The sequence below is a fragment of the Aotus nancymaae genome, unplaced genomic scaffold, assembly GCF_030222135.1.
Source record: "Aotus nancymaae isolate 86718 unplaced genomic scaffold, 86718_ANA_hifiasm-v0.15.2.pri h1tg000006l, whole genome shotgun sequence".
NCBI classification, from domain to species: Eukaryota; Metazoa; Chordata; class Mammalia; order Primates; family Aotidae; genus Aotus; species Aotus nancymaae.
Genome location: NW_026988417.1, coordinates 52,548,233 through 52,620,321, shown reverse-complemented (window position 1 = coordinate 52,620,321; position 72,089 = coordinate 52,548,233). Strand labels below are relative to the sequence as shown.

Here is a 72,089-nt window from a genome sequence, read left to right as displayed (position 1 = left end):
CAAAAAAAAAAAAAAAAAAAAGAATACGACTCAGGAGCAGCAAATGGAAGAGATGAGTAGAGTAAGGTACGGGGCAGGGGTATAGAGTTTCCATGCCCTCTCTGGATGCAAAACCCTCCCAGCACCTCCACATGTTCACCATTCCAGAAGCTCTCCAAACCCCATTTAGGACTTTTATGGAGATGTCATTATGTAGGCATGATTAACTAAATCTTTGGTTATAGATCATTAAGCCAAGTTCACCTATAACCATAGCAGACAGTTCTTCCTACATTCATCTCTCCTTACCTGCTTGGGGGTGGGGCTGTATGTTCTAACCCTCTAACCATATGGTTGGTTGCCCTGGTCTGTGACTCCTCCCAAAGTCACTGCATTAGCATAAACTTGAGTGTGGTTAAAAGGAGCTTATTATGAATGGATGTTCCTCTCACCCCCAATCTCTCAGGGAATTCCAAAGGTTTCAGAATCTCAGTGCCAGAAACCAGGGGTGAAGAACAAATACATATTTCTTATTCTATCACAATATCACAAATACCAACCTGCCAAAAGCCTAAGAATGATACACCCACTTCTGACAAATGACAGTGATGTTCCCTTCTGCTTTACAGATCAAGGCCAGGGCCCACATTTGTGGTGGGAACATTGGTCCTTAACCCCTAATTGCCAGATGACTTTTCCAGCTACCCAGCTCCTGCTGCTGTGCAAATCATCTTGAAGACTGCTTATTCAGGGCACCCTCTTCATGACCTCCACTAACATTGTGAAAAGAAAATAAATCTCAGGGCCCCCAAATCATGGAGTCAAGGGAAAAGTCAGGCTGGGAACTGTATCAAACAAAGCTCCCTCCCATTTTATTGCTAAATAAGAGCTACAAAGAAAAAAAAAAAACTACATACCTCCCTCACAATCTGCCCACAAGGAAATTCCTTGCAGACAAAGGACAGAGAGAACTCGAAGTCATCCCTCTGAGACTCATCTGAGACAAATGTATATCTGATTGCTTCCTCTGCCCTATTGTTTATGTAAAAATGCAGATTCACTGAACCAGACTAAGTTGTGTATTTAGTAGAAGGCTGATCCAGAACTCAAAAGAATGCAGCCTTTTGTCTCTTATCTACTTCTAATGGAAGCCCCCACTTCAAGTTGTCCCACCTTACCAGACAGAACCAATGTACATCTTACACATATTCATTGACATCTCATGTCCCCTAAACTGTATAAAAGCAAGCTGTACCCTGACCACCTTGGGCTCGTGTCGTCAGGACCTCCTGAAGCTGTGTCACAGGCGAGTCCTTAACCTTGGCAAAATAAACATTCTAAATTGACTGAGACCTATCTCAGACATTTTGGGTTCACAGCATCCCTCTTAATCCCCAGATGGAGGTGAATAGCCACACACCTTCTATTTGTCTCTTGCATTGCCGTTGCCCTGTCACACACATCTTGCTCCTCACAGCACTCCTGTCATGTTGATAAGAAAGGTAAGGCTCAGAGGAGTCCATAGGTTGCCAATCAGTACTTGTAGAGCAGCTGCTCTGTGCCAGGTCCTGTCTGAGGCCATCCACAAGCCACCGCATGTACGCCTCTGACCCCCATGGCAGGTAGTTATGATTTACTCCCAGTTTTCAGGTGTGGACACTGAGATTCAATGGGTTTAGTGGCTCAAGCATGGTTGTGTGGTAACTAGACAGCCAAGGCTGGGACTGCGACTTTGACTCTACATTCAGGCATAGCAGACAGATCTTCCTACATTCATCCCTAAAGGATTTCAAATGTAGATTTGTTTGTGAAGGGAAAAAAGCTCATAGTGGGTAAATCAGGTTTGTGCTGGCCAGTAAGAGCTTTAAAAACAAAAATCTGGTGCTCTCTATTTGTCTATGATTAATAATATTTTTTTATTTGCCACATGCCCTCTCTGTGTCTTCAATAAGATGGGAGTACTGGCTGCTTACAGAAGAGAGTTCTAAGAAATCCAAAGCCCACTTGTACCAGTATCCTTACTATAGGTGTCCTGAACAATGAAAATTGCTTTCCTAAGTGAAACTAGACTCGAGTGGTTTGTTCTACCCTGTTTTAGTCATCCAGTCTGAGAAGTGTTAGTGTGACTTTTTTCAAAGTTCCAAAAACAACCCAAGGAGATAATAAAACACCATCCTCTGTACTGAAGTCTGAGATTCACTAAAGCTGAAGACTGCAGATTGTGGTGTTTGATTGCCCTAAATGAAAATGTTGGAAGATAAAGAATCCCCTTGGCTCTAACCTTTAAGAAGCAAATCATGCCCAGAGGCAAGGAACTGCGGCCAGTCTAATATATTCTCCCTCTGCCAAATTCCACATTCTACAAAAATTCTCTTCTTCTTAACTGTGTTAGTGAAGAAAACAATCAGGCAGAAAATGCCGAGTCCATCCTGGGGGACTGAGAGTGCAAAACAAAAACTCCAAGTAGTTCAGTTCCCAAACTTAAATGATTGACCCTTTATTCTCTGTGTGATATTCATGCATCTTGATGTTCAAAGTAAAAGTTGGTTCTAATGAACCATGAATTGTGTTGTTTGTCTCATATAAGGCAATGCCTTTCTGACCACTTCCGACTGCAGGGTCTTTGTTTTAAGAACCATCTGGAAGACATTTTTTGGACAGTAGCACCACCTGATAGGATCATCACCGCCCTCTAACACCTAAATACAACAATGATCCTTCATATCCTTCTTTCTCTTCTTAACTGAATTGAATGACTACTCCATTTGACATCCATCATTTCCCATGTGACTTTAACAGAACGATTATAAAGATTGTTACTTGTTGACCTGAAGAAAAATATGTACGGATTCGGCTTCTGAGATTTAAGAAAAAAAAAAAAAGATTGTTACTTGTGCAAAAAATATGCAAAGATTTCTTCAATTTTCTCGTGGGTCTCTATGAATCCTTTGATATTCCTATCATGCTCACTTGAGGCATTTTTCCAGTTATTATGGCTATGTAACAACTTTCCCCAAAACTTAGTGACTTAGAATATCACCTATTTTGCTTACAAATGGGCAATTTGAGCAGGGCACAGTGGGAATAGATCACCTGTTCTCTACTCATCCCTAGCTGATGGAGTCAGTCTGGGAGCTCTGTTTCCTGTTGGCTTGTTAACCCATACATCTGGCATTTCATCTGGGAAGACTCCAACAGCTGGGGAACAAAACAACAAGCACTCCTTAAGCATCTTTCTCCATTTCTCTCTGATCTCACCACATGGTCTTCCCAGCATGGCAGCTTCAGGTGGGCCCCTGAAAGAGAAGACAGAAGTCATTTCACTTCTATAACCTAGCTTGTGAAGTCATACAGCATCACTTTTGCCATACTCTCTTCCTTGGAAGCAAACTTCTAAAGCCAGCCCATTTTCAAGAAGGGAAAGATTAGGCTCTACCTTTTGTGGGAGGAATGTCAAATAATTTGCGGACATGTTTTAAAACCACTGAAAGCATCTATCACGTCATATTGTTGATTATCTCTTCTGATTGTTAGCTGGTTCAACCTCACCAGATCTATTTGCCAGTGGTTTTATGGAAGTTTGGTATGTCAGTTCCATGAAGGCTGGAAGAGTCAAGGTTAATCTCTAATACTTAGCACCTAGTAAATGGTACCCAATTCGGATACCCAATTAGGTACCCAATAAATATTTCTTAAATTAATGACTGATTCAGCAGTTCCCCAATATCACTTTAATTACCTTCGTGAAATCTTGCATCCTTTAAAAACTTTGCAGTTTTCCAAAAACAAACCAAACCCAATGCTAGCAGAAAAAAAGAAATATTAAAAATCAGAACAGAAAAAAATGAAATGGAATCCCAAAAAAAACAAAAATACAAAAATCAATTAAACAAAAAGTTGGGCCAGGCATGGTGGCTCAAGCCTACAATCCCAGCAATTTAAGAGGCTGAGGTGGGTGAATCACTTGCAGTTAGGAGTTCAAAACCAGCCTGCCCAACATGATGAAACCCCATCTCTATGAAAAATTCAATTATTAGCTGGGCATGGTGTCACACTCCTGTAATCCCACCTACTCAGGAGGCTGAGGAACGAGAATTACTTGAACCTGGGAGTCAGAGGTTGCAATGAGTTGAGATCTGAGATCTCACCACTGCACTCCAGCTTGGGCAACAGAGCCAGACTCTGACAAAAAAAAAAAAAAAAAAAAAAAAGTGGTTCTTTGAAAAAGTAAACAGAATTGATAGATCACTAGCTAGATTAACCAAGAAGTAAATAAGCTCAATTAGAAACGAAAATAGAGGCATTACAATTGACATCATGGAAATACAAAAGATCATTCAAGACTACTATGAACAATTCTACACAAATAAAGAAGAAAAACTAGAGGAATGGATGAATTTCTGGAAACATACAACCCCCCTAGCTTGATGAATTATGGAAAACATATAAACCCCCTAGCTTCAATCAGGGAGAAATAAAAATCCTGAAAAGTCCAATGACAAACACTGAGATTGAATGAACAATTTTAAAAATCTGCCAACAAAAAAAAAGTCCTAGGACCAAATGGATTCACAGCCAAATTGTACTGGACATTCAATTTTAGTATATGTGCTGCCGAAGCGAGCACATCTACCAGACATTCAAAGAATTGATATTAATCCTACTACTTCTCGATAGTTTAAACTATTACAAACTACTCAGAAGGAAGGAATCCTCCTTAACTCATTCTATGAAGCCATGTCAAAGCCAGAAAAGAACATAACAACAAAAGGAAACTACAGACCAATATTCCTTATGGACATGCATGCAAAATCCTCAACAAAATGCTAGCAAAGCAAATCTAACAACATATAAAAAAAATTCACCAAATGATCAAGTGAGTTTCATCCCAGGGATGCTGTGATGCAGGGATGGTTCAACATACGTAATTCAGTACATGTGATTCATCACATAAACAGAATTAAAAACAAAAACTATATGATTATCTCAATAGATGCAGAAAAAAATTAATAAAATCCAGCATCCCTTTATGATAAAAAGCCTCAATAAGCTAGGCACAGAAAAAACATACCTCAAATTAAGAAAAGCCATATATGACAAACCCATAACCAATATCATACTGAATGGGGAAAAGTTGAAAGCACTCCCCCTAAGAACTGGAACAAGACAAAGATACCAGTTTTCACCACTTCTATTCAACATAGTACTGGAAGGTCTAGCTGGAGCAATCAGGCAAAAAACAGAAATAAATGGCATCCAAATTGGAAAAGAGGAAGTGTAACCATCGCTGCTTCATTGTACACAAATCAGTAGCACTGCTGTACACCAACAACGAGCAAGCTAAGAATCAAATCAAGGACTCAATTCCTTTTACAATTGCTACCAAAAAAATTATAAAATAAAATACCTAAGAATATACTTATGCAAGGAGGTCAAAGCTATTTATAAGGAGAACTACAAAACACTACTGAAAGCAATCATAGATGATACAAACAAATGGAAATGCATTATTGCTCATAGATTGAAAGAATCAATATTGTGAAAATTACCATACTGCCCAAAGCAATCTATCCATTCAGTGCAATTTCTATCAAAATACCAATATCATTTTTCACAGACTTAGAAAAAACAATCCTAAAATTGATATGAAACCAAAAAAGAGCCCAAATAACCAAAGCAATCCTAAGCTTAAAAAATAAATCTGGAGGCATCACATAGTCTGACTTCAAATTATACTACAAGGCAATAGTAACCAAAACAGCAAGGTACTGGTGTAAAAGTGGATACATAGACCAATGGTGTGGAACAGAGAACCCTGAGATAAAGCCAAATACTTATAACCACCTGGCCTTTGGCAAAGCATACACAAATATAAACTGGAGGAAAGACATCCTACTTAATAAAAGGCAAGTTAAAATTTGGCAAGCCACATATAGAAGGATGAAACTGGATTCCTACCTCTTACCATATACAAAAATGAACTCAAGATGGATTAAAGACTTAAATCTAAGACTTGAAGCCATCAACATTCTAGATGAAAACCTAGGAAAAACTCTTCTGGACATTGGCTTAGTCAAAAAAATTATGACTAGGACCCCAAAAGCAAATGCAGCAAAATGTTAAATAAATAAATATATGGGACTTAATTGCACTAAAAAGCTTCTGAACAGCAAAAGAAATAATCATCAAAGTAAACAGACAATCTACGGAATGGGTGGAAATATTTACATCAAACAAAGGACTGATATCCAAAATCTACAAGGAACGCAAATAAATCGGCAGGAAAAAAAAATAAACAATTAAATTAAAAAGTGGGCAAATGATATGCATAGACATTTCTCAAAAGAAGATATACAAATAGCCAAAAAGATATGAAAAAATGTTCAACATCACTAATCATTAGGGAAATACAAATTAAAACCACAATGAGATACCACCCTTACCCCAGCCAGAATGGCCATTATTAAGAAGTCAAAAAACGATAGGTGTTGGCATAGATGGATGTGGTGAAAAGGGGATGCTTATGCACTGTTGGTGGGAATGTAAATTAGTACAACCTCCACGGAAAGCAGTATAGAGATTTTTTAAAGAACTAAAGGAACTACCATTTGATTCAGTAATCCCGCAACTCAGTATCTACCCAAGGAAAAAAAAAGCCATTATATCAAAAAGATACCTGCACATGTGTGTTTATCATAGCACAATTCACAATTGCAACGATATGGAATCAAACTAAGAACCCAACAAGTAGATAAAGAAAATGTGGTACACATATACATCATGCGATACTACTCAGCCATCAAAAAAGGGTGTTCTTTTTTGTGCTATGTCTTTTGCAGCAACTTGTATGAAACTGGAGGCCATTATACTAAGTGACATACTCAAATGGAAAACCAAATACTGCATGTTCTCACTTACAAGTGGGAGCTAAGCTATGAGCATGCAAAGGCATACACAGTGATATAATGGACTTTGAAAACTCATAAGGGAGGAAGTTGGAAGGGAGGTGAGGAATGAAAAACTACCTTTTGTGTGCCATGTATAATACTCAGGTGACAGGTACATTAAAATCCCAGACTTCACCACTATACAATTCAACCATGTAATTAAAAAACACCTGTACCCCTAAAGCTCTTAAAATTAAAAAATAAAAAACATTTAAAAACATTTTTGTAGTTTTCCTTTGCAACCAGTTTTCTTTGTGTTTTTATTGTATCATCTGAAGTTAACAACTTGGGACAATCAATAAGAGACTAGTCAAAAAAGACGTCGATGAAATGAGTCAAGATAGTGTCTAATATTACCCAAGGAGGGAGATTGCAGTAGGAACTAATATGGTAAGTGGTCACTTCGTTTTGAAGCTCTGTTCCCCACATGGAAGCTCATAGCTATAAGGTCCAGCTCATGAAGACAGATAGCAAGGACTCGCAGAATACCTTTGAGCAAATCAAAATCCCTTCAGCTTTAAGTTTCCTGGCTATGGAAAGGCATTTCCTCTCAAGTTCTTTTTGAACTTGATGTTAGAACTTAGAATTTTAGATCAGGGTAATAGATCTAGATGGGCAGACATTTAGCATCCATGATAGCAAACATAATTAATAATGATAATAAGTACCAATGATGTTTCAAATAACTGCTGACAGGGCCAGGCACAGTGGCTCACACCTACAATTCCAGCACATTGGGAGGCCTAGGTGAGAGGATTTCTTGCAGTCAAGAATTCAAGACCAACCTAGGAAATAAAGTGAGACCCTGTCTCTACATAAATATATATTTTTTGAGGGGAGGTAAGCTGGGGTAAGGTATCTCATTGTGGTTTTAATTTGCATTTCCCTGATGATTAGTGATGTAGAACATTTTTTCATATATGATTTTGGCCATTTGTGTATCTTCTTTTGAGAAATGTCTATTCATATTATATATATATGTATGTATGTATGTATGTATGTGTGTGTGTGTGTGTGTATATATATATATAATTTTTTTTTTTAAGATAAGCCAGGTATAGTGGTGCAAGCCCATAGTTCCAGCTACTTGGGAGGTGGTGGTGGGAGGATCCCTAGCCCAAGAGTTGGATGCTGCAGTGAGTTATGATCACGCCACTGCACTCCAGCCTGGATTGCAGTCAAAGAGGGTCAGGCACATCTAGCCACCTATTAAGATGTGTTTGAGGAAGTTAGTTTAAAAACTAGTCTAGACCACAGCCAATCACCTCACCTTCAACCTCCCCTCCATCAGCAACCATAACAGGGTGAACAGAGCAAATCTGTGCATGTGCATATCAAAGGCAGATCATAATTTTCTTATTTGAGTTTCTTTATGAGCAAATAATGCCAGCAAGACCCTGTCTGTAAAACAATAATAATAGCTGCCAGAGAACATTTACTATGTATCAGACACCATACTAAGTGCTGTGCACGTATGATCTCATGTAGTCTTTGCAACAAACCTTTGAAATAGGTATTTCCATTTTCCAACTAAATTACAGAATGTGATAGAAACAAGACCAAATTCAAATCAAACAGCATAGCTCATGCTATTAACAACCATGCCTTCTTACCTCCTGTGATTGCTCTGCAGGACAGAATGACTACAGGAAGACTGACTGTGAAACTAGTCATACAGGAACAGGAAACCCATTGGAAGAGCCTGTCTCAGGCCTCAGCAAAGCACATTTAGTTACAGGAAAGACCAGAAGCATCAGGTTATAACCCAGCTTCACAGACAGCTTTCTGTAGATGTTGACACACATCCTTTCCTCTCTTCCTGGTCTCCTGACAGGCTTTCTGAATAACTAATTTTAAAACCTTTCTTCCCAATTAATTGGAGCACATTTCTTCCGTGATGATTAAGTCATTGGTTCCACCTTATCCTAAGATTACACAAAATGAGTGTTTGACCCATTTTTAAGTAGTGTGTTTAGAATATCTTATTTTTAAAGTAAGCTAAAAATTAAAGATAGCAAAGGCCTTTGTCCCTAAAGCTGATCTCTAAAGACTCAAAATAATTTATAGACATTATCTAATTCACTGTTACAGCAAAGCTGGTATTATCTTCCCCAATTTGCTCACGGAGAAGCTGAAATAAGAAAATTATGTTCTGACTTTGACAAGCACAGATTTGCTCTGTTAACCCTGCTATGGGAGCTGATGGAGGAGAGGTTGAAGGTGAGGTGATTGGCTGTGGTCTAGACCAGTTTTCAAACTAACTTCCTCAAACAGATCTTAATACTCAAGAGATAAAAAGGTGGCTAGATGTGCCTGACCCTCTTTGACTAGAGAAGTTCAGCTTAATATAGATTTCATTGGCTTCCTAGATTTGGATTTTGTGAAAGATTTCCTTTAACAAAGAAGCAGTGTCTAAAAACTAAAAATCTGATTTTAAAAAAAAAACACACACTGGACTAAATATATTTAGGACATGCCACCATTAGAAAGTAAACATTTAGAAATAGTCAAGATCTTTTCTAAAATCCTAATGCAATCATTAGTAGCAACCCCTGGCTGCTTCTGTGTGCCCAGCACAGTGCTAAGCACAATATAGACATTAGCTTATTTCATCATGATAAGCTATCATTTTACTGAAGAAGAAAATGAGGCTTAGAGAGGTTAAGTAACTTGTCCAGGACCACCGAGCTAGTAAGCTGTGAAACCAAGATTAACCCAAGCAGCCTAATCTCCAAACCCTCACTATTAACCAGTTAATGATTTCAATTCAGTCTTGAAGTCTCTGTCAGAGAGAGAGAGATTTAAGAAATTGCTAGTTGTATTCCTTAAAAAGGCAACAGAACAGACAAAAGCCAAAAGCAATATGTTATATAATAAAGAATTTTGTTGATTCTTTTTCCTGATTCCTAGAAGGAAGCCTCTAAATCCTTAGAATTTCCAGAGTGATAAGAGTGTCTTTGTTATTCATGGTGGGCCCTGAAGGTTTAGGCTAAAGAGGTGACTTCTGGCCCCTATAATAGCTTAAGCTAATGAGATTATTCAGGATGGGGGTTGGTCATGCCAGAAAGACCAACCATGTGATTAGAGAATTGAGGCTTTTGAGCCGTGTGATATCAGCCTGACCTCTAAGGAAGATGGCTGGATATGGTGTTCAGTATTTTGACCAATAATTCAATCAATCATGCTGACGTGATGAAGCCCCAACAAAAATTCTGGACATAATGTTTAGGTGAGCTCTCTGATTGGCAGTATTCTATGTGTATTGTTACACATTCATGTGCTAAGAGAGTGATATATCCTGACTCCATGGATTTAGATTTGGGACATTCTTTGTTTTGGGGGCACTCCCTGACCTCACACTATGCATCTACTCTTTTGGCTAATTCTGACTTACAGATTTTTGCTCTAATAAAACTGTAATCTGAGTTCTATGGTTTATTCTAGTGAATTATTGAAACTCAAGGGGTAATAGGAAGCCCCACACTTATTGCCAGTTGGTCAGAAATGATAAGCTTGACCTGGTAACTCCCAAGCCTATGGCTGGTGACTGCAGTGAGGGCAGTCTCCTGGAGGACTACCTCCTTCACCTGTGAGGTCTAACCTGAGTCTGGGGAGTGAGCATCAGAAGTCACTGCACAAGGCTATGTGGAAAATCCTATATTCATCTCTGCTTGGTTAAAAGACATTTTCAGGATTCAGAGCTGATCATCACATGGCTTTATGAACAATAATTCTCTGAAGGCCATTCTCAGTTTGGGCTACAATAACAGAGTACCATCAATTGGTTGGCATATTAACAGTATAAATTTATTGCTTACAGTTCTGGTGACTGGGAGAGTCAAGATCAAGGCACCAAGAGATTTGATGTCTGAGATTTGATGTCTGGTGAGGGCCTGCTACCTGATTAATAGACTGATAGTCATCTTCTCACTGTGTCCTCACATGGCAGAAAGAACAAGGGAGCTCTCTGGGGTCTCTTATGTAAAGCACTAATCTCATTCCTGAGCGCTCCATCCTCATGACCTAATCACTCCCAAAGGCCCTACCTCCAAATACCACCACATTGGAGATTGGATTTTAACATATGAACTATGGGGGATATAAACATTCAGTCTTTAGCACAGATATTGCTTCCCCATCTATGTTTCATTGTCCCAGTTAACCAGAGGATCTTGCTTTTACCCACCAGACCCAGAGCTCATTTAGTAAAATGATAAACCACCACACCTGCTTTAAGACCCTTCACCACAGGGGAATTTTTGTTCATTGGTTTTGTGAGTTTTCCTCCCTTGCATTTTTATTCTTTATATCTATATCTATATCTATATCTATATAGTCAAGATCTTTTCAAAAAAGATCTTAATCTTGACTATATAAGATCTTTTTAGAAATATATATACATATATGTATTATTGTACTTTAGCTTCTAGGGTACATGTGCAGATCATGTAGGATTGTTGCATAGGTACATATATGGCAAGGTGGTTTGCTGCCTCCATCCCCTGTTATGTATATCTGACATTTCTCCCCATGTTATCCCTCCCCAACCTCCCTATCCCCCACTGTTCCTCCCCTAGTCCCCACCAACAGACCCCAGTGTGTCATGCTCCCCTCCCTGTGTCCATGTGTTCTCATTGTTCAACACCTGCCTATGAGTGAGAACATGTGGTGTTTGATTTTCTGTTCTTGTGTCAGTTTGCTGAGAATGATGGTTTCCAGATTTATCCATGTTCCTAAAAGGACACAAACTCATTGTTTGTTATGGCTGCATAGTATTCCATGGTGTATTTGTGCCACATTTTCCTTGTCCAGTCTATCATCAATGGGCATTTGGGTTGGTTCCAGGTCTTTGCTATTGTAAACAGTGCCACAGTGAACATTCCTGTGCATGTGTCTTTATAATAGAATGATTTATAATCCTTTGGATATGTACCCAGTAATGAGATTTCTGGGTCAAATGGAATTTCTATTTCTAGGTCCTTGAGGAATCACCACACTGTCTTCCACAATGGTTGAACTAATTTGCACTCCCACCAACAGTGTAAAAGTGTTCCTATTTCTCCACATCCTCTCCAGCATCTGTTGTCTCCAGATATTTTAATGATTGCCATTCTAACTGGCGTGAGATGGTATCTCAATGTGGTTTTGATTTGCATTTCTCTTAATGACCAGTGATGATGAGCATTTTTTTATATGTTTGTTGGTCTCATGTATGTCTTCTTTTGAAAAGTATCTGTTCATGTCCTTTGCCCACTTTTGAATGGGTTTGTTTGGTTTTTTTTCTTATAAATCTGTTTTAGTTCTTTATAGATTCTGAATATTAGCCCTTTGTCAGATGGGTAAATTGCAAACATTTTTTCCTATTCTGTTCATTGCCAGTTCACTCTAATGATTGTTTCTTTTGCTGTGCAGAAGCTCTGGAATTTAATTAGATCCCATTTGTCTATTTTGGCTTTTGTTGCCAATGCTTTTGGTGTTTCAGTTATGAAGTCCTTGCCTATGCCTATATCCTGAATGGTTTTGCCTAGGTTTTCTTCTAGGGTTTTTATGGTGTTAGGTCTTATGTTTAAGTCTTTAATCCATCTGGAGTTAATTTCAGTGTAAGATGTCAGGAAGGGGTCCAGTTTTTGTTTTCTGCACATGGCTAGCCAGTTATCCCAACACCATTTATTAAACAAGGAATCCCTTCCCCATTGCTTGTTTTTGTCAGGTTTGTCAAAGATCAGATGGTTGTAGATGTGTGGCGTCGCCTCCAAGGCCTCTGTACCGTTCCATTGGTCTATATCTCTGTTTTGGTACCATTACCTGCTGTTTTGATTACTGTAGCCTTGTAGTATAGTTTGAAGTCAGGTAGCGTGATGCTTACAACTAAGTTCTTTTTGCTTAGGATTGTCTTGGCTATGTGGGCTCTCTTTTGGTTCCATATGAAGTTTAAGGTGGATATTTCCAGTTCTGTGAAGAGGGTCATAGGTAGCTTGATGGGGATAGCATTGAATCTATAAATTACTTTAGGCAGTATGGCCATTTTCACAATATTGATTCTTCCCAACCATGAGCATGGAATGTTTTTCCATCTGTTTGTGCCCTCTCTTATTTCCTTGAGAAATGGTTCATAGTCCTTTAAGAGGTCTTTTACATCATTTGTTAGTTATATTCCTAGGTATTTTATTCTCTTTGTAGCAATTGTGAATGGGAGTTCACTCTTGATTTGGCTCTCTTTTAGTCTGTTATTGGTGTATAGGAATGCTTGTGATTTCTGCACATTGATTTTGTTGAAGCTGCTTATCAGTTTAAGGAGATTTTGGGCTGAGACGATGGGATCTTCTAAATATGTAATCATGTTGTCTGCAAAGAGAGACAATTTGACTTCCTCCTTTCCTAACTGAATACTTTTTATTGCTTTTTCTTGCCTGATTGCTCTGGCTAGAACTTCCAATATTATTTTGAATAGGAGTGGTGAGAGAGGACATCCTTGTCTAGTGCCAGATTTCAAAGGGAATGTTTCCAGGTTTTGCCCATTCAGTATGATATTGGTTTGTCATAAACAGCTTTTATTATTTTGAGATATGTTCATCAATACCTAGTTTACTCCTGAGAGTTTTTAGCATAAAGGGCTGTTGAATTTTGTCGAAGGCCTTCTCTGAATCTATTGAGATAATCATGTGGTTTGTGTCTTTGGTTCTGTTTATGTGGTGGATTATGTTTATAGACTTGTGTATGTCAAACCAGCCTTGCATCCCCGGGATAAAGCCTACTTGATCATGATGGATAAGCTTTTTGATGTGCTGTTGCAATCGGCTTGCCAGTATTTTATTGAAGATTTTTGCATCTATGTTCATCATGGATATTGGCCTGGTTTTCTTTTTTTGTTGAGTCTCTGCCAGGTTTTGGTATCAGGATGATGTTGGTCACATAAAATGATTTGGAAAGGATTCCCTCTTTTTGGATTGTTTGGAATAGTTTCAGGAGGAGTGGTACCAGCTCCTCTTTGTATATCTGGTAGAATTAAGCTGTGAACCCATCTGGACCTGGGCTTTTTTTGGTTGGTGGGCTATTAATTGCTGCCTCAACTTCATCCCTTGTTATTGGTCTATTCAGGGTTTCAACTTCTTCCTGGTTTAAGCTTGGGAGGGTACAAGTGTCCATGAATTTATCCATTTCTTCCAGGTTTACTGGTTTATGTGCACAGAGTTATTTGTAGTAATCTCTGATGGTAGTTTGTATTTCTGTGGAATCAGTGGTGACATCCCCTTTATTATTTTTTATTGCATCCATTTATTATTCTCTCTTTTCTTTTTTATTAATCTGGATAGTGGTCTGTCTATTTTGTTGATGTTTTCAAAAAACCAGCTCCTGGATTTATTGATTTTTTGAAGGGTTGTTTTTTTTTTTTTTTTTTTTGTCTCTCTTTCAGCTCTGCTCTGATCTTAGTTATTTCTTGTCTTCTGCTAGCTTTTGAGTTTTTTTGATCTTGCTCCTCTAGCTCTTTCAATTTTGATGATTGGGTGTCAATTTTAGATCTTTCCTTGCTTCTTATGTGAGCATTCATTGCTATAAATTTCCCTCTAGACACTGTTTTAAATGTGTCCCAGAGATTCTGGTACATTGTGTATTCATTCTCATTGGTTTCAAAGAACATCTTTATTTCTACCTTCATTTCATTGTTTACCCAGTCAACACACAAGAGCTAGTTGTTCAGTTTCCATGAAGTTGTGGGGTTCTGAGTTAGTTTCTTAATCCTGAGTTCTAATTTGATTGCACTGTGGTCTGAGAGACAGTTTGTTATGATTTTCATTCTTTTACATTTGCTGAAGGGTGATTTACTTCCAATTATGTGGCCAATTTTAGAGTAGGTCGATGTGGTGCTGAAAATAATATATATTCTGTGGATTTGGGGTGGAGAGTTCTGTAGATGTCTATTAGGTTTGCTTGGTCCAGATCTGAGTTCAAGTACTGGATATAATTGTTACTTTTCTGTCTCGTTCATCTGTCTAATATTGACAGTGGAGTGTTAATGTCTCCCACTATTATTGGGTAGGAGTCTAAGTCTCTTAAGAACTTACTTTATGTATCTGGGTGCTCCTGTATTGGGTGCATATATATTTAGGATTATTAGCTCTTCTTGTTGCATTGATCCTTTTACCATCATGTAATGCCCTTCTTTGTCTCTTTTGTGACAAACCAACATTACATGTTGGTTTAAATTCCATTTTATCACAGAGAGAATTGCCAACTCCTGCTTTTTTTTTTTTTTTTTTGGCTCTCCATTTGCTTGGTAAATCTTTCTCCATCCCTTTATTTTGAACCTATGTGTGTCCTTGCATGTGAAATGGGTTTCCTGAATACAGCACACTCATGAGTTTTGGCTTTTTATCCAATTTGCCAGTCTGTGTCTTTTGATTGGGGCATTTAGCCCATTTACATTTAAGGTTAATATTTTTACATGTGAATTTGATCCTGCCATTTTGATGCTAGTTGGTTGTTTTGCCCATTAGTTGATGCAGTTTCATCATTGTGTTGATGGTCTTTACCATTTGGTATGTTTTTGGAGTGGTTGGTACTGGTTGTTTCTTTCTATGTTTAGTGCTTCTTTCAGGAGCTCTTGTAAGGCAGGCCTGGTAGTAACGAAATCTCTCAGCAATTGCTTGTTCATAAAGGATTTTACTTCTCCTTTGCTTATGAAACTTAGTTTGGCTGGATATGAAATTCTAGGTTGAAAGTTCTTTACTTTAAGGATGTTGAATATTGGCCCCACTCTCTTCTGGCTTGTAGAGTTTCTGCCAAAAGATCTGCTGTGAGTCTGATGGGCTTCCCTTTGTGGGTAACCCGACCTTTCTCTCTGGCTGCCCTTAGCATTTCTTTCTTCATTTCAACCCTGGTGAATCAGCTGATTATGTGCCTTGGGGCTGCTCTTCTTGAGGAATATCTTTGTGGTCTTCTCTTATTTCCTGGACTTGAATGTTGGCCTGCCTTGCCAGGATGGGGAAGTTCTCCTGGATAATATCCTGAAGAGTGTTTTCCAGCTTGGATTCATTCTCTCCATCACATTCAGGTACACCTATCAAACACAGATTAGGTCTTTTCACATAATCCCATATTTCTTGGAGGCTTTGTTCATTTCTTTTCACTCTCTTTTCTTTAATCTTGCCTTCTCATTTTATTTCATTGAGTTAATCTTCAATCTCTGATATCCTTTCTTCTGCTTGGTCAATTCGACTATTGAAACTTGTGTACCCAAGTTCTTATGGTGTGTTTTTCAGCTCCATCAAGTCATTTATATTCTTCTCTAAGCTGTTTATTCTTGTTAGCATTTCGTCTAACCTTTTTTCAAGATTCTTAGTTTCTTTGCATTGGGTTAGAACATGTTCTTTTAGCTCAGAGAAGTTTCTTATTACCCACCTTCTGAAGCCTGTTTCTGTCAGTTCATCAGACTCATTCTCCATCCAGCCTTGTTCCCTTGCTGGTGAGGAGTTGTGATCCTTTAGAGAAGGATAGGCATTCTGGTTTTTGGTGTTTACATCCTTTTTGTGCTGGTTTCTTCCCATCTTTGTGGATTTATCTACTTGTGGTCTTTGTAGTTGGTGACTTTTGGATGGGGCCTCTGAGTGGACATCCTTTTTGTTGATGTTGACATTATTTCTTTCTGTTTTTTAGTTTTCCTTCTAACAGTAAGGCCCCTCTGCTGTAGGACTGCTGGAGGTCCACTCCAGACCCTGCTTGCCTGGGGATCACCTGCAGCACTGCAGAACAGTAAGAATTGCTGCTGATTTCTTCTTCTGTTATCCTCATCCCAGAAGGGTACCTGCCAGATGTCAGCCTGAGCTCTCCTTTATGAGGTGTCTCTTTGGATGTATGTGGGTCGGGGAGCTGCTTGAGGAGACAGTCTGTCCCTTATAGGAGTTCAGGTGCTGAGCTGTGAGCTCCATTTTTCTGTTCAGAGATGCTGGGCAGGTATGTTTAAGTCATAACCACCTTTTTTCCCAGGTGCTCTGTCCTGGGAAGGTAGGGATTTACTTATAAGTTCCTGATGTGCTGCTGCCTTTTTTCAGAGATGCCCTGCCCAGCAAGGAGGTAGTTTAGTCACAGTATGCCAGCAGAGGCATTGCTGAACTGCCGTGGGCTCTGTCCAGCTGTTGTGTGAACTTCCTTGCAGTTTTGTTTACAGAGGTACAGTTAGAACTGCCTCAGTAATGGCGGACTGCCTTGGTAATGGTGGACTGCCTCGGTAGTGATGGACTGCCTTGGTAATGGCTGACACCCTTCCCCCCACCGAGCTGGAACACCCCAGGTCCAGCTGCACTTGCTGCAATACTCTCAATCCAGAACATTTCAGATTGCTCATCCCTGTGAGGGTGGGACCCACTGAGCCAGTTCACCTGGCTCCCTGTTTCAGCCCTCTTTTTTTTTTCAGCTAAGTGGGTGGCTCTGTATCCCAGGTAGTCCAGGTGCCAGTTGAAATGGCTGCACAGATTTGTGTGAGTTTTGTGCAGAGACCCATGGTGCCAACTCAAACAGCCATGCTGGAAACTCATGGTGCTTTTCAGTCTGGGAATCTCCTGGTCTGTGGGAAGTAAAAACTCATTTGGAAATGTGGTGATCACTCACCCTCTGCATTGTTCTTGCTGAGAACTGCACTCCAGAGCTGTTCCTATTTGGCCATCTTGGATCCCTTCCACATGTTTATTCTTTATTGCACGTCTGCTGTGTAACAATCTAAGATTTTGTTTCTTGTTAATTTTTTTTAAAAAAAGAAGGGGAACAGTATCCAGGCATACCTAACATTATTTTGCACTGTTCTTCAGGCTTCAAGTCTGGGCATAACCTTTACAAACACCAAGTGCATTTATAAAATGAAAAGATAAAGCATAGACGAAATCAGTCTGTGATTTAATGTAGGATTTGAATTAAGCAAAGGAAAGGGGATAGACTCTCAGAATTGCAGGATTTATGTTACTCTTATTTAAAGAAAAAGGAAAGAAAGAAAAAGAAGAAAGAAAGAAGAGATAAATAAAGAAAGAAAGAAAGAGAAAGAAAGAAAAAGAAAGAAAGAAAGGGAAAAAAGAAAGAAAGAAAAAGTTTGGGAGCTATAAAAGGTCTCAGATATGACCTAGTTCAAAACCTTCATTTCATAAGTGAAGAAACTAAGGCCCAGAAAGGTTGAAGTGAAATATCTTCCCCTAAATTACAAACTACGGAATCTAATGACAGACTTTTCTTTGCATATATTTTATTTTTAGAAGTAGAATACACTAAAATTCATTTTTCCAAAGCAGAAAATTTGACCCATCAACATAAAAGCTTATCCACACGTAGTTGGAAATGTCATCATTAATAGTTGAATGACCTTATGACTATGATATGACTTCATGGAGGAATCTTCCAGGTTCTAGGAAGGAAGGGTCTCAGTTTATTTCCATGGAAGCTACTCTCTTTCTAGGAGAGTATAGGAGTGATCGTTAGCCCTGAATTATCTTCCCGGATCCGCACAACGTTTCTGTGACTTTTTTCTGAATTATTCTCAGTTCTTCAGTTATAAAATTGGATGACGTAAAACATGGCTTGTTTAAATAGATGTGTTTCTGAAACAGAAATTTAGTCATATTTTAATCCACTAAGGGACTTTGCTATTTAAAGAAAGCCTAACGTGAACACTTTTGTGAAGCAAAAGAAAAAATCTTTTTTAATATAAATAATCTCTCCACAATTTTTCTGTTTTGTAAATTTGGATTTCTGTATGTAGAAGTTTTTTTTTTTTTAATGAGGTTTCCCTGTATTACATATCTTCAGTTATTCTGGAATAGTGTGAGAAAAAGACAGATGAATATGGCAAAAGGCTTAAATATTCTCAGCAAAAGAGTCTCCTGACTTAGGTAGAGCAGCCAACACCACAAAAGCTTTATTTCTTTTATCTTGAAATAGCAAGGGTGTTTTCCAAGATCCAGTCAGAATATACAGTAGCAAATAGTTTGAAAAATGTTTAATACATGATCAAGTGGAATTCACAGTTTCACCCAAACACCTAATGTATAATTTCAGTGGGCTATGAGAGACAAGCATCAATCAGCATTCAAGCTACCTCATCCTTTCTCAAGGTGAAAGAACTAAAACAACTGTATTATCTGTATGACAATCACTCCTGTTTTATTTGGAGCTGGATTCCACTCTGACCATCAGAGAAGCAATGACATAGTTTTACTGCTGCTCTTATTAAATATTATTACTGTGGTGCAAGCTTGACGGTCGAGAGAGGAGAAAAAGGAGGCAGCTTCATTGCCCAGAGGAGATCCAGTAATCAGATGGTCTGCAGCCTGAAGAGAACATCAATCTTCTGAATTCAATTCTGACTATACACTTTAGCAGCAACTCCACAGTCTCAGTATAAAATGTTAACAGTATTAAGGCAATTGCTAACCTAAAAGGTGTATATTTTGAAAAGAACAAAAGGGTGGGCTAGATTGAGAATAGTGTTAAGAATACTAATTGAGATTTTTTTTTAATACTGAGGAAAATTCATTGAACTGGCCATTGGATATTTTTATGGCAGTCTAGCAGTCAACCTGCCCCCTTTCTTGTTTGTCTGTTTATTTGTTTTGAGATAGGCTCTAGCTCTGTCACCCAGGCTGAAGTGCAGTGGCACAAGCACAACTCACTGTGGCTTCCCAGGCTCGAGCAATCTTTCCGCTTTCCTGAGTATCCGGGACCACAGGCAAGCACTAATACACCTGGCTAATTTTTTTTTTTTAAGACAGGGTCTCACTATGTTGCTCAGGCTGGTCTCGAGCTCCTGGGATCGTGAGCCAGGAGTTCCGCCTCAGCTTCCCAAAGTCCTGGGATTATAGATGTGAGCCACCACATCCGGCCTGGTTTTGAGGAACACATACCCCATTGGGCATACAGGCTTCCCACAGGCTCCCACAGAGGCCAAAGAGTCTTGATCCTTCCTGTCCTCATGTCCTGATAGGCAAGACTGACACATATTGAGGCCTGCCTGTCAGATGAACTCACTCCTCTGAATTTGCAGGTGAAGCAAAGACAAAGGGCTTGTTAAATACTTTCATGGCATCAGCATGACAACGCAGTGATGTGGCCAGATTCTTGTGTTTCTTGACTCTCTGGTTCATGTTCATTTTCTAGACATGATCTCCCAGCCTCCACTGTACCTGCTTTAGAGTCAGAGTTGATCTCTGTTACTTGCAACCTGAAGTATCGTACCTGATACCCATATGTATGAGACGTTCGTGACTGTGACAGGCCCAGATCAGGGAATCAAGTATGTTTCCCCAAAAGCCCATTGTCATTCAAGATTCTTTTATCTTGTAAAATAGAAGAAAGGCATACAGAAAATGAACATTCTTTCTCTTATATGTTTACTACTGCCACTGTATGTGTGAGATATTTTTCTACTGGAGTAAGTTCCATAGAGTAACTAGGGATGTGGAATGATTGGTACCAGGACAGAATTCTTTTAAAACTCCAGTCCTACAAATAAGCACAAGAAATACCTTTTATGACTGATGGAGGAACGTAGTAAGAAATCTAACAGGTGATGCAAAGGCTTGAAACTAGAAGACAAGCAGGCTTTTGCCAACCATGGCAGGAAGCTGCACTGGGATAAAAGGTCTCCCAGGATGATCCTTCAACTGTTGGGACTCCAGAACCTCAAGAGAAAGCAAGCTCAGCCACTCCTTATGCCAGTGAGTGAAGAAGCTAAGTGTCACTCAGACTGCAAATAGATCAGATAGCCCATATTCCAGAGAGGAGTCATGGAACCACAATGAGAAATGCCTTGTGCATTATGGGAGACTTGCCCAGGAATCAGAGTGACTGTAGAGATGAGAGAAGGCCTAACCAGGGTCAAAGGGGATGATCATGAGGTTCATATCTAGAATTAGAAGCTCAGAAATAAGTCCCAACAAGGCTAACAGAAACTAATAGACCACCTTGTTTCAAATAATCAGTCTGTGCTCTGATAATGCATCTCCAGCTATGTTGCACATATTCTTCATGTATATGGGTGTTTGGGGATTGATGTTGATTATTTTTCCCTTTGTTTTCTTCTAAAACATTTCCTTTGTCTTTGTTGAATTATGAAGAAATCTCTGGGAGAAGTACTGTATACAATTTGACCCCTAAATAAATGAAAACTAAGAAGTCTTCCTAAGAGAGATAAAGGAAATCCTGATCATCAGTAATTGCTGACTCTCCAAGCCAGAGAACACAGGTGTGCACACACACACATGTGCACACTCACACACACACACGAACACAGACAAACCACAAGGTCGAGGGCCAGATCAATACTTACTGAAGCCAAGCTGGGTTCGTGAGAATTGAACTCACAGAAAACCTGAGTTGTTACCACCAATTTCTAGTAAGCAAAAACTGTCAGTGCCCGTGGCTCTTCAAGGATCTGCCTTCAAGTGGTCCATCTTTAAGAACCAGAGAATACGTTTGATTCTGCAAGACTATAGACTAATAAAGTCCTTAGCTGGGGCCATGGAGTATCGTGACACATAGGTCATGGAATCAGCCAGACTAGAGTATAACACCCTGCTGAGTGACCTTCTTGAGTCACTTAAACCTGGTATTGACATATATGGATGGTAACACCCACTTTGTAAGATTATTTTGAGATTAAATGAGATATTGTCTGTAAAGCCTTTTGCACAGTACTTGGCATATAGTAAATGTTCATAAACATAAGAAAAGCATATAAATAAGAATGTAGGTAAGAGGAAATAAATGAATGAAGCCATTGACTAGGCAAGACCAAATTTCAAAGAAGTTCAGAAAAGATTTCACTTACACTGCTAATCTAATTCCACCAGGAAAACAGCTGGGAAGATGAACTAGGATGGATACACTTTCTAAATATACTTATTTGCAGTTTTTATTTTGAAGAAACAGAAGTAGCAGCTGCCATCACCCCCACAACAAGCCAGGCAGTTGACAAGTATTGGTGGAGCCTGCAGAAGGCTCCTGTCAAGGGAACAGTGACTCTCCAAGCCAGTTTCATGTGGGAAATCAGGAGAACAGATTTTCTTATGCGATTTTCTCATTCATTCTGGTTTCTGCTTGGCTAGAAAGAGTACATAAGCTGTTTGTCTCAGATGAATGCTCCACTAGATAAAACACCAAAAGGGGTTTGGGGAAACATAATAAATTAAGAATTGCCATAGTCACTTAGACCAACTGTCTGACAATAGTACCAAGAGGCATTTTGTAGGAAATAGTTGCAACTGCCTTCATAATCAAGGCCTCACAAGCTCAGAAGCAACTCCTAAATGTCCTTAAGTTCCTATTAAGGTGCCATCAACCACAATTTTACTTAAACTCTCCTTAAGTTCTTTTACACTAGCAATTTCAGCTAATACTGTTCGGGGCAATGAGTTTATTTATTTAACAAACTATTATTTTTATGTTTTGTTCCTCTTGACTGCAACCTAGGCTGACTGTATAACCTGAAGCAAGTCCCCCAAGTTGGCTCTGCCTTAATATTTCCATCTATAAAATGGAAAAATAGCAGCTCCTTAATAAGGTCACAAATAATAGGAAGAGATTCCTGGAGCTAAATTTTTCTCTGCCTTGGGCTCTACAAAGAAAGAGGCTTAAATCTTAAAATTTGAGTTCCATTTTCTGTGCTAATTCATATAAATCCCACAAGAATAAAACAATGGCATAATGAAAGAGATAAATGCAGGATGAAAGATGAATAGCTTAAGTCTTAGTATCAGGCTGAATTGTAAGCCATTGAAGTAGCAAAAATGAGCTTCCTCATCCACAAGCAAAAGGTGTTAGAACCAGATTGCTCACTTGGATTAAAATACTGCACAATCTATGTGATTTCTACCAAATGGCCACTTATAAATAAAAGTGTTTAGTGAGAGTAAGAATAAAAACAGCATTTTTTTTTCCTTTTGAGTTAGAGAAACCCTAAAAATAAGTAGTGCTGTATTATCAAAGTAGGAAAAATCAATAACAGGTTGTGTATATATCTGAACCACCCAGATGACACTGGAATTTAACAGGAAGTTTTTATTGTTATATATCAAATCAGTTCTAGAGATGGGTTACTTTAATCACTGTTTTATGTCAGATAAGAGTGATAATTACAGTGAAGATTTGAAGAGGAGATTTGATCTTTTCTATTCAGGAGGATCTATGGAAAGTACAATTATAAACAAGTTATATGCTAGGCAGGACAGAATGAGAAACTAAATGACATAATGGTCTCTTTCTTTCTCCCTTATTAAAGGTAAAGGAAATTTTTAATAAAGTAACTCCCAGAAAGCCATAATGAGTCCAGTGTGACACATTTGTATGTAATTAAGTCATCTTAGTTCCTTTTGTATTGAATTTTAGAATTTATTGAGAAAATAATAATTAAAAGTAAATATCCTCTAAATAATTTATTACAGTCTTATAAGGCTCACATTTGTTGACTGTGTAAAGAGGCAAAATTTTGCTGCAAGCAGAAATATATTACAGCTAAGGTAGTTGTTCTATTTGTTACAATGCTGAAAAATGTTTTTAATTAAGTGATATTAATATGAGTACAAACAGAATTCTTTGGAGATGCTTCCTCCTGTAAAGAGGTTTTAAATATTAAATGAAGGGAAATGCAAGTTACCTTAGTCTGTCCATCTTAAAGATGAAAGTTGTATGACCTTGTAGCAAAGGAATACAGTGCAGATTAATTAGCTAATTGGATCATTGTCGTATCCAGAGTTATGGAAGACAAAGTGTGCATGTGGACCTGGCCCAAGCCAACCCTTTTTCCTTTTTTTTTTTTTTAATTTTAGATTTCTCTCTTTCTCTCTCTCCTTTTTTTCTTTCCCTACTTCATTAAAGTATAATTGACAAATAAAAATTGTATGTATTCAAGGCATACAACACTATGTTTTGATATATGTTTACGTTGCACCACAATCAAGCTAATTAACATATCCATCACCTCACATATGTATTGTTTTTTGTAGTGAGAATGTCTAAGATCTACTCCCTTAGCAGTTTTCAATACACACAATGCATTATTATTAACTGCAGTCACCATGTTGTACGCGAGTCTCCAGAAATTTTTCATCTTTACTGCTGAATCTTTGCACCCTTTGACTAACATCTTCCTATTTCTGCACAGCCCCTCAGCCCCTCAGCCCCTGGCAACGACCAGTCTATTCTCTGCTTCGGTGAGGTCGATTTTTTTTTAGATATCACATATGAGTGAGATAATGCAGTGTTTGTCTTTCTGTGACTGGCTTGCTACATGTAACATCATGTTCTCCAGCTTCATTCACGTTGTTGCAAACGACAGAATTTTCTTCTGTTTAAGGCTTAATTGTATTCCAATTTGTACAGATATCACATTTTCCTTATTCATTCATCCACTGATGGACATTTAGAGTGATTGCATATCTTGGCTATTGTGAATCATGCTGCAACAAACACTGGAGTGCGGATACCTCTTCAACATACTGATGTCATTTCCTTCCAGTATAGACCCAGCAGAGGAATTGCTAGATATTACGGCAGTTCTATTTTTAATTTTTTGAGCAAACTCCATACTGTTTCCTAAGGCAGCTGCACCTTTTACATCCCCACCAACAGGGTACAGGGGCTCCCTTTCGTCCACAACCTCATCAACATTCATCTCTTGTCTTTTTTCACAATATGCCTGTTATAATGGCTGTGATCAAAAACTTAAGCCAGGCTTTTTATCTGAAATACCAAGACATACAAGTCAACACAAGTGACTGTCAGCAGATCGAGGTGAACAAATGAATGAATCATAATGAAAGGTGTGTGTTGGGGGCTGGCAAATCACTATTGTTGTGGCCTTGTCAAATCCCTTAACCCCTTTGGGACTCTGTCTTCTAATCAATGAAATGAGGGGCCTTGACTTTTAAAGGTATTTCTAGCACGAAAATCCTATGATGCACAATTTCTAATAACTAAAAGAAGCAAACAAATTAGTCTGCATCCGAGAAAGGTGCTGACTAGTTGTAGAGACTGGAACCATATCATGAGGTACACCAGAAAGGTCTCAGGCAGCAGTCCCCAACTTTCCGGCACCAGGAATCAATTTCGTGGAAGACAATTTTTCCACAGGAATGGGGTAAGGGGGATAGTGGATTTGAGATGATTCAAGCACATTACATTTATTGTGCATTTGTTTTCAACTCACTTGCCACTGTAAAGCCTGCCACCAGATGCAGCTTAACTGTCATTTACCACTCACTTATAAGGTTTTGATATGAGTCTGCAAGCAATTGATTTATTATGGTCTCTGTGTAGTCAACCCTCTCTGCTAATGTTTATCTGTATTTGCAGCCACTCCCCAGTACTAGCATCACCACCTCAGCTCCACCTCAGATCATCAGGCATCAGATTCTCATAAGAAGCACACAACCTAGATCCCTCGCATGCGCAGTTCACAAGAAGGTTCACACTCCTATTAGAATCTAATGCCACTGCTGATCTGACAGGAGGCAGAGCTCAGGCAGTAATGTACGTGATGGGGAGTGGCTGTAAATACAGATGAAGCTTCGCTCGCTTACCTGCCACTCACCCCCTGCTGTGTTGCCCAGTTCCTAACAAGCCACTGACCAATACCAGTCCATGGCCCAGGGGTTGGGGACCCCTGGTCTAAAGAAAGCCCAAGTGTTCTAGAAGTTCTCCCACCTCCCTCCACTGAACTGCCTTCCCCAGGCCTTGGAAAATCCTAAGAGACAATTTCCTAGATCCTCCAGCAAACCAAGTCTCTACACGTAATTTCTTATCAATTCCTTCTTGACTTCCTTTTCATTCTGTTCCTGACAATAACTGAGTTGATTGCTTGGTTTAGAATGCTCATACTGCCTTCTCCTTTCTTCACTCACACAAACAGCATGTTACTCTCATTCTTCCATTCATTGTTTATTCATTCATTCACTGGTCTAGCATTTATTGAGCACCTATTATGGGCAGCTGTCTTTACTAGGTCTTGATCTTCTTTGACTAAAATGCTGTGTAACTGTGTACTGTGAAGCCAGTGTTTTGGTTTCTATTGGCCAGCAGCTGCATCTCTGGGCTTAGACTGAAGGAGTTCAAATGCTAGCTTTCCCATTTGCTGTATAATCTTGCGGAAATGACTTAACTTCTCTGTGTCTCAGTTTTCTCATTTGTAAAACGTGATTGATAGCAATAACTACTTTGAAGACTTTTTGGAGAGTCAAATAATTAAATCTGTGTTAAGTACCTGGGACAGCACTTAATAAGGCACAATAAGCACTTGTTAAATGTTAGTTCTTATGATTATCTCCAAGCCATCTGAATCGGTCTGAGATCAGCAGCTCCAAGGCTGAGTTGCGGTGGCATTTGACATAGTGCCTTCTATTTAAAGCATGATATTTCATGGCTGTGGAGTTGTTTGTCCACTTCAAATGGCCATTGGAGAATAGATTTGAGGAGGATTTGTCATTGACAAGGATTAGTGAAGCAGGCACAGTTGCTACCTCAGAGTGCTCGGGGCAATGACAGTCACTTTGTCCAAACCTGAGCAGTAGCAAAAGGATGCCAACAGTCCAGAGAAAAGAATCAGACCGGGAACTATTGCCAGGCAATCCCAGGATGACCTGAGGATGTGCTCTAGCCACCCTTGTTGAAGGTACAGAAGTCTGTTGGCATATTTATTGTAATGGAAGCAATTTCTATGCTTGTAGATTGACAGTAATGGTAGTAGTGGTAATCATTGTCAAAGTAACAGTACGGTCGTAGCAACAGCAGCAGCAATGGTAGCAGAGGTAGTCAACGGCAATAGTGAGAGTAATTGTGATAGTGGTAGTAATCATGGCAGTGGCGATAATAACGGCGGTGCTGGTAGCAGCAGGAGTAGTTGTAGGGTGGCTGCAGTGGAGTAACAGCTACACTTCTATAGCACCATTCAAAGCACTCTGCATTGATTAACTCCATTCACACAATCACTCTATGAAGTAGAGAGCATTACATTTTACAATGGCACTAGTCATATTTTGAATGATTTCAGTTCTGATACCATATTTGGTTATGCTGGTTCCAGCAGCATCTCATTAAGATTTTGTTCTTCTCATCTTACATGCTCCTGATCCCACTCACCCAAACTCCTTCTCACTTATGGCAACTAAGGTAGCCCCACAGCCTCTGCATCCTTGTTGTTTCTGGCAGGAAAGACGCTCATCATGCAGTGTGAAATTGTGTGCTTTCTTTCAAGGGAAGTGTCACACTTGGCCAGAAAGAGTGGGGGAAAGTGCTGTGCACTGATGGTGGGTACTTTATAAAGCGGCTGGCTGGCATGGGTAGAAGAGAAAAGATGGAAAGGAGACAGCATCCCTCATCTCTGTCGTGGTGGAGACGGAGTCAATACACAACCCTAGTGCCACAGGAGGCCTGTCTCAACTTTCATCACTGGCTCATGTCCCAAAACATGACTTGTTCTTTCCCATCAGTGAATTAAGTACGTAGAAAAACCATTTCAAGTCGTAGTCAAGAGTCATATATATTTGTGTGCAAATGCCAGCTCCACCACTAATCACATGGCTCTCTCAGGCTCAGTTTCCTCCTCTGTAAAATGAAGATAATTGTCTCATAGAACTGTTATAGAAAATGAGAGGGAAGGTACATCTGCACCCCTACCTAGCACTTGGCACACATAAGCCTTAATAACTATTACCCATTACTATTACTGTTGCTACTGCCACTGTATTTTTCCTTCAAGCCACTAAACCCATAATTGTTATTAATGCATACCCAAATAGTCCTTGAAAAATATCCTCTAAAATTGTGTTACCCAAATAACTCAAAAAAATGAAATTTTAGGTTTGCAGTGCAGCCCCTTACTCCTCAAAGATGCTGTATTAGTTTCCTGTGGCTGCTATAACAAACTACCACAAACTTAGTGGATTAAAACAGCACAAAGTTGTGATCCTGCAGTCACAGTCAAAAGTCTAAGATGGGCTGTCAGGTGACTCTAGAGAAGAAGATGCAATCTTACCCTTTCCAGCTTTAGATGAAGAAGATGTTCCATTGCCCTTCCCACGTTCCTTGGCTCACGGTCCCAAGTCATTGCAATCCTTGCCCATCATCACATCTCATTCTCTAACTCTCATATTTCTCTCTCTCCCTTACAAAGATCTTTGTGACCACATTGGGCCCACCCAAAGGGCCCAGGAGAATTTTTCCCTTTCAAAATTCTTATATATCTGCAAAATCCTTTCCACCATATTAGATTACATATCCACAGTTTCCACAATTTAGGACATGGACGTCTTTGGAGGACGATTATTCTACCTACCACAGAATCCATGAAGAAATAGCCATAGAAAAGGCTGAGTTGTCTCCATAGAGTCCCGCATTCCTTATTCAGTGTTCATACGGTCATTGCTGATCTTCCAGTCTCCCCTGATTCTCTCTGTCTCCCGACACCTCTGAGGGTCAGTGTCCACACGTGTCACACAGTACTGGCCATACTGCATCTAACGAGTTGGGTGGGGAATAACCAGTGTACTTAAGTCGTAAAATGCTTAGCAAATTTTAGCATAAAATGCCACATAAAAATGAACAAATAATAATTTAACTGTCTCACAAGTCAATTAATAGACTCAAACTGCTCTAAGATCTTTGGATAAAAGGCATTCTTCAGATGCCAAGTGTACGTCGGTGTTTTGCCTTTGTGCTCACTTCCAGCCATCTATCAAAAGCACACTTTAGTTCATTTTTCCTTTTTCAGATAAACTATCTAATTTTCTGCCCCTGTGGCTTTCCTGAATGTCTCCTCCCCCAAGCCTTCCAGTGGGAGAAATGTAAACTCATTTTCTTCTCTGGGTTTCCTGTGGGTGGGTAGATATGGCCTCTTTGACTAGTCTTTTGCTTTCCCTTTGTTCTCAAGCTACAGCTTTTGCTACCTCTGACTTGGTTTTTAGCTGTGTAGCTGTGAGTTTGCCACCTCTCTTTTGAGCTTCATCAAGGGCTGCTGTGGCCTGATATGTAGGTTTCTTTCTAATCTCAGTCTCCAGGGGGAATGAAGTCGATATGGTTGTTCACCTGCTGAGTTAGGAGTTTGCCCTTATACACACACTATAATATTTTATTCTAGTTGCAGGGAGCATGCAGCATTTATACTTCCTTGGACTCCCACATGAAAACAGAAGCAGCTACTGTGTGTCCTTCAGAATCCCTCATGCATTGCCTTTGCTGCCTGTGAGTGGGCAGGAATAGACAGCCAAGCACACTAAAGAAAGAAGGTGCAGATGACTCTATCTTTTGAAGTTGACCTTCTCCCAAAACCAAGACCTACAGAGAGGCAAACACTTATTCGCCTGAAAACAGGTGCATTCTGTTTTCTCAAACATCTCAAAAGACAGAACTGCATTTAGAATACAGCAATGCTTCCTTTATCTCCCTATCAGGAAAAATAGTTGTGGGCATATATTAGTCATGTTTCTGATATTACGGAGGGAGTTTAATTGTGACAAAGGCTTTGGAAACACAGATTAAGCGGAAGATGGCATTACCTAGATATCAGCAACTGTAGGATGCTGCTGCTACTGTCCCATAGCTGTAGGAGTAAAAAGGTAAATGTGTGATGGAGAGGAAGGCAGCAAACCACATTGCCATGTACGTACCTATGCAACAATCTTGCATGTTCTTCACATGTACCCCAAAACCTAAAATGCAATAAAATATATATATTTAAAAAAAAAGATAAATGTGGAGTGATCCAGAGCTGGCAAGTACACATTTGCTACTGCTGTTAGAACAGAGCTCTGCTATCATATTTGTCATCTATTGCTATTGAAACAAATCATCTCAAAACTGGCTTTAAATAACATATGCTATCTCAGTTTCTATGCATCAGAAATCTAGATGCGAGCCAGCTGGGTCCTTCCTCTGCTTCAGGGTCCCTCATAGGCTTCAATCAAGGTGTCAGTTAGGCTACATTCATCTGAAGGCTCAAATAGGGAAGGAAACACTTTCAAGCTCATGTAGTTATTGGCAGGATTCAGCTCGTTGTAGGCTGTTGGACCTCAGTTCCTCAATGGCTGTTGGACAGTCTGCCCTCAATTCCTTGCCATGTGAGTCTCACGAACATGGGAGTTTGTTTCCTCAGAGCACACAAACCGAAAGACAAATAGAGACAGTCTGCCAGCAAGACATAAGTCACAATCATCTGCAACCTAGTCAGAGAGGTGGCATCCCTCAACATTGTCATATTCTATTGGTTGGCAGCAAGTTACTCAAGAAAAGGGGATTACACAAGGCCATGAATACCAAGAGGTGAGGATCAGAGGAGACCATCTCAGAAGCTACTGACCATACCTGCTGAGCAGAAACCCAGGAGACCAAGCTCCTGCTGATGATGCTGGAGCCACCACCAATGCTGCTGGAGCCCCAATGCCCCACGGTACTACCCACTGCTTCCACTGTCACAGCCAGATAAATGGCCTTCCCTTTCTACCACTTTCCAGTCTCCCTCGCTCCCACTGGCAAATGCTAACTGAAGCCCAGCAACCATTGGAGCTAGGAATACTCTTCTCATGTTTACAGTAGCTTGCAATTCAGAGGAGAGGAAATAAGGATGGGAAAAGGACTAACCATAGGCAATAGCTTGCCCCACAGGAAAAGAATGTTTCTACTCATTTCCACGTCTCTCCATTAGACCCCTTCCATTCTGCTCATTTTAATCAACAGATGCACCAATGTTATCTGCTCCATATGTGAGGTCCCACTCGTCACCTCTTTACTGGAACACCCCCCTCCCCAACCCTGAGCTTGCTTTCTCAGACTGTCCTCCATGTTCCCATCTTTTCTGCCTCTTTTCCTTTTCATTTCCTTCAAAGCTTAGCTAGCCTGTTTCCTGCCCTTGATTCCTCAGGGCTCTTATCTTTGCCAGGTAGTGCGGGATGATCATGGGAAGCCTTTCAATTGATTCCATTCAACAAAGTCTCTTATATAGATGCTAGGTCTCAAACCTAATGCTGGATGCTAGACTGCAAAAATGGAAAAGAAGCAATTCCTGCCCTTGAAGAGGATGCAGTTATGCCAGGGACACAGATGTCTATAATACCAAGTGATAAGTGCTACAATTCAGGGACATTTTGACAGATTGATTGACAAACCATACAGATTTGCCCTTAATTGGCTGTATGTTATCTGCACTTTGGGTTCTTGCTGGGGAAAAAAATGCAACCTTGAACTCTCAGCTGTACAATCCTTATCAAACATACTTACAATAAATAATTTATGGAGGTTCTAAAAGATAAGCAGCCCATCCATTTCTTAAGATATTCTACAATTTATTCTTCATGTACACAGATGCGAAATTCAGTTTAAAAAATCTATGAAGAACTGTAACAACATGACCCACAGCCTTGTTTTACAGCCTTTAGTTTTCAACGAAACCGCTTTCACTCAGCTGTACTTTGGCGTCTCATCATCTGTCTACACAGAGTAACATTTAAAAACTACTGAATGAAATTAGGTCTAAACCCAATATAGGAATGTCGAGGGTCCCCCCCTACATCACAGCCTGCTCACATTCTAAAGACTTCACAGAGAAGCTCCTCTTAGAGCTCAGACTCAGAAAGAGTTTTCTTAGAATAGTTCATTTGTTTTTATTTTATGGATACACCAAAATTTTATAATTAGTTGTGTTTCTATTTTTGCTTTATCTTCCAGAAACTTAGAACCAAATGTGCAGTCCTCTTCTAGAAACTGTGTGAGAGTAGATGGCAATCATCTATTTTATTGCCCTTGTTTTCCCTTGACTCCAAATCCTCTGTCATTCTTTTGCAGGTATATTGGTAGGATACTCAAATTCTCTGTAGAATGAGAAATTTTATGTTAATTACAAGTGGATTTACTAATGTATATATGGTGCTATTTCTTTTTGGCAGGAAAGATCAAGAAAATCAGAGAAAGATGTGATATTTGATCTTCTAAGCCTTGGAAAATGATATTTATCCAGTTTTAGAAGGTTTTTCCATGATATCAGCACTTAGAGGCATAAAAAATTCACATGAGTTCATGTGACCAGATATAAGGGAAGGAGGAGATAAGAACTTGTGTGTTGATTTTCCTGTCAATGTACTATTCATCCCAGTTAGAAGAGTACTTAACCTGTTAAAATGTGTCCTTACTTTAATGGGCACTTGAAGAGTTTTTCTAATAATTGCAGTTTCCACCAGGAGAAACAATCTTTTTCGATCAAGTAAACTTTTTTCTGTTTATTCACATTATAAAGGCTTCCCAGTCTGCCATAGGTTGGCTATCCTAGAAACAGCCGCCAAGAATGCCAGTACCAGTCACGGTCCTCTTTCAGAGTGTGGGTAGGCAGAACATACCAGAGATCCTATCTCCCAAAGCCTGGTTTATAGTCTTCTGCTGCTGCAAAACCATCTCCTGGCCTGACAAAGCCTGCAAAAAGGGGAATGGACGTGTGTGTAGGTAACAATGCAAAATCTTTGGCATGGCAGGGGCAGATACAGACTCTATTATTTGGTACCCACAAGACATTAAGCAATTCACTTCCTCCTCTCTCGTCTTCATTTTCCTCTTACAATTTGGATGTCTGAGAGCTGCTGTCTTTAGTTGATCTCATTATTTTATAATCACACCAGCTATTTTGACAGTCTGTGATATTCATAGTCATTGATTTTTTTTGGAATCTACAAAACATCTATATACATCACCATAAACTCTCAGTAGCTACAGATGACTTTAAAAATGAGTAATTTACCACACTTTGGCAGGAAATTAAGGCTTGTAATGTTGAGATATGAATAATTGTAGGTACCTTTCATCACTTTGATTTTCCTCTGATAAATATTACAATTATTCAGGCAGCTCAAAACATCATGTGAAAATGTCAGTAAATACACTAACAAATCTAGCTCTTAAGTGAGTGCCCACCAAGGTATCATGCAAACAGCCATTTGCTGGAATCACATGTGAAAAACATTAGGCTTTGAGGATTGGGGTGATTTCCAGTCTGTAAAGCAGCCTATTTGAGAAGAAAGAATCATCTCCAGGAAAGAATTAACCGATCCATGTTTTTTTTTTTTAATTGTTAGTTAATTTCAAGGTTTTTCAGTGTTTCTTTTTATAAATACCAAAGGAGAAAATTTGGGTTAGCTCCAACGGCCTTTAGCTTTCATGGGGAGCTTTAGGCCAGGTCAGAATCCAAAATGAAAGAAAATGCCATGTGGCGCCCACACAGAGCACTGGAAAGAAAATTTGCCTCTCATCCTCAAGAGAGTCTGGTAGGGCCTGGGCAAGCATCCTGTGAGCACAAGCAAAGCACTGGCCTCAAAAGGCACCAGCATCATAGGGGATTCGCAGGACTCCAAGTGTTCTATGTACATCAGCAAGAAGCAGCAAGGCAGCATGGCTGTCCTTGAAAGAAAATGAAAATAAACCCTGTCATAAGCATTCTAGCCCTCAGATGCCTAAATACACATCACTCTTATTGACCCCACCTAGGATTCAGCCCTGACTTCCTCACCCACCACACAATCACCCCTCCAATTCCAATCACCATTACCTGTACCCATACCACTATATTAAACATGCAACTATTTAGCTCCACATACGCCTAACACTTCGTCTTTCTTAATAGATTTGCATGTGCAGGTTAGGCCTTTCCAGACTATCCTCCATTCCTGAGATTCATGGAACTTTCACTGAGCAGAGAGCCTTTGGGTAGGCCTTTTGCAATTGGGTTAGGCTGAGACTATGAGTAGTTAGAACATGATCCAATCATTTTTTTTAAACCAACCTTCAAAATATGGTGTTAAAAGTCTAAATTGGGCCAGGCACAGTGGCTCACACCTGTAATCCCAGCACTTTGGGAGGCCAAGGAAGGTGGATCACCTGAGGTCAGGAATTCAAGACCAGCCTGGGCAACATGGTGAAACCCGTCTCTACAAAAATACAAAAATTATCTGGGCATGATGGCAGGTGCCTGTAATTCCAGCTACTAGGGAGGCTGAGGCGGGAGAATTGCTTGAACCTGGGAGGCAGAGGTTGCAGTGAGCCGAGATCATGCCACTGCACTCCAGCCTAAGCAACAGAGCGAGACTCAATCTCAAAAAAAAAAAAAGTCTAAATTGCTTAATATATAATAAGCTTTTCAGTCAATCAAATAAAATGCCAACAATTTTTAGAAAGTGAAATCTATAAAGAGACATTCAGTGGAAAAAAAAAAAAAAGTTTTGTTTTGTTTTGAGACAGGGTCTCACTCTGTTGCCCAGGCTGGCGTGCAGGGATGACATCACAGCTCACTGCAACCTCAATTTCCCAGGCTCAAATAGTCCTTCCATCTTCAGCCTCCTGAGCAGCTAGCACCACAGGCACACACCACCATGCCCAGTTAATTTTTTTATTTTTTTGTAGAGATAGGGTCTCCCTATGTTGCCTAGGTTGGTCTCAAACTTCTAGGCTCCAGCAATCCTCTCACTTCCCAAAGTGCTAGAATTACAGGAGTGAGCCACCATTCCTGGCCTACAAGCGTTTTTGAAACATATAAAGGGGTGTTTAAAGTCTCTCTTTTAATGAAAAAAAAATTAGAACAATAAGACATGTTTCTCCATATCAGATTGAGAAAGATTAGAAATGTTATATAGTACGGCAGACTTTCATGAATTATTGGTGGAAGTATAAATTGTTGTAATTCCATTGTAGGACAATTAACTAATATTGAAATTTTATCCATTTATACTTTTACCCTTCAATTTCATGTGAAGGAATTTATCCTTCAAAAATATGCTACATGTAAGCAAAAATAGGTCGCTAGGATATTTATTGCAACATTATCATAATTTAAAAAACACCATAAATGATAACCAATATTGGAGATCTCTAAATGTCCAAGATTCTGCAGTTATTGAAAGGGATGAGGTATATCTCTATGAAAAGATGTCCAGGACAGGCGGTTAGCTGAAGAAGAGGCTTGACCATGTTATGGACGACACCCTGTTATTTGCTCCCATCACAAAGTAAGCACCTCCAGTGCCCAGAACTCTTCAAACAATCGAAGAAACCTACCTTCAGACAGCAGGTCGAGGCAATATAGGCAATATCTGGATCTGATAAGGATTAGAGGGAAAATAAAACTCCTCGAGCAAGTATCTGTCTCTTGGTGTTCTCAAATTTTCATCTCATGGTGGTGAAAACATACCAAGACATAATCTTGCTCAGAAAGAAAAGGAGGGCTGCCTACATTTGCCAGGCCCTAGAATAATGCCTTATATTTATAATAAATAACAAAGTTCACCTCCAATTAATGAAATAAAAACAAAAGCCTTTCTTATTAATTGGTTGCTATAAACACACAACAAAACACTAATTATGAATGACTCTACAATAAATTTAAGTAAAGATACAATTTAAAACAACCAGCTCTCTTTTTACAAAACTCCAACTGTCTTCTCTCACTGCTTAATATAATCTTCCCACACAACCCCACTCCTGCCCTGCTTTAAGAAAAAATTTAACTTTCCTTCACTAAAATTCAGGTATCAAATAGCTTGTCCACAGTTCCCTGGATGCTAGCTTAGGGCAGCAGCTATCAGAGTTCATTGATTTGCTGCTAGCAAATTGGAAGATTTAATGGTGTGACTTCCGCATGTTGCTAGTTGATCAGGTCTCACTGGAGTCTCTCCAAATGGGAAAAGAATTGCTTCCTGCTAATCTCAGGCAGCAGCACTGCGTCCACATCCATTTCCACACTGATCTTAAACAGAAAGAAGACAGAGAAAGATTATGTTTCATTCTCCCACTGCGTCTACATAAAACCCAATTGTCGCCCCTTTCTGATCAGCAAGATGTTACCTTGGCAACTACTTTGTACAGTTCTTATTCGTCTCTCTTTTAAAGCTCATCATTTGTGTAAAAGTTACTTTGCCTCCTAATGAGTAAGAGGAGACATTAGCCAGCCTGACTGCTTCCCTGGTACTTCCAGACAAAGGTTGTAAAACTGGCAGTCCAGGGGCCAAATTAAACACTCAGGCATGTTCGACCCACGCAAAATTTTTGGTTTGGTTTTGTTTATTGGATTTTTTTTAACGTGAGTTAACATTTACAAACCAGAAGATCTAAAATGAAAATGCAGATTTGTAGTTCTCTTCAATAATGTTTAGACCTGAAGTCACTGGGCCCACATTCTCCAAAAGCAGCTATTGCTTCATACTGGTCGCTGCCCTCCGCTCGGCCCAATTCCTTGGATTAGATTACCTGGGTGGCATCTGGGTTGTGATCTCTGTTCTAAGTAGGATATATGCACTTTATAAAAAGTGCTAATATTTAGAACTGAACAAAACTTGTTTTTAAGCTATCTGAAGCTTTCAAGATGTTTTTGTTTCTCAAAATTCAGCAGAACTTCAAATTCACCAAATGTCTTCCCACATGCACAAGATTTTTCAACATTATCCTTAACTTTCAGCACCATTGCTAGTGAAGCTCAGAAACTTAAGACACTTTGAGAGTTTCACCAAGAAAAGGCAAAGCTGAGGAGGGAAACAACCCATGTCTACTGATCAGTTAGAGTGGCGAGAAAGCTGGTAGGGAAGGCAAAAGGCATCGGTCCTCAAACTTGAGTGTGCATTAGGACCACCTGGAGGGCTTGTCAGAAACACAGATCTCTGGATCTGAGATTCTGATTCTGTAGGTCAAGAGTGGGGCCTGAGAATTTACATGTCTAACAAGTCTCCAGCCTCACTGGCTGGATATATGCACACTGGCTGATATTGTTTGGATATTTGTCCCTGCCCAAATCTCACGTTGAATTGTAAGCCCCAGTGCTAGCGGTCGGGCCTGGTGGGAGGTGTTTGGATCATGGGGGTGGATCCCTCATGGCTTAGTGCTGTCCACGCAATAGTGAGTGAGTTCTCAAGAGATCTGGTTGTGTCAAAGTGTGTGGCATCTCCCCCTGCCAATCTCTCTCTCTTTCTGGCTTGCTCCTTCTTTCTCTATGTGAAGTGCCTCCTCCTGCTTCACCTTTTGCCACAAGTAAAAGCTTCCTGAGGCCTCCCCAGAAGCAGATGCCAGTGTCATGCTTCCTGTACAGCCTGCAGAACCATGAGCCAATTCAATCTCTTTTCTTAAAAATTACCCAGTCTCGGGTATTTCTTTATGGCAATGCAAGAACAGCCTAATACAGTGGCCAAACACAATAGAAGTTTATTTCCCTTTCATGAAATAGTCCAGTCTGGGCATGATGGCTCACTGTAATCCTAGAACCTTTGGGAGGCCTAGTCAGAAGAATCACTTGAGCCCAGGAGTACGAGGCTGCAGTAAGCTATAGTCACTCCACTGCATTCCAACCCTGGGTGACAGAGCAAGATCCTGTCTCTTAAAAAAAAAAAAAAAAAAAAAAAAATCAAAGCAGGTTTTCTCTCAATCGGTGATTCAGGAACCTAAGCTTCTTTGAGTTTTCCCTCTACTAACCACTAGGAGGAGCATGTAGGGATGAAAGTGGGAAAGGTACCAGTAAAGTGGGCTAATTTTTAAAACGCTTGGCATAGAAGTAACATACATCACTTTCACTCACATTTCATTGGTGAGAACAAGTCACATGACCATATCTAGATGCAGAGTGTTGAAAAATATAGTCACTAAATGAGCAGCCACCTCCCAGAAGCAATTCTGTAGAAAACAAAAGGGAGAACTCACATTTTTTTCTTTTTTTGGACAACTAGCCAATTCCACCTAAGCAGCTATGAATGTGCCTCACTCTTGCCTCCACTGATTTTCTTCCCCATTCCCAGAAGGCCCCTCTCTCTTCTCGTTGCCCATCCACACCTCAGCACCCTCCTGGTTATTCACCTCTACCAGAATTCCCAGCAAAAAATTTCCAGTCTTTGCTAGAATGTAGCTAAAATAACTTTCCTCAAGAATTTGTTGTTTCCTTGAGGATATTTTTAACGATCATCGTGACGTTAAAGAACAAGAGTTGCTCTTCTGCAGTTAGTCAAAAGGAAAAAATAAACTGATTGCATTTTTAAAGTTTGATTAAAGACTTACTAGAGTTAAGTATCCCATCAGATTTGTTTACCAAAAATTAACAAATAAATAGACAAAGTAAATAGGTAATAAAAGGTGCCTAAAATAATTAACATCTCAATATTAAAACCTAAGTATCCTCCTGAGGTGAATTAATACTTTCTAAAATCATCTCTAGCTCCTGGGATCTAAAGTGAGTTATTGAGGTGATCTGCGTAGTCTAACATCTATTAAAACTAACAATGTGAAAATAATATAAAGAATGACCCATTTACCATTGCAAGCAGTAGGAAACTGACCCAAACGAGCTTAAGCACAAAGGGAACTTACTGTTTCACATAAGATGAAAAGTCCAGGGGTAGAATAACTTTCAGATGTGGCTGAATCCTGAGTTCAACCAATGTCATCAGGACCATTTTTCTACATCTCTTGGCTTTGTGTCATAATGGGATGGCCGCAATGGTTCTAATCCCTACACCCTCCTTTAGGTCCCACAGATAAAATTAAGAGTTCCTCAATGAGGAAAACATCATTGTGATTCATTAGATCTGACTGAGTATGAGTTGACTATGACTTACCTCAATTCTCTAGAGGGAACTGAGATAAGGGTACTGTTGGGGTTCGAGGAGGCTCAATGTCCCATTCTAGTTTGGAGCCAGTTGAGAGAAAGATCCAGGAGCCAAGTAGAGAAGCATTAAAATCTCAGCCTTACTCATGGCTTTAGGTCTGCTAACAAAATGAGCTTGCTAATTCCCAAATTAGACGGACCTGCCCGATCACAGATATGCAGTCTCCCATGGGGGTCCTGCTCCTGTCAAGTACGGCATTGAGGAGCATAGAAAGCTGTCTGCACACTGGTAGGTGACTAAGAGAAAATAGAAAGGGGCTGAGAATCACATGCTCAGCCACTGTACCCAAACTCACTCATCAGCTAGCTCATTCTTCCTCCCTTGAGGGGAAGGGAAAAGGGGGATACCGGGAACCAAGGAGCTAGGAGTGTTATTCTGAAAAAATCCATCCACACAAAAATGGAAGAATAGGGAATGTCTCCTCCCAGCCTGTAACAGAACAGTAAATGATAATAACAGATTTCAGCTACAAGTAAAAAATGAGTCTTAACTTTTAAATACACAGAGTAAAACATATGCATCCAAATGGTTAGAGTGCTCAACATTTTTAGTTATGAAAAGATACTTCTCTCACCTGCCATGGAGACCCCATAATACCCTTGACATACTACAGTCCACAGTGGTTGCCATTATCTGATCTAGCATTTTCCTACAGATGAAAGATAAACAAGTGTCTTAGTCCCAGCTGCTGTAACAAAGTAGTGTAGACTGGGTGGCTTACAAACAACAGAAATTTCCCACCATTCTGGGGGCTGAAATTCAGAGATCAGGGTGCCAGCATGGTGAGGTGCTGGCAAAGACTCTCTTCCAGGTCGCAAACTGCCAATTTTGTGTTGTATCCTCCCAAGGTGGCAAGCGGAGGAGCTAGGTCTCCTGCCTCTTTGTATAAGGCACTAGTCCCATTCTTGAGGGTTCTTTCCTCATGACCTAATTACCTCCCAAAGGCCTCACCTCCAATCCATCACATTAGGGATTACATTTCAACATATAAATTTGGGAGGGACAAAAACATCCAGTTCGTAACAACAAGTATAAAAGTGGACTTAATTTATGTTTCTGTCCTAGGATGAAGTAAGAATAAGTAACCAGAAGAATACAGTTGACAGTTTAGGAAAGAGATTCAAACAAAATAAATAGGAAATTCATACTGATCTGGATCTGACTGTAGAATGTAAGCTCCATGAGAAAAGGCTCCTTGTCTGCACCATTGTATTTCTCCCCAGTGCCTAGAATGGGGCCTCTGGCATATAGTAGAGGTTCAATAAAATTTGCAGAATGAGTTAGGAGGGGAAGTTTTGAAATCAGAAAAAAAAAAATCTTTTGGGGGTTTAGTGGTCACAAAACAACAGTGTCACTTGGGATTGAAGATCATAATTTGACCCTAACTAAAATGATCCTACTTCATACTGGTGAAAGAGAATCTAGTGGACCTAGAAGAGCTCAAGAATTAGGGGAAGCTAGGCACAGTGGCCCAGGCTTGTAATCCCAACACTTTGGGAGGCTGAGGTGGGAGGATCGCTTGAGCCCAGGAGTTTGAGACTAGCCTGGGCAACATAGGGAGGCCTTACCTCTACAAAAAAATTAAAATAAAAAAATTATAATTTTAGAAAAACAATTAGGAAACCAAAAAAATATCTGAAATGACAAGAATCTTTGAGGTAATTTAATGTAGTAATTTCCAACAAAAAACAGCTATGCATTAGAAACACCTGGGGAGCTTTTTTTTTTTAATTCTGATAGGCAGACCCCACTTCCTAAGATTCTGACCCAGACACCCGTAAGCTACAATAGGAGGAACAGCAGAGAAGAGGGGGCAGCCTGGAGTCAGGCCCGGGTCTAATTCACTTTGTCCCTTAGGGCGCCTAACACAGACCATGTTTTCTGACTAGAACCAAGTAAAAAACAGAACAACGTTCTCAGATGGCTATCACAGGAGAACCCACAGCCTGGTCACTTGGGTGTCCCTGGAAGCCCTCTTGGAAGAGGGGTGGAGTGACACCTTCTCCTTAGAACCAACCTATTTTATCCCCATGTTCTCCAAGAGTGTATCAGATGACTGAGTCTGTCCATTTCAAACAAGACTTCCTCAAAAACATTCTACAAACCATCACCCAACGAGGATGGTGCAAATTTTAATTTCGAAATTTCAATGGGACCCAACAGGCCCCCGCAGCAGCTGAGGGGCTGTAGGATGTGCTGCGTGATGTTCACGGCGGTGCACTCACAGCACCTTCCCTTGGCAGAGGCCGAAACCTCTGCCACTCCGCGCAGCGGCCCGGTGGACCGATCCCGCCCAAGGAGCTTCTATCGGGACCTCCCAGCGTCACGGCGCGCAGAGTAGCCGGGGACGTCCCGGCAATCGGCCTCCCAGCCAGAAGGAGCCGTGCACGTCTCAGCAGCTCACTCGCCCGGGCGTGGCGGGCCCGGGCAAAGGCCTCCGGAATGGGTCTTTCGGAGCTGCCCTTAGGAGGGGACGCCGCGGACTGACAGACGCTGCTGTCAGGCGGGTGCTGATGCGGCTGCGCGGCTGACGTTTTCTTTTCCGCAGTGTCAGCTCGCGGTCCCTCCTGGCCTCCCCTCAGGCCGCCCGCGTGCAGGATCACAGCCCGGCCTGCCCCCGCGCCTCTCCGCGCGAGGAGCTTCTTCCAAACGGCCGCTTGAAGGACAGCCCCGGCCCGGGCGCGGTGGCTCACGCCTGCAATCCCAGCTCTTTGGGAGGCCGAGGCGGGCGGATCACGAGGTCATGAGATCGAGACCATCCTGGCTAACACAGTGAAACCCCGTCTCTACTAAAAATACAAAAACTTAGCCGAGTGTGGTGGCAAGCGCCTGTAGTCCCAGCTACTCGGGAGACTGAGGCAAGAGAATCGCTTGAACCGGATAGACGGAGGTTGCGGTGAGCAGAGATCGCGCCCACTCCAGCCTGGCAACGGAACGAGACTCAGTCCCAAAAAAAAAAAAAAAAGCCCCACGCCACCCGGCCGTCCTGGAAGTGGAGCCACTCAAAGGGGCCAGATTCAATCCGGTGACGAGTCCCGGGAGCGGCCCGCTTCCCCAGGACCCTCTCTCCGCCTCGCTTTGGCCTCCTCCGGGCAGCGCCGGGGAGCTCCCACAAGTCAAAGCACGCCACCAGTTCCTTCCCCCTTCTCTGCCTGCCTGGGCTTTGAAACACTGTGCGTGTTCCTACTGCGTTTTGGGCTCTGCTGATGACAGCAGGGCTCTGGCTACCACGCCAAGGAGTCATGGCATTAATTATTCTCTCTTCTGCGAGGAAAGGTGTGAGGGCTGCGCCCTGCAAAGCACATGGAATTGGAGTACAGTCAGCATTTACTCTCCAGGCTGAAAAACGGGGTGGGGGTGGGGGGTTCTCATTCAATTCCCTCACTCCTCCTGTGCCTTTTAACTAACTTTGAAATTCCTCTGGCTGCTGCTGGTGCCTCCGTGCTGTTTCCAAGGGCTGGAGCCCCACACTGATTTATTTGGTAACCATCGCAGGAATTTCAGAAAATGAGAACTGGAGGAGGAAGCGAGTCCTGGAGTAATTAAGATGATTTCTTTCACGCGATTCAGGTAGGCACAAAGGGGTACCTGAACACAGAGAGAATATAAGATCAAAGGAAAGGCAGTCCCGAAAGTGGGAGCTCTTCGCAAAAGGAAAACAGGCCAGGGGAAGGTGCCCAGATCACTGCCAAATTAAAACACCCTGTATTTTTATCTTCACCCAGAGATAAAACAGAGGGAGGTAAATTTTTTTTCACATTTGCTTTCAGCAGTTAGCTTTCAGAATTTAAAAAAAATTCAAATGTGTCTGCCATTTGTACAAGTTCACAAGATCTCCCTACCCCAAATCATTTGTCAGTGGAAAACAGTGTGCTATTTAAGCCCCAGGAATGCAGCTGCAAGGGTGAATATTCCTTAGAAAGTACCTGTTCTTTACAAGCTTGTTAGTGACTCTTGAAAATCCTCTCTGTGATGGGATCTCATGCACACTGGCATCCCACCAGGTCACAGGATGTGGAGGGTGGCTTTGAAGGGGAGAGGGGCAGAGTGAGTGTGCATCCCCCCCCATCGCCACGTTTCAAAAACACAACTTGGTCTTTTGTTGTGCATTTCTCCTTCCCTGCAATGCTGATCCTCAAAAACCAACCGTCTTATTATTTTCCAACATTATTTATGCTTCAGACCTTCTGCTATGTTGCCACAATACACTTATTCATCTGTCTTCCCCATTAACTAACTTTATGGCCCCAGTGACCTACAACAGTCACAGTCCTTCTACTGGCTGATATTTCATCCAGAATTCCTCCTGGGCTCTGGAAGTTACAGTTGTTTGGGACTGGTGACACAAGAGCAGACCTGCAATTGGAATCCATGACTCTGGCAAAATGAAAACAAGCCTTTTTCATCTTCTTTCTCATCCCCTTTCCATAATGTGACAAGGTGACATCAAGATTCCTTACACTCCTGAAATATCATTCTTATCTACTACAGAGACTATAGAAAAGACTTTAAGTGTGAGTAATCGCATTACAGAGTAATTTTTTTTTTTTTTTTTTTTTTTTTGAAACAGAGTCTTGCTCTGTCACCCAGGCTGGAGTGTAATGGCACCATCATGGCTCATTGCAGCCTTGACCTCCTCGGCTCAAGTGATCCTCCCACTTCATCCTCCTAAGTAGCTGGAACTACAACCATGCACCACCACACTCAGCTAATTCTGCTTTTAATTTTTGCAGGGACGGGGTCTCACTATGTCGCCTAGGCTGATCTCAAACTCCTGGGCTCAAGCAATCCCCTTGCCTGGGCCTCCCAAAGTGCTGGGATTACAGGCATGAGCTACCATGCCCTGGCTAGAATGAATATTCTTTTTTTCTTCTAGAGCCTTCAGATGAGAGTGAATATTAAGCTTAGTATTTACAACACACCCAGAAGATCAGTACCTTCCAATAACCCATTCTAAAATGGAGAAGCTACTGGTTGGGGAAGGTAAGTAACTTGCCTTGGGTCACAGAAGGATATCTACCGCCTCTGTGAATAAATAACCTGATTTTCTTCCATGCCTGAGACTGTATTTACCTGTGGCTTCAGAGTTGCTGTGGAGACTAAACCGACAAAGCATTCAAATACCCACTTGGTACTATTTTCATTGAATGAACTTTTGACAGAATTGATTGGCCTGAATAAATGTTGCATTGTCTTTGAGAGTCCCCTGCAGTTTGATAGGGTTTTTTCTTCTAAGAGGCCTCTGCCTGGGTGCTGATCTTGCCCCAGGCCTCCTAGAGGCCTGCACACTGCTGTAGGAGGATCGCAGAAGTACTGACCGCAATTACAGAAGTAAGCAAAGTAACTTGTGCAGTGGACTCCAACCCCCGATGTGGTCTCATCGCTTTGCTCTGAGCAGAGGGTTTGTTACGTTCCTTCTCCCTTCAAACATTTTCAGAAATTCAAGCATCTCCAACAATGCTGCCATCCTCCAGAAAAACCCCACAGAGCCCAGGTTAATTCCTCAGCTCCAAAGGACAGGGATATCACAGGACTTTTCCTTGAACCAGCTGTAATGCAGTTTCTTCTTGTGGTGGAGAGAGACAGTGTCTACAAAAGGCTGTCTCTCTGCTCTATCACTACTTCCCAAGCTGCAGCATGCACACAAACTATCTGGGCAGCTGGTTGAAATGTAGATTCTGTTTCAGCAGGACTGGGGGCCTGAGATTCTGCATTTCTAATAGGCTCCCAGGTGATACCTGTGCTGCTGGTCCTGACACTGTGAGCAGTCAGGAATTATTTATATGGATCTCTTTTCCTTGTGAACCCTTTGATGTTGCATTTTGACAAAGAAGTCCTGTATAGACTAGAGGCTGTGGCCTCACCCCACTGCTATGGGTAGAAGTAGGGCTTTCCTGTGACAGGAAGAACTTCCCAAAGTCAATCACCAGGGAAAGAGACCTTGAGACCACCCAGGAAGAAAGTGCCTCACCCACTGCTGAACCAGCACTTCCACAGATGAGGCTTAAGCGGTCTCTTGGCATCAGGAACCCGCCACCTGGCAACATTCCACGAGTCAGACAGGCTGACATATGGGGCCATAAATTGAAGAAAAGTAAACTTTGCCTTGTAACCCTACCTGCATGTAGTTCCTTTTGTGGCCAGCCTGGCTCAGCTGTGAATCTAAGGAATTAAAAGAAGGTTCAAGTGTCCCCCAACTTAGAACTGGAGAATTAATAATGAATCAGCGCCCCTGAAGCCAGCTTTGTGGGACCTGCAGAAATTAGCTAGAGATTCCAAAGGGAAGATAAATCTTGAGGAATAAGAGTTGAATCTTTTTTTTTCTCTTTTTATTGTACTTTAAGTTCTGGGGTACATGTGCAGAACTTGCAGGATTGTTGCATAGATACACGCATGCTATGGTGGTTTGCTACATCCATCCCCTCGTCTCCTACATCAGGCATTTCTCCCAATGTTATCCCTCCCCAACCTCCCCACCCCCCACTGTCCCTCCCCTAGCCCCGCAACAGACCCCAGTATGTGACATTCCCCTCCCTGTGTCCATGTGTTCTCATTGTCCAACATCCACCTATGAGTGAGAATGTGCAGTGTTCAGTTTTCTTTTCTTGTGTCAGTTTGCTGAGAATGAGGGTTTCCAGATTCATCCATGGCCCTACAAAGGACATGAACTCATCCTTTTTATGGCTGCATAGTATTCCATGGTGTATATCTGCCACATTTTCCATCTTTACGGTCCAGCTGCTCTTCTTACAAGGAGACTTCCCTTCCGTTGACAAAAAGGAAGGATCCAAGTTTGCTTATTAAGGAAGAGAGAAGTTTCTTGTTCATGATGAGAGCACGAAGCTTTAAAAAAGACAGAGACTTAAGTTTCAGAAACTTGGTTCCTCAATACTACTGGTGGACCTGAAGTTGTCAATGTCATGGCTAAAGACTGGACTGGGAAAAGGCAACTCAAGAAAGGATGGCTGTGGGCAAAGCCAAGCAGTCTTGTTTAGCGTCCCCTAGTGGAAGAGGGGGGCAATGTTTATGGCCCCTGCTTCTGGTTAGCTAAGGAACTTAACCACTGGAATTCTGTGAAAGGTCATTTCTCTAAGCAGGAATCAACTCAAGCTCTGATCCTCCCTAATAGCATAACTATTTGGCACACATCTAGCCAACTATTAATTAATGCTGCTTCCACAGGGAAAGAGGCCATGGTCAGACCAGCCTTTAATGAGCATCCCAGGGCCTGGCCAGACTTTGAGGGAAGGAGCATATTGAGATATTAGTCGAAGCTCAAAAACAATAGGTGCCTGCGCCCTCTAAGTAGCTCATGTATTACAGATCTGACAAGTCTCATTGATTTAAATAGCTGGAGCACTGCTTGGATTTTAATCTCCTTCACCCTTATACCAAGGAGGTCGCTGTTTAAATGCTTTTACTTAATAATGTAAACACCTGTCACACGCCAGGGGCAAAGCTATTAGGGAGAAGGATTATTTAAAGCAATGCTCCTGAATACAACATTGCTATTATTGTCTTATCCTCAGTTGCCAGGGTCTGAGCAGGACTTGCTTTTTTAAGACTAGAGACAGTGGCCAAGACACCTAGTGTTCTGTCCCCTAACACCCAGACAGAATAGGCATCTGCTCATATGCTGTCATCTGAATGTCCCCAAATATCTGATCTGCCAAGAGTGTTGTACTCAGCGCATGTGTCTACCAAAATCCCTTGTTAAAGTGGAAAGCTGTTTTCATAGGGAGCTGTCTATTAGGACTGTTATCCTGGTAGCTACAAGGCACCAGGAACTAAACTCTTCACAGTTAGTATCTCTTTTGTAGCTACAACAACCCTATGATTTAGTGCTATTGCTAACCCCGTAATGTGAAGAACAGAATGGGTAAGCAACTTTCTCAAGGACACACAGTATTTAGCAGAAAAAAGGATTCAAACCTAGGATTGGCTTCAGAGTGTGTGCTTTTAGGCACTATGCCATATTGTCTCTCACTATACACACACACACACACCCCCAAGGAGATATAGATATATGGATATATAGATTTTTTTTTTTAGATAGGGTCTCACTTTGTCACCCAGGCTGGAGTTCAGGGCCACGAACATGGCTCACTACAGCCTCGACCTCCTGGACTCAAGCAATCCACCTGCCTCAAATTTTTGTACTTTTTTGAAGAGATGGGGTTTTACCATGTTGCCCTGGCTGTTATCAAACTCCTGAGCTCAAGCAATCCACCCACTTTGGCCTCTCAAAGTGCTGGGATTACAGGCATGAGCCACAGCACCCACCCTTATATCACTGTGCGTGTGTGTGTGTGCATGTGTGTGTGTGTCTGTGTCTGTGTCTGTGTCTGTGTCTGTCATTAGCACTCATTAGTTTACCACATAAGCCTGTACCTGGCAAGGCATGGAAAGTAGAAAACGTCCTCTTCAAAGTTTCATAAGTGTTAGAAATAATAGTTTGTTTTAAAGACTTTCATCAAAGCCTTCTTGCTTTTTGCTAATAATTCTTTTTTAAGCCCTATCCTATGTAGCTGTTAGACATGCTTATAGGCACATAGTATATTCTATGTCCTTATACTTTAACCAAGATATCTGTGCTAAATGTGCTCACAGGCATGTCCCAGCTCACAGCCTATGACCCTTCCTTGTTTGGATTTCTTCATTGCTTTTACCTGTTTAGAGAAGTTTTACATTATTAGCCAATCGGGTTTTAGTTTAGATTGTGAGGTCTGGCTCCAACCAACAGAGATCAGACACAGCAGTAAGGATAACCCCAAATGCCTAAGGGATAAATATGGTCTGCTTTTCTTTTATTTGTTGTACTCTCATGGCAAGATGGCTGGCAAGGGTACCCTTCCTACAGGAAGTAAAAATTGCCTTGCTGGGAGATCCTTTGTCCCAGTGCTAATTTTTCTTTGTGGCACCAAGCGTCTGTTTCCAACACAAGGTAAAAGCCTAGAGGAATGGCACAGAAGAGAGTAGAAGGGGGGGGGAAACAGAATCTAGAGGGTGAATGGGTAGGAGAGCCTGAGGGTGTGCCCTAGAGCCTGGACTGGGGTCTTTGGAACAGAATACGGGCATCAGGAGGCCCTGGAGTTAGGACCTGTCAAGACCACAGATGTGAGAGCACTGCCTATAACCTAGCACAGAGGAAGGATCATCCCTGCCTCCTCTCTCTCTCTTCCTTTACCCAAGCTCTTCATCCAAGAGGCACGCTTGAAGCCAAAGCCCAAGCCCTTCCCCCACCCCACCTGCCATCTATGTCTTCTGAATGCTTATTGTAAGTGCAAGTCTTGGCAAAACTCATGTCTGCCTGGGACCTGCCAATAGTACCTAAAGCCCTGATGTCATCTAACCAACTGTTAGTTAATGGCATTGGTCCTAAGTTGGAGGGTGTGCTAATGAAAAGTGCAGGCCACAGTAGGCACTGGTCTTTATTCAAGTTACTGGTCAGATATTGGTGTGGTTTATTAAAATTAAGACAACTCTCTTTCCACAAACGTATCTTAGTGATGAAAGCCAATCTGTATAACTTGGTTCAAGCACCTGAGTTCAACAGTAATTTGGTAAGTAAACCCTTTGTGGCAATACAGAACAAAAAAATTAGAAAATGGTTCATTCATTCATCAAATATTCATCAAACTTCTTTTATATAAGACACTGTCCTTAGTACTGTAGATGAATCAGAGAACAGGAGCATCACTCTCTCTGCTCGTGTGGAACTTTCAGTTACATGGGAGACAGAAAGCAAATCAGCAAAAAGGGAAAACAAACAGAATGTCAGGCATTGAAAGAAAACACTCAGAGCTGTGTTTCTCCAAAAGTGATGCCCGTCGTGGCAGCATCAGCATCACCTGAGAACTTGTTAAAACACAGACCTTCATGCCGCTTCCGAACCTGGTAAATCAAAAACTCTGGCCATGGGCCCCAGCAACCTGTGTTTTAACAAGCCTGCCAGGTGATTCTGATCTGTGCTAAGGCTAAGGAACCACTAGAATAGAAAGTGAGGGTGGAGAAGGGAGCATCTTTAGATAAGATCATCAGGAGATGCTTCTCTGACATTCAAACTGAGACCTGACGGATGAAAAGAAACATGCCTTGCAAGAGCCAAGAGAAAAAATACTCCAGGCACAAGGAATAGCAGGTGCAAAGTCCTTAAGGCAGGGAAGAACATGTTATGGTCAAGAAACAGAAGGGAGAGAGGAGAACACAGTTATTGAAAGGGAAGCTGATGGGTGCAGGGGTCTGATCATGCAAGCAAGGACTTAGAGACCTCAGTAAGGAGGATGAATTATAAACTCACAAAAATGCCCTAATGAAAGAAACATGATCCTGTGAGAGCTTATAGCACATGAACCCAACCTAGTTTGGGGGTCAGGAAGAGCTTTCCAGAGGTAATGATGTTTGAAGATAATTTTTTTTCCTTAATGCTTATAAGTTCTTAGAACAGTCCCCTGTAACAAATAAACAAAAAAAAAGGTTGACAAGAGAAAAACAAACAGATGTTTGTTTGATGAATGTATATTTCATACATACATGGGAGAAACCCAGAGAATAAGAAACTTTCAAAGAGATAGCTTTGAATACCAATTTATATAGCATCTTCAACAAGTGACAGTACATTTTTAGATTTCTGACACAAAGGAAAAGAATTTTGAGTCTTTAGGGGCAGCAACTTGTGGAAAGGCAAATAATTGGCAGACAAAGGCTAGTTAGCGAAGCTTGTTAGTGTAGGTTCCTCTGGTACTTTCCCCAGCATGTAAGGATCCAAACTTGTCTTAGGTGGTCAACCTCTGTTTGAGCAGGGAACAAGAGGAGGTGGGATGTCTTTTGTCTTCATAAATTTATATCCTGATTTTAGGTAAATAGGGAAAGGGCAGGGAGCTTTCCTGCATGTATTTCTTCTTATTTGCCATCAGCTCACCAATCCTCATGCCAAAAGGCATATTCTGGTCTCTCACAGTGTCAAGGATAAGCACAAGACAACTAAAAAAGTGGAGGAACCATCAAGTGCAAAGTCCCGGAGATAGGAGAGAGCATGACACTGTCAAGCGCTTCCATCGTGAAAGCCTTTGAAACAGGCAAACATGAATCCTGGATGTACTAACAAATCCTTCCTGTTTATTGTGTAGCGTTCATTTTCTTTGGCCTATTTTACAACTACTGCAAGTTGTAGAAAACTGAGAGTAATACAAATGATTCTCGTCTATAGAAATGCAAATTAATTTTGCCCAGTGACATGCAATTGATTATTGCCCTGGGAATATGGCTAGTTTTGCAACTACTAACAAATTCAGTTCAGCATTTCCTGATTGGGGTGTGTGTGTGTGTGTGTGTGTGTGTGTGTGTGTTCTGAATTCTTCTAACCAGTTGTGACATCTTACTGATTCACTCATTAATCAGTGAACTAAAAAAAATCTTTGACACTTGTTCATTTATATTCATACAAGAGTTATAAGTTTACCTTTTAAAAAAATATTCTTTAACAACATATACGAGGAATTACAAAGAGGCAGTTTGGTACCAGATTGCCAGACAAATTATAGGACACCCAGTTTGAATTCAGATAAATAATTTTTTCTATACATATGATCCAAAAATCATATGAGACATACTAAAAAAGTTTTCAGTGTTCATCAGAAGTTGAAACTTCCCTGGGCACCCTGTATTTCTTCTTGCTAAATCTGACGGTGCTGCAGCAAGGTCACTGTGGCTCCGTGCTCCCACTGCGGCCCTTATTTGCTTCCGGGTTTGGAAACAGAAAGAACCACCTTTTATTGGTCTTTAACTCCTTCTCAGAAGCTACATTAGTGCATCTCCTCCTCAAATTTCAAAGTCAAATTTCATTTTGTGTTTAAAAAATAAATTAGCATCCACTGTCGCCCTTATCAAGGGGACAGGTGCAGCCAGGCTTTCCCCAGGGGTACTCCTTCTACCCTGTGCTGCTCCATCACACAGAGCTTGAAAAATTTCCACCAATCCCACCAACACGAAAACTGGTAACTTAAGTGCTGTCAATCAGGGGTCCCCAACCCCTGGTCCACAGACCGTATGGGTTAGGAACGGGCGCACAGCAGAAGTGAGCGGCATTACCGCCTGAGCTCCGCCTCCTGTCGGATCAGCAGCTGCCTTAGATTCTCATAGAGGAATCTAATCTCACCCTATTGTGAATTCCACATGCGAGAGATTTAGGTTGTGTGCTCCTTATGAGAGAATCTAATCCCTAATGCCTGATGATCTCAGGTGGAACGGTTTCATCCCAAAACCATCCCCCGCCCCTTCTGTGGAAAAATTGTCTTCCACGAAATCAGTCCCTGATGCCAAAAAGTTTAGGGATCGCTGCTGTGACCCAACACTTCCACTGTACTGTAGTGCAGTCCTCCATCGCGTCTACCCAACTGACCAGCTGAACTAGATGAACAAGAACAACCAAACTGACAATTTTTTTTAACTCAACAGACCAGTTGACTTGTTGCATTTCAGTACTCTTGGAAAAACTGCTGTCTTATTTCCTATCTGCCTATGAAAGACTTTCTTTCTGACCCACAAGAGTGTGTGAGGTGCCATTTACTCTAAGATCTGGGGACAAAGGAAAAAAGAAAAAGGAAAGAAAAGGCAAGTTCCACGGGCAACACACAGATTTGAGAATGTCTTTGACCTTAAATACATTTCCCCTTCTCAGCCCCTCATCCCTCACTGTATCCAAAATTGCCTGTTTTTCCCCAGTGAGGCTTTGCAACTTTAGGATGAAACTTTTCTATATTCAAAGCCACCTATGAAAATGCAAATATCTTCCCACAAGAATACCCTAACATCAGCTCGCATTTTAGTAGAAATTGACTGACAGGACGTAATATACAATCCATGCATGTGAGGGGAGACAGAATAGGAGCTCAGTAAGGGATGCTGAGGGCAGGCAGGAAGGAAACCCCAAGAGAGAAGGAGGATATTGCAAGTATGTAAGAGCCCTGAAGACATGCTGTAGGCCTCAGACCAATCTTGTAAAACAAAGTCTATAAAAATCTAAGGAAACATCCTTTTAAATTGGGGGCCAAATGCTTTTGTTATTTCCTCTGCCTTTCCCTACAATGTGACATAAGATACCTCCGAAAGGAGATTTTCATGGTAACATATTGTTGACTGGGTAGGCTTCCCGGCAGACTGGCAGCAGAGACATACCTGCAAAATGGAGACTCCCCTCCCCAAAGGCGGTCTGATTGCCAGCAGAAGTTTGATCACACTTTTCTGAGCCAGGCTGGCTCTCAGAGGAATTATCATCACTTTCCAAATACACAAGACGATGAATGTGCCCAGTTCTTCCCGGGATGTAGGAGTGGAAGCCTGGCAGACAAATTCTCTCCAGATTGAATAAATGCTGGGGGGCCTGGGGGAAGATCATTGTCCCCAGGAAGCATCCATCCCTCTTTAAGCAATGACTGTGCACACCAACTTTGGTTCCCAACTTCTGTAATATTTCTCTGTTATAAATTGGCAGGCACAGCGTGTGGTCAAGGAGCCATTACAAGCCCTCTCAAATGAAATTTTTTTTCCCAGAGACTTAATTTCTTAAAATGTGAGAGTGATTGTTTCTGCGGAAAGTAGGACAGTGTCTTTTTGAGCCTACCAGACAAAAACAAAACTAAACAAAACAAAAAGCAAAGTCTGCGAGAGGATAACAGGCGAGCAGGCTTCCTTGTGTGCACCTGGAGGCCCCTCTTTCGGCGCTGTGGCTGCCTTAATGAGAACAGATGGCACCGTCGGGAGACAGGCTCGATATTATACGCCTCCCGCGTCCTGCTTCTGAAACCAGCTTTGAGCAGATCTTTTTTCACTGTGAATTGGCGCTGGTTGTTTAAGCGGTGGCCTAGGCGTGTGCCAGAAAGCAGGATGCTAATACATTCACCGCTGCCTCTTGCAGATCTCAAAGCCCTTTATAACGGAGCAAGTGAAGTCTTCAGAAGGCCCTGCTTCAAAGATGGAGGAAGAGGCTGCCATGAGCAGCCCGCAGAAGGTGACTCACCTAGTCACTGTCAGAGAAGAAACACCACCCCGAAATCCCCATTCTGTGATTCCAGCTGCCTAACGCTACCACGTGGCTGCAGCCCGAGACCCTCTCCGTGCAGGGTCCAGAAGGTGGGAAGGCAAAGATTCCACCCGCAGGTTAGGAAGTTCTGAAGGGGCTGAACCTGAACGTGGTAACTCTGGCTGACCACCCCTCATTCCCCCAAGAGCTAGAAGTCACCACCTCTGTGCAGAAGCTGTTTCTCATCGCCTAATGCTTGGCCTCCTGATCTGGGGCAGACGCAGATAAGCTCCCGCAGCAGTATCCACAGAAAGAAGGCAGAGAGATCTCAACGGTAGGAAACCCTGGCATTTTAAACTCTGCATTTCACAAAAGTCGTTTTGTTGTCATCATAATTACCAAATTTAAATTGCCTCTATATTCAGGTTTCAAGAAGCCATAAAGAGAGAAAGGAGAGATTTTCATGGTGAGAAATGAAAATGATGAGAAGAAGAGGCAATCTGTGGAGCCGAGACTTAAAGAGGAAAAATGTTTCTGGAGTCAGCTGCAGCCAAGGTGCCTAAAAAAGAAAGAGACGAAAGAGAAGGGGCTCTCGGTGAGTGGACAACGCACACGGAAAAGGAGTGGGCTTTGGAACACAATCTTCCAGTTCCACCCAAGGGAAGACCCAAATGAAGTTATCCAGAGGAATTTTTGCATGGTGGTCAGGTATGGGATTCTTAAATGGGCATAGAAACGAGAATCATGTCGTGGGGGTTTTCTGGGTTTTTGGGGGGGTGTTTTTTGTTTTTGGGTTTTTTTTTTTTTTTTTTTTTTTTTTGAGATGGAGTCTTGCTCTTGTCGCCCAGGCTGGAGTGCAGTGGCGCGATCTCAGTTTACTGCAACCTTTGCCTCCAGGGTTCAAGCGATTCTCTTGCCTCAGCGTCCTGAGTAGCTGGGACTACAAGTGTGTGCCACCACTCCTGGCCCGTGTTGTTTTGTTTGCCTGAGAGTGGTGTTCACAAAGGATGGGGATAAACACTCAGAACTCAAGATTTCTTCTGCATCTATACGAAATAATAAAAGCCAAAACCAGAAGGTGTAGGAGAAAAGACAACAATAATTAGCCAGTGTGCCCTTGCAAATCATTAATTGACTAACTCAATTATAATATATAACAGAACACCATAATCCATTACATATCGTGTAATCAAGAAATATTCAAATATATTCAAAGATTGGTGGAATGCTCCTAATGCAATTTGAGTGACAAAGCAAGTCACAAAGTGGAATATGAAGTGTGATTCCTAATTTTGCTTTTAAAACGTGCCTACATATAAATACGATAAAGAAGTAAATACACTTACATTCCACAATGGTTGCCTCAGGATGACAGAGTTATAGGTGATCTTTAATTTTCCTTTACATTTTTCTAAATCATATATCCTGCACCTTTTCTAAGCACAGAAAAAGAAATTAACATGTAATTTAAAATTTCTAATATTTGTACAGGAAAGCATCTCCAGTGAGCATTTCTGCGTGAAGGGACCCCCAATAATCCCGTGCATACCCATCCCCCAGATTCATCCAGGGTGGAGCTCAGGGGCCACCTGTAGTATTATATCTTCACTCCCATTGTCCTTGAAAAATTAAGTCTCTTCAAGGGTTCTTAAGGATTCTGTGGAGTTTTCAAAGGTTGAAATTACATCTTAGTCCATAGTTTCATACCCCTCAGCATCAATAAACGTGTCTGACACAAAATAACTGCTCAATAAATGTTCATGGCTTGGATAAATAACCAACCAACCCCAAATTCCCCAAGTGAGATTAGCACATTTATAGATTAGCCCCTCCTGTGTTAATAAGATCGAGAGAAATGTCACAGCAGCAATACACAGTGCTGCTTTATTTCAATTCCTGCTTTTCGGAGGTGCGCTTGATTCCTGCATGGTGTGAATCATCACATCCACGCCTACCCCCATCACTCAGCAAAGACATGATCGCCAAGTTAAAAAGTGCCATGTCATGGAGCCCATAGTGAACCTGGACTGATTCGAGGATGAAACCATATTGATTCTCTTGACCACCTGTGCCATCTTGTAACGGGGGAGCTTATCCAACTCCCAGTTCGGAAGAGGTTCTTAGTCTTGATAACCCGGAAGAATGGGGAAAGGGGCCCAGGAGGGGTAGTGAGTTTGCCATTGGAATAAATATCAGTTGGACCCAAAGAGTTTTGCAGAAAAGTGATTTATTAGAGAGAGAGAGAGAGAGAGAAAGACAGCTCCCATGCTGTTGTGGGAGGGGACCCAGAGAAGGAATCCGTATAGGTATGGAGCAGCTGGAGTTTTAAAACCCTTGAGTTATTCCCTCCCCGTTCATGTTCTCGTCCAGTGAGAGGAGTTCTTTCAAACGTCGTCTGGAGTGATTGATCTTTGACTCTGATACTGGATTGGCTACTTGGTTCAAAACTCTGAGTTACAGAGCCCCCTCCTCCCAGAGCTTTCAGAGGGATTTTTGGGGCAAAGGAGCTTCACCTGGCTTTCCCTACCTAGCCGGCATGCACTAGGAAACCCAAAGAACTTTACATTTGAAAGCCCTCTGGTTCCCAATGGAGGCGTGGGGCCGGGAAACTCCTGCCTTTGAAACCAGGTCTCTCACGGACCCGGGAAGACAAGTCCCTCAATCTCATCCTCAGGCTTACACTGGGCATGTGGGTCTGATCAGGATGCTTGGCCCCAGGCATCTGTCCTCTGGGCACCATGCTTTACATAAAGTAGCAATTCAGAATCTCAATCAGAATCACCAGGAAGCCAAGCCATCCAGTCGAATGAACACTGATGAAGGGCCAGGCCCTGGGAAGACAAAGCAGAATGCTTACTGCCATATAGCTCTGCCAACCACTGGCCATGTGACAGATATAGGACATGGCAGGATGCCCAACAGCTGCTACCGGATGAGCTGATGTGAGTGAACCAAGAAAAGCATGGTCAAGCAGAGCCCACCAACTGATACTACCACTGAAAATCCCCACACCTTCAGGCCCATTAATGCTATTCCCAGAAGTTTATTCTACAGAAACACTCCCACATGTGCACAAATGTATATGTAAATGTATATTATCACAACAGTGTTTGTTTTAGCAAAAAAAAAAAAAAAAGAAATCACAAACAACTTTTATGTCAAGTAATAGATTAGCTATATCATGAAATAGTGTCCAGGTGTGAAAAGAATAGTAAACCTCATCTAGCACTCATATAGCATTTGTTGCAGGCTCTGTTCTAACTGTGTTACATGCGTTAACTCATTTAGTCCTCCTACCATCCTAGGAGGCATGTTACTGATATTAACCCCATTTTACAGGTGAAAAAACTGAGACACAGAGCCATTAAGTCAGTTTCCTGGGATCACGCAGCTAATAAGTGATGGATCCAGGATTCAGGGCAGAGGTTGAATGGGTCCAAAGTCCACACCATTAACAGCACACCATAAAATACCAAACTGTGAGCAGGACCTGAAGTCAGATGCATATCTAGTGCAACACACATCATCCACCAGCAAGAACGAGATCAGTTTTCATATGCTGGTATAGAAAGATACATACAAGGTAATATGAAGTGGAAAAAGTGAATTGCAAAACAGCATATACATTCCCAGTTTTACTTTTTAAAAATCTAGACAAAAATAAATGCATAGACAACATCTGAAGGTACTCACCAAACTGCTGAATGTGGTCTCCTCTGGAAAGGGCCTGGAAAGGACTTAGAGAGGCTAGGGAAGGATCCTAATTTATCTCTGACTCTTCTATGTTGTTTGAATTTTATGAGCATGCATTCCTTCAGTAATTTTGAAAAGAGAAGAAAATTAACAAAGAAGAAAGCAAAACCCAGAGAAGGCATCAAGCAGAATGTGTAGGTAAGGACAGATTATGGTGTCCAACCTCTGATATAGAGGTTTCCTTCACACACACAAAAAAAAGCAGAGTCACAAAGTACACTATTTAAGTACCTGGGCCCCAGATAGCCGTGTTACGGGCCATCCGTGTGACTGGTGACACATCCCATTTTAGTTCCAGCTCACCCAGCAGTTACTTGGCATATAGAACAGTATGACATTGTAGAAGTGCTTGGGGTTAGCAGTCAGAAGGTCTAGATTAGAATTCCGGCCCTAGCTCTCACAAGCTACATAACTTTGGGCCACTCAGCTCTTTCAGCCTCAGTTTTGTCTTCTGTAAAATACACAGAGTAACATCTACTTCACAACGTTGTTCTGAGAGTAAATGAGAAGACATGCAGTGTCAAACTCAGTGGACGTCCCTTCACAGGCCTGTGATTGATGTGAGCTAAAGATCACTCCATTGGTCATGGAACAAGACCAGAACCCAGTCTCCTGACCCCAATCCAATGTTCTTTCCATTAATCCACATTGTCCTCCTCTCTGCTCATTGTCTGTACTTGGACTGGAAGAGGCAAAGAGATGGTTATGGGGCCATGTTCAAAATGTCCTTGGATCTGTGCTCCTCAGACCTCTAACCAGTGATTACCAGGAGGCTTTTTCTTGAAAGAAGCTACAAGCACTGGGAACTTCTGTTCCTAGGCCAAGGAATAAGTTTTAGAAAACTCAGTGGTTAATACTGTGCTCAACCAGGGCACCTCCTGACCACGCTTTTTGCAGTTGTCCCACTATGCCATGTGGCTTCATTGTATCACAGTGACGGAGTCCCTTAATCTTTCCACCTCAATTTTCTCATCTGCAAAACCGAGGATAGTGAATAATTTGTGCCTGCCTTCTCACAGGGTTATTGAGAGGATCAAATGATAGAGATAAACATCTATGACAGTTGACTGACTGTTCACCACTATCCATTCTCCCCTTCTTTCCCCTGGCAGTAACTCCCCAAACTCTAGCTAAACACACCTTGCCCAACTAGAGACTGCAGTTCCCAGGCTCTACTACAGCTAGATGTGGCCAAGTAGCCAATTACCTGCCAGTGTGATGCAAAGAGAAGTGATCATCAGCAGTTTTCAGGCCATGCCTTGTAAGGGTACTGTTGGTTCAACTTTCCCCTTTCCATTTTCCATCAAATTGGAAGTTGGACATGGTGGTAGTGAGTCATCTTTGACTCTAGATGGTAGATGAAGAAGATGGAAGGTATCTGGGTCCTGTACAAACTCATAAAACAGAGCTGCCTACCACCTACCACCCTTGGACAACCTACCAGCTCAGACCTCTATGAGAGAAGAAATAATCCTCTTATTTTATTAAATCCACTATTACTTTTGTTGTTGTAATATCTAACCAATATCCTAACTATTGCAACATTCTATGACTATGTAAACTGCCATGCCAAGACTTTATACTGTGATTATTGTTCATTACATATGCCAGCTTGATTTAACAAGCCATGTTGTCACATAGCAGTCACCATCTTACTCACAGGACCACAATTTCTGCTTCTGTAGGTCCCATAGGTTACACAACTATTCATTCAGAGTTCTTACATTCATATGAGCCAAATTGTGAGGGTTTCTCCTAGCATCCCTCTGGCACAATCTCTTCTGTTTCTATACTGAGAGTCCCTGGTAGCTTGCTTTCTTAAAAACTAAAACTTCTTCTGAACATTTGGAAGCTTGACAGGGACCAAGTCACAGCCCCTGTGATAACTAGCCTCACATGTGATGTTTTCCCCAACCTGACCTGGAGCAAGTACTTTACCTTCTAAATAGTTTTCAACCAAGCAAACTAAATATTTTAATTGAAACGTTTACTGGAGTGTTGTTTTTTAATGCACACACACACACACGCATATACAAACAGATGTACCTGCCATACCTGGTTTGGGGAAGGAATGCAGAGAAGAATAAGTAAGGGGCAATGTAATCAGGGAAGTTCACCTCTCCTGTCTCATTTCTCACCATACCATCTGCACTCTCCGAGCAGTCACTCTTGAAATATGTGTAGTTTCAGATCTGCATGCTGTCCCACACCTTGGGACTTGTACAGTTTGCCATCCTCTTGCATTCACCTACTAACTCTTATACATTCTCTGGATCTCAGCTTGAACATCCACCTTTGAACAAGGCTTTTCTAACCCTCCAAGTCTGAGTCAAGAAGAAAAGGAATGCATTTCCATTCTCATCACCCTTACTGCTCTGTATCTTGATTTGTCTGTCTCCACCTGGATTATAAGCATCTAAAAAGTAGGGACTGGGCCCTATCTGTCTCTGTATCTCTGATATCTAGTGTGGTGTCTGGCACAAAGTAGACACTCAGTAATATTTGCTGAAAGAATGAAGACATCATGCCTCCATAAAAGCCCTAGTAGTTCTTGCTCCACAGGGAGCAAGCAGGCCCTGGTAAATAAGCTGACCCACTGATGGGACCACCCTATGTCTTCTAGGATGCCCAAACACAGTGTGTTTCGTGTACCAGTGGAGGTCTGGCTCCAGACCCTGAAGCTTTGGGAACAAACACTTGCCTTGCTGAATGTGATGGTCAGAATCAGAAAAAATCTGCCCAACTGGATTGCGTGATCCTGGATCCCCGTCTGTCTGTGAGTATATTGAGAAAGGAAGGTATCCTTTTAAAGCAAAGTGCATCCCACCTACTCCTCCGGGGTGGTGGTGGCCCTGTTAGAGATTTACTCTGACAGGTTTAAGCACCATGGAATAGTTCTTACTGATTGCATTGCAACTGCATGCCTGATGATCAGACTTTTTCAACAAGAATGCTCCCAGTGGGTGGTGGGTTTGCCAATGTGCTACTTCAATGACTATTCATATTAGCTCTGTGCTCAAAGGTCCCAGGTTATGTCTCTATCTACTCCAGTGTTTATTTAGTGCTCAGTGTTGGGATGAGTAATAAGCCCCTTAGCTTTGTAACAGATTGTTCTTTAAGCACAAGACCCATCAGCACTCTGCTCTTGAGCTCCTGCTAAGCAGAGAAGATTCCCAAGGAGTAACTCCTCAGCCCCACGGGAGTTTCTGAAATGTGAAATTGGAGGTCGGTGGCAGCATAAACAAATCCAAAAATAGCTCTTGTGAAAAATCTGCTCTACAGTGTAGGACCATTTCTGTTAGAGCTGGTTGAGACCTTCCATGAGTCCTGGATCCCTCCCACTGAGGTTAGTAGGAGGTAGAAAGAGAGGTGGATTTAGCACTTGCAGCTGACTCAAAAACACCAAATTTGGAAACAGGTAATTCTTCAGTTTGATTTGGTTTTTAAATCCTAAGGTATCTGCTTTCTTATGACAGCATTTCAAATTTTTTTAATTAAAATAAATAACTAAATACATCCTAGGGTATGTTTTTCTACCCCTCCAAAAAGACAGAAATATATATATATGTATACTCTTACCCTTGTCTTAGTGGTGAAGAAAGTGAAGCACAGAGAAGTCGACAGTCTGAACTCTGCAGTAGGGGCTACCTGGTAGGTCGGGAACAGCAATGAGGATTCTGGAGCCCAGAACAGGTCCTGACCACTTGCTCATGTGCCTGACAAAGTGCCTGGCACTGAACAAATAGTCATACCATGAAAGTTTATTGATGAATGAATGAATGAATTTGTTAATGACAGAATGAAATTGACTAAACCAATGTCTCTCATATGAGTAATATAAAGACCTCTTTTGGAGAAATAATATTGTTTTGATCCCAGAGATTGTCTGTAAAACCCCTGAATAATATGGTCATAAAAAAAAAAAAGTAAATTCACCACCCTAGGCAATATGGAAGAACCTGGTCTCTACAAAAATTACAAAAACTAGCTGGGCCTGGTGATGTGCACCTGTAGTTCCAGCTACTGGGGAGGCTGAGGTGGGAGGATCGCTTGAGCCTGGGAGGTTGAGGCTGCAGTGAGCCAAGATCACACCACTGCACTCCAGTCTGGGTGACAGAGCAAAACCCTGTCTCAAAAAAATTAAAATTAAAATGCCTCTCCATAGCAAATTATCATTATGAAAAATAATTTCTGCATTTATAACTGATAAAAGGTTTTATTATTATTGACAGAAAATCACAATTTTTTTTTCATCTGAGACCTTTTTTTATTGCATTTTAGGTTTTGGGGTACATGTGAAGAACATGCAAGATTGTTGCATAGGTGCATTCATGGCAATGTGATTTGCTGCCTTCCTCCCCTTCACCTGTATGTGGCATTTCTCCCCATGCTATCTCTCCCCAACTCCCCACCCCCCGCTGTCCCCCCTACTCCCCTCCAACAGACCCCAGTGTATAGTGCTTCCCTCCCTGTGTCCATGTGTTCCCATTGTTCAACACCCATCTATGAGTGAGAACATGCGATGTTTGATTTTGTGTTCTTGTGTCAGTTTGCTGAGAATGATGGTTTCCAGGTTCATCCATGTCCCTACAAAGGACGCGAACTCATTGTTTTTGATGGCTGCATAATATTCCATGGTGTATATGTGCCACATTTTCCCTGTCATCAATGGGCATTTGGGTTGGTTCCAGGTCTTTGCTATTGTAAACTGGAAAATCACAATTTTTTAATGTTCTCACAGAATTCATAGACCTCAAGTAACACCAGCAAATCCGTTTGAGAAAGACCAGCCCAGACTGTAAACCCTTGACTGAAGGCAGGGCGTAGTACTGGACTTTATGGCACCCTCAGCACCTTGACCTGGTAGCCCTTCTCTGACTATTTGAGGGTGGTGACGGTGATATGACCATGGCCAGCCTCCCGTCCTACACAGGAAAGGACAACCTGCAATGCCAGCCAGGGACTGCTAAGCACCACAGGAGGGCTCTGGTGCTCATGGCAACAGCACTGCAGCCACCAAAAGCTCGAGTCCAGCTGGGTGATCAGAAAAGCTTCCATAGTGGACATGGAAGGTGAGCGGGGTCCAGGATCATGAAAATGACATGGTGGCACAAAGAACAAAGAGGAGGGCTTTATCATTCAGAAAGAGAAGTATTTTCCTTTCCTGTTCATTTGCTGCCTTCTCTCAAAGTGAATTTACCAACAAAGACAAGCCCTAAGGACATGCATCAGAAGTCCGTTCCAACCTCAGAGGACTGGATGGGTTTTGAGTAATGCCCAGCCAGGCAGGACACACTAGAAAGATAATTGAAAATCTAAAGAAACTGATTCATCCACCAAAAAAAGCAACCCAGGGAGCTGAAAGAAAATTACTCTTTTCTACCACCTTCTGTCTCCTTTCTCTCCATTTCTGAGTATGAAAACTACTTTATGCCACCCGGATCCAGTTCTCAAAATCTGAAGTCTGTCATTAATGCTCTGAAACTCCCCTTCTATGTTTTCTCAGGTCTTAACCCCCACACTCCTGCATAGCAAGTCTGTCATTAATGCTCTGAAACTCCCCTTCTATGTTTTCTCAGGTCTTAACCCCCACACTCCTGCATAGCATGTCCTTGAGGTCCACTACCGTGTCTTTTTTGGGGTTTTTTTTTTTTTCAGTATTATACTGCCAATCACATCTATGCATTCAATAAACATTTCCCTTAAGTCATGAAGGAAGCAATGGTTGAGGCAGAGGAAGCGGCTGCTGAGATTACTAGGAAGCTGGAGAAACAGGAGAAGAAACGCTTAAAGAAGGAAAAGAAACGGCTGGCTGCACTTGCCCTCGCATCTTCAGAAATCAGCAATAGTACTCCAGAGGAGTGTGAGGAGGTAAGTGGAAAAACCCAAAAAGAAGAAAAAAAAGCAAAAGCCCCAGGAGGTTCCTCAGGAGAATGGAACGGAAGACCCATCTACTTCTTTCTCCAAACCCAAGAAAAAGAAATCTTTTTCCAAGGAGGAGTTGATGAGTAGTGATCCTGAAGAAACCGCTGGCAGCCCCAGTCTTCCCAAGAGGAAGAAATCATCACCCAAGGAGGAAACAGTTAATGACCCCGAAGAGGCAGGCAACAGAAGTGTCTCCCAGAAGAAGAGGAGATTCTCCAAAGAGGAGCCAGTCAGCAGTGGACCTGAAGAGGCTACTAGCAGCAAGAGCAGTTCCAATAAGAAGAAAAAGTTCTGTAAAGAAGCCCAGGAAGATTAGAATGCAAATGGACATTCTCCGGGAGGCGGGGTGTACCATAGCCCAAGGTGACATTCCCCACCCTGTGTCCTGTTCCCCAATAAAAACAAACTCACAAAAATAAATAAATAAATAAATAAAAGATATTGTTAGGCCAGGTGCAGTGGCTCATGCCTGTAATCCTAGAACTTTGGGAGGCCAAGGTGGGCGGATCACTTGAACCCAGGAGTTCAAGATCAGCCTAGGCAACTTAATGAGACTCAGTCTCTACAAAAAATTTTAGAATTAGCCTAGCATGGTGACATGCACCTATAGTACCAGCCACTAAGGAGACTGAGGCAGGGAGGATCATTTGAGCCCAGGAGGTCAAGGCTGAAATGAACCATATCGCACCCAGTATGTAGTTAGGTTGTAATAAATAGTGGTTATTGTTAATATTATTTGACTGTATCAACAGAGTAGCTGTTTCCAGATCAAAAAAGGTAGTTGACACACTTCTTAGCTTCATCCGGGGAAACATATTCAATTTGGTGCCCTCCACCCTTATGGTGTGTGTGTGTGTGTGTGTGTGTGTGCATACATTCATATATATATACAGTTATAGTCATAGTTACAGTTATAGTTTGGCAAAAAAAAAAAAAAAAAATCCAGAGTTCTGTTGCCCAATCACTTCTCAGCTGTCAAAACTTACTTCTAAGAAGCTGACAAACTCAGCCACATTAAGATTTAACTAATACCACTTAGTATGTTGCCCTACCCAGTGACATTTTAAATCTCATGTAAGTAGGAATTTAGGTATATTCAGAAACAGAATTGGAACACAGGTCAAGGCTAAAGAGAAGGTGTTCTTTGTTTCTAAGCACATAGGTATATCTTACTAAGCTGATGTTGAGAATGGTTCTTATCAAAAAGATGAAGTGAGATTTTGGCATACTCAGAGAAGGCCATAATGTTGGTCCTGCGATCACAGACAGGAGTGATAAAGATCAGCCTTTAAAAAAAGTGGGAGAGGAAGGAAAAACTACAATCTATAGCCTAGGAACACTTATTAAGATGAGATTTAACCAAAGACTATAAAATCTTAAATGGTAGATAATAAGGTCAAGCCAAGTTACTATTTTCAGCTTGGAACAGATGACGAGACAGGAGGACATAAATGGAAATTAAAAGAAAAGGGATTCAGAACAGATCAGAAGGTTACCAAAAATAATCAATGGCTGAAATGACTTTCTGGACTCATTCACTTGTGCTGAAAATATTGGGTCATTGAAAAAGTAATGAGATGATATTCTTGGGAAATGGAATAGTTAAAATGAATGAGTCCAGATGGATCCGAAGACTTTAATCATTCTAAGGAGAAACGCTGCCTGGGATTCTCTCTCTCCCAAACCAAGTTAAAATTTCATTCTAGGGAGAAAGCTAGGTGTAAGAGACCTTCGTTTTTTATATTCCGTGGGTGTTTGCAGCTCCTTGAAAGTTATAATGGTATTTAATATCAAGGGGTTTTTATGTGTGGTGCCTCCTACAGGATCTTAACAAGAAAAATGAGCAAGACAGCAACTACAGACAAAGGAGACTTGGAGTTCATTCCCAGTCAGGCTCCCATCCACAGTCAAAATCTTCCCAGTGCTCTCACTAGTCTCACATCTTCTGATGCATAATTCCAAAAACAGGACAATTCAGAGGCAGCCTAATCTACTACTGGACAGCTCTGACTGCTAGGCGACTAGAATTGTTTTTGGCCTCCTAGTTTCCTCATTGAGTCTAATTACGTTCTTTGGAGCTATACCTCATGTGTCTATTTCCACTTCTACATGGTGACCCAACAAATACTGAAAGGCAGTTCAATCTCAGCTTTCTCTTTTCCACACTAAACATTCCCATTTCCCTCATATGACATGTTTTCCAGATTGTCTGCCTTTCTGACCACCATCCTTGGAAAGATCTAAATGTTTAATCATGCATGCATACACACACACACACACACACACACACACACACACACACAAACACTCTCCCAGAAAAGAGGGCCCCAAATTGAATATGTTTCACCAGATGAAGCTAAGAAGTATATCAACTACCCTTTTTGATCTAGAAACAGCTACTCTATTGATACAGCCAAATAATATTAGCAATAACCACTATTTATTACAACCTACTACATGCTAGACACTGGACTAGCCACTTTGCATACATTACTTCTAATCCTAACCATGGCCCATTTTAATATTCCCATGATACAGATGAAAATATTGAAACTTACAGAGAAAATAACTTGCTCAAGGTCACAGAGCTAGGAAATAGCTAAGCAGGGATTCAAATTCAGCTGTCTTGGACACCAAAGCTGTCACCCTTCCAGTAGGTCATACTGCCTAATAGTTTCTTAATGACTACTTCCCTGTTTTTTCATTTGTACTCATGGTCATCCAAAATCCCCAGGCTTTTTTCCTTTCACAGGTGTTAAGGATTTGTACCCAACAGGGAGTAAGGCACTTTGCAGGGTAATGGCATTCATCCTAAGGTGTGCCAGGAGAAAGGGGCTGGACCCAAGCCAGGTGGGGTTCAGGTCTGTGACCCCAGGATAGGCTACCCATGCTCCAAACCCTAATCTAAGCAGTCATACTTCCAAGGTAGCCCATCATCAAGGGGTCTCAGGAAGACGTCGTAGGGAGACTGGGGCAGGAACACGGCCTCAGAAGTACAAAATTACAAAATATTGACTATGAGAATGTCCAGCTAATCCGAGTTTCTACATGGATGTAGTAGTCCATTCTCACACTGCTCTAAAGAACTGCCTGAGACTGAGTAATTTAAGAAGAAAATAGGTGTAATTAACTCACAGTTCTGCATGGTTGGGAGGCCTTGGGAAACTTACAATCACGACGGAAGGGGAAGCAGGCACATCTTACATGGGAGCGGGCAAGAGAGCAGTGTGTGTAGGAGGAACTGCAAACACCTATGAAACCATCAGATCTCGTGAGAACTCACTCACTATCACGAGAACAGCATGGAGAAAACCACCCTGTGATCCAATCACCTCCCACCAGGTCCCGCCCTTGACACATGGGGATTATGAGGATTACAAGGAGATGAGATTTGGATGGGGACACAGAGCCTAAACATAATAATGGAGTTCTGACCTCCCGGCTCCACGAGTGTATATGACCACGAGGAGAATAAAGCCAGTCTTTGTTTACCTGGCTCAGACCCAGTGAAATAGAAAAGGGTAAAAAACAGGAAAACTGTTAAGCACGCAAAAGATACAGACAGGCCGGGCATGGTGGCTCACACCTGTAATCCTAGCACTTTGGGAGGCAGAAGTAGGCAGATCACTTGAGGTCAGGAGTTTGATACCAGCCTGGCCAACATGATGAAACCCCGTCTCTACTAAAAATACAAAATTAGCCAGGTGTGGTGGTGCAAGCCTGCCATCCCAGCTACTGGGGAGCCTGAGGCACAAAAATCACTTGAACCCGGGAGAGCCGAATTCACACCACTGCACTCTAGCCTAAGTGACACAGTGAGACTCCATCTCAAAAAAAAAAAAAAAAAGAAGAGAAAGAAAAGAAAAGGACACACAGAAGGGAGCAAGGCCTGTGCTTACAAGGCCTGACCTCTGGTGCAGAAAAAGATTAACTCAGGAGGCTTGGAGTGCCCAAATCCTGCACATTCCAAAAAAAGGAACTGGCCCTTGACCAGCTCCTGGGGGATAATCTGTCAGACTCTGGAATGTCCCACCTGTAAAGAGCGTCTTTGTATACCTGGGTCCCTGAGTCACAGCAGATAGTTTATGCTAACAAGGTGATGTATGGTAAATGCCTGGTTTGATTCACCTACCCATGCTTAATCAGTGTGACCTCTGGGGAAGCTGGAGCCTCAGCAGCTAAGGTCAGCCACATGAGTGTTCTTTGCCTATGTGACTTACCCCTCATGAAAACCCTGAACACCGAGACTCAGATTGGCAATTCTTCATGCATGTTGCCACATGGCAGTGCTGGGGGGATTAAGTGCTATCCGTGTGACCCCACTGGGTGACAACATCTGGAAGCTCCTGCCCAATTTCTCCTGGACTCTACTCTATGTATCTTTTTCCTTTGTTGATTTTAACCTGTATCTTTTGCTCTATAAACCATAACTGTGAGTATAACAGCTTTTCTGGGTTCTGTGACTCCTTCTAGTGAATCATCAAACCTGAGGGTGGACTTGGGGACCCTACACACATTTCCCAATAGCAGCCTTTGGGAGGGGGTGGCTGTGACTGGCAGCCTTGCCCAAAACAGAGGTTAACTCCAAACTTCCTTCTGTGGCTGTACAGGGCTCTTGTACCACAGACCCTCACTGGTACTAGAGGAGAGCCAGATCTGCCTGCCAGGGATGGAGTTGTTGTTTGAAACAACTAGGATGAAGCTAAGTAAACTTACTGCAGGATCTATGGCTCTAATTGTGAAAGTAATGCTAATTTGTTGTCAGGAATCTGAACAGCAAAACAAAACAAAAAAGAAAACAGTCCATTGGAATCCCACCACCCAAAGGTAAGCATGGGTAATATTGTGGTATAGTTCTTACTAGTCAATTTCGTTTTCATGAATATGTAGCAGTATCCCCAATAGATAGAATTTTTAAATTTTTTGTTAGCAAGAAAATCTGCAAGTTAAAAGTTGCCAGCCACTTCCATGTCTAACAAGTCATCCTGGGACACATTTTTTTTGTTCTGGAAACTATCACCCGGGAAGTTTCTTTTAGCTTTGCAAATTTAAGGCAGAGGCACGCATCGTCCAGAGGCAGGAAAGCTAGTCATAGGCAATGTTTTTTCTCAGCTCCCCATTTGTTCCCCAGGATACCAAGGCCTAATGTCACCGGGAAGTATGAAATAGTTGAGCCCATTTGAGAGGGAGCCTAAAGCCGCCTAGGAGAAAACAAACCCAGACTCCCAGGTACTTCTCCTTAGGTTCACTTGTCTTCAAACATCTCTGATGAGCTCTGCAGGTCTTCTGCAGGAGCCTGGATGACTAAATTGTTGATGTTAGTGGGAGGTGTTTTAGGCATAGCACATTGCCAAGACCAGAACCTTCCACCACAGCAGCCACTGCAGCCCCATGGGCATGGTTTGAGAATCATGTGTATGAGGACAAACTAAGAAGTTGAAACACTGAGAACCCAGGGCATAGCTGGCATAGGACAGGGAGAAGGGGTCTCTTCCCAGCACTGTAGGAACTATCCCCTGACCAGCTGTGACAGCGCAAGACGGTGATAGCTCAAGGCTGTGTGGAAACTGCTTTCATCAGACCCTGGTGTCAGGGAACAGCAAATGCAGACCACAGTGGACCCATCAGATTTTCCAGGGCTGTCTCCGCAAGGGACTTGGGAGTATCACTGATCCTTTAGGGACCGAGGAACCTTAAGTATATCACAGAAAGAGGAGCCCATTGGGAAAGAGAGAAGGGCGTGTTAATGCTGATGAATCTATGCATGCTACCATCATGGAAATTGCTGAAAGCTGTTGGCTACCCAGCCTTGGGCCATTCCTGTCTGCGCTGTCACAGCTGGTCAGCGGATGGTTCTCATGGTGCTGGGAAGAGGAGATCATGGACTCAGTTCACTGGAGACATGTGACCATTTCTTACACTCCAAGTTGAAGTAGAAGACATAAGCAATACAAAAATACAAATACACACAATTTGGAACAAAACAGGATTAAACTGCACAATGCTGTATGTTTTTCCCCACTTAATGTTATCTACCAAGCATTTCCTAATGACGTTAAACATATTTATGAACATAATACTACTAGGTAATAATAATAGCTAACACTGATGTAGCGGTTAGTTAATATCCACCATGTGAGGCACTATTATTAACCCTATATGCTAGATAAGAAAACTGAGGCACAAAGAGATTATATAACTTGTCCAATGACCCACAGCTAATAAAAGAAGATAGTATTTGAACGCAAGTAACCTTCAGTGCTAATGCTCTCATTTTTTTAATACACAGGTTATTTAATCATTTTCCTACAGTTGCATATTTCATCTTTCCCGTGTTTTCACTACTATAAATATGCAGTGATAAACATCCTTATACACGAAACTTTGCAAGTCAATTAAAACTTTTAACCTAAATGTGGAACTTCATATTTGTTTAATTCCATCACTTTTAATTTAGACCTGCAAGATGGTCTTGGATCTTGATTCTGCAATTTAAATTTTCCACTTTCCTCCCAGCTTTGTGTCATTCAGATTTAACAGACCTATTCGGCTCAACAAACACTTTATCTAAAGCTCGACCTGGACAGGAGAAGATCCAATGGCTTGGCTCCTGTCTCTCTCACTAGCTCATCCCTGTCTTTCTTTTGGTGCCCTGTCACTTAGTCTTCCAGTTCCTCAGTCATTCTGTGCTCTTTCAGGCCACAGGGCCTTTGCACATTCTGCTCCTTCTCCTGAAACCCTCTCCTCTCACCTGGTAAATTTCCAGTAGTACTCTGCATCTTAGCTAAAGCTGAGGCCAGGGGACGTTCTTTGTTATACACTTTCACAGAACTGTGTTCTTTTCCTTCCAAATGGGAAATTTATGCACTAGGTCATGAAATTATCTAATTAATAGCTGTCTCTCTCCCTCAATAACAGACAGCAGGGACCATCCTACTTCCTGCCCATGTTATCCCTAGCACCAACACTGTACAGCTGGCCCTCCGTATCCACAGGTTGAATCCATGGATTCAACCAACTGCTAATAGAGAACCAGTGACACCAAGGGCCAGCTGTATGTACGTATTTTCCATTCATGGTTGGTGAATCTGCCAAAGGGCCAACTGTACTATGCCATTTTACGTAAGGGACTTGAGCATTTGTGGATTTGGTACCCTGGGTATGGTGGAACCAATCCCTGAGGCTGGAGAGGGCAGACTCTACTGGGACCTTAGTGACATTTAATGAATGTTTGCTGAATGAATGAATGAATGCAGCATCCTGTGGCTCAGCAGTAGAACACTCCATGCTGACGGTGAGCACACAGAGATTCATCAGCCCTCCTTGAGGACTGTGTTCCAATCAAGTAAAATGTACAGGCTACCCCATTCTTCTCTTAGTCCCAGGATATTGCTAGAGAGTTTATCAGCTGCACCTGAGTTCAAGCACTGTGACTGACCTCCTCTGATCTCTTCTCTCCAAGCATCCTCTATTCAGTCTCGAGTTGTCCTTCCAAAGGTCGCTGATTATAAGACTCCCTGATTAAAAGCTTCTGTGGCTTCACAGCTTCCTCAGGATGAGGTCCAAGCACCTAATCTTGACATTCGAGGTCCTTCACATTCTGGTCCTTGCCTTTTTCCCTGTCATCTCTGCCACTGACACCCCCAATCCCAACCCCATACGCATATGACCAAGATACTCTACAGCACTAAAATTCTTCCCATATGCCATGCACCTGTATTCTTTTGACCCTTTGCTCTCTCTCCTTAGAATGCAAATCTCTCTTCTCTGTCTGACAAACTCCTACTCATCCTTCAAAGTCCCGCTCAAAAGTCACCTCCCCTTTGAAGATCTCCCTGTCTCCTTCCATCAAAGGTGGAATTAATTTTCCCTTCTGCTGTGTTCGTGCAGCATTTTGAACTTAAGTCTATGTTAGTGCCTATGCTATGCTCAGGTGCCTGTGTTTCCCGAAGGATGGCAGGCTCCTTGAGGGTAGGAATCTTATCTTCTTCATTCTTACTTCTCACCTCAGCCCTTCCCATAAAACAAGCGTCCCATAAATACTTGGCTGGGCTTGTCCTTTGGTATGATCCTACTCCACCATTCCAGTGACACTTGCAAAAAGCATTTGACTTTTGGAGCCATGGCTGACTAGCTGGCTAAGATCCAGCAGTAGGTGGGATGTGGAGACTTTCAGGAAGAGGAGTGATAAATTCCACATGGGAATGTGGAATTTAACCTCTCTGCTTCCCCAACCACCACAACAGTCACTAACCTCCCAACTCGGCCCAGTGGAGCTGCCTGCTAAACCCTGCTTGCTGATCCTGTCAGCAGCCCGTCTTCCCTTTCCTTCCTTTTCCTGCTCTCTGCCTCTTCATGACTTAGCTACAGTTCTGGACTGGCTCAAGGTGAAAGGGATAGCAACAGAATATAGAAAAAAACCTTCATAGGCCAAGCATGGTGGCTCACACCTGCAATCCCAACGCTCTGGGAGGCCGAGATGAGAGGATCACTTGAGTTCAGGAGTTCAAGACCAGCCTGAGCAATATGGCAAGGCTGTCTCTACGAAAAAAAAAAAAAAAAATTAAAATTAAAAAAGTGTTTTTTAAAAAAAAACCTTCCAAAGCTAAGAGCAGTGAGGACTGTCGAGTTTCTTGAGGAAACTGTCTGCTCTGTTCTCCTCCTGCCTCAGTCTGCCCCTCAGGCAACTCATCTTTACACACCCCTTGGCCTATAGACTCTTCAGCGCAGCTCTCCATATTTTCACCAGATCATTCTTTTCAATATTCCAGTCCCAAAATCCCAAACGACTCTGATTGGCACATTGCCTACGCATTTTTGTGGCCTGAAGGTAGGTCTCTTGCTCAGGTTCAACCAGAGGGAGCTGGCAAATGACGTTTAGGTCCTGTGGCCTGGCGTGGTTTTCTCAGCAGAGGAGGGGAATGGCGGTGGGGGGTTGGGGAGGGACAGTTAAGTACTAAAGAATTTTCTTTTTTTTTCCTTCTTCTTTTTTTTTTTTTTTTGCTTGAAGACAGCTTCAGAGAGAAGCACCAGCTGGCTGGAAGGAAGCAAAGCACTTGTTATTCAAAGCATTGCTAGACAGAAGGCAACCTTGCCTGCCATCCTCAATGGAATAGTAGCTCTTAGACTGGCTGCTTTCTAAGCATTATTTCCAAGCGATCCCTATTGAGCTGGCGAAATGAAGAAATGGGTCTGTAGCTGAAATGATAGACTGGAGATTCAAATGTGGTTGTCATCAAGACAAGGCAGTGAAGAGGATGGCGGTGGGTCTGGGGCTCACTCTGCAAGGGTGCACAGAGTGAATCTTAGAGGAACATAGAATCCTGAGACCAGGGACATTTAAAGGATTGGCAAAGGAAGAAAATGCCTGAAAAACAGAAAGGAACAGCCAGAGAGACAGAGGTTTCGGAACCAGAACCTAGCCAAGGTGGGACAGAGTTTGGAGGAAGAGAGCAAGGGCCAGTTCTAGAAAGATCAATTAAGGAAACGATGAGGTTCAAGAAGTGTGGGAGCGACCGAAGAACAGGCCATCGGGAGCACCGTGCAGTGTTCCCCACAGTCGGGAAGAGGCAATGCCCCCGCCACAGGCGGTTGCGGGTCCCAAGGTCACGCGTAGGACGCGGACCGCGAAGAACAACCCGCCGCCTTCCTCGGCTGGCTCCTGCGCAGCGCGTGACGACGATGCCCTCTGCCGGCGACAGTCGGCATCACACCGCATGCGAAGTCCCCCTGCTCTGGGAACCGGAGCGTGAGCGACAGGCAGGCGCGGGGGGGCTCTAAAAATAAAGCTCACTGCACGAAGGGAGTCGGGGGAGGACACCACGGCGC

The 72,089-nt window shown here is 41.9% G+C and overlaps 1 long non-coding RNA gene and 1 pseudogene across 2 annotated transcripts; one reads left to right on the top strand and one right to left on the bottom strand.

The window, feature by feature from the left end:
• Positions 1-34,730: 34,730 nt before the first annotated feature.
• Positions 34,731-56,517, bottom strand: LOC135269771 (uncharacterized). Of its 2 annotated transcripts, none has more exons than XR_010338036.1 (3): positions 56,277-56,517; positions 37,483-37,577; positions 34,731-35,667 (listed from the first exon to the last, which is right to left on the bottom strand). It is a non-coding gene; the product is annotated as an uncharacterized LOC135269771 (long non-coding RNA). The 2 variants fall into 2 exon arrangements; XR_010338040.1 differs by having other exon boundaries at positions 34,731-35,662.
• A 5,467-nt stretch (positions 56,518-61,984) lies between these two features.
• LOC105709240 (nucleolar protein 56-like) lies at positions 61,985-62,671 on the top strand (annotated as a pseudogene).
• The last annotated feature ends 9,418 nt before the right edge of the window (positions 62,672-72,089 follow it).